We start from the raw sequence: 72089 nt of genomic DNA, 5'->3' as shown, positions 1-72089 counted from the left end.
AAAGCCCAATAGTCTCTCGCCAATTCTGCGAATGTGTTTAAGCTTTGCCCTAGCGATTTGCCTCCTGCAAGATCTGGAGGCAGCGTTGAATCTCTTCTTTAGGTTATGAACCTGCGAATTGCCCGCATCTGTTGCTGTAGCCCAAGTCCGAAAGCTCTCCAGCTTGGAGCGACAAGCCCTTTTGCAAGAGGCATCAAACCAGGGCCGCGACCTCCCACCGACACGAACAACTCTGCTGGGAATGTAACATTCCATTCCCTGCAAAATGGTATCCGTGACGGCTTCTGCGCTGATCGATGGATCCCCTGAAGAGAAACAAAGCCATGGGTAGGATGCGTAAAATTCGCGTAAACCATCCCAATCTGCTGACTTATAGTGCCAAATTCGGCTACTTCCAGGTGGTCGGGAGTGGCCGGTACGCACAACAGGTACCTCGGAGTGCACCAGGCAATGGTCAGATGAACCCAACGGCGCGCCAACGGTTAATCGATAACCCTCGGGGTGGGTGGTCAGCAAAAGATCCAGCAGGGAAGGAGCATGATCTTCTCTATCAGGAATTCTGGTAATACCTGTCACAAGTTGAGAGAAACCATACGCGTGGGCAAAGCTGTATATGGCTCTCCCTGCGCGGTCTGTGGTGCGTGAGCCTAGCCAGTCACCATGGTGGGCATTAAAATCACCCAGAATCACCACCTCCGCGCAGGGGTACCGATTTAATACATATTCTGTAGTCTTCTCGACGTGCCCGAAGAGACGATCGACTTCAGTATCACCGCTATGAGATCTGTATAGGCACGCGTAGATACGTGTGATGCCACCAAAGTCTACGCGCACCCATAAAATCGACAGGTCTCCAACTCCAGCGGTCAAGTTGTCGAGCCGTTGACAACAGACATCACTCCTGACGTACATACACACGCCGGCCTTGGGTAAAAAGGCGTGCTCAAGATTGTATCCCGGATAGCACAGGTACGAAGTATCGTCAGGAGTAGATATTTGTGTCTCGGCAAGAAAGAGTAAGGCCGGCTTCGCCGTCTCAAGGTGGTAGTGGACGGCATTTAGGTTACTGTGAAGACCCCTTATGTTGCAGAAGTCCACATCGAATGTGGAAAGGGGAGCCGCTGTAGAGCCGTTATAAACTATTCCGCTTTGAGTCATATGGGCGAGTGTACAGAAAGAAAAGGATAAGGAAGGATCGCGAGGCAACCCCGGCAATCCCATGGGCAATGAGTACACCAGGCACCAGACAGTTTCGACGACAGAGAGTAGTGTGTCGCTGGCACGGGGGACGGAAGGGCCCCCAATCCGACCCGTTAGCCGATCACCGAGTTCCACACCGGTCTCCCACTCCGGCACGGTGATCAGCTAACGGGCTTTTTTCGGTGGCGGCGGGACGGCCTCCCAAGCTGGGATGGCCTGGGTTCGGGTCCCCTACGGACCACCGGGCGGCCAGCGGTAAACCGTTTCATTGGGTCTCCCTGGACCCCATGACAGCGCAACACGCTCCACCGCACGAAATGCCGCGCCATTGGTGCAGGACCAAAGACTGACGGGGATGCCACACGCAAAAGGAGAGGATAGGGTGGGATAAGAGGGAACTGGCTTACATGCCATCGAACCGGAACACATCCGAAGATATTTGGCGGTTCGGCTTTGACATGATAGTGGTCGCGAGCCAGGCGGGGGAATCCATATCCACCCCCTACCACCTTAAAAAATATATATTAGCAGCAAAAGCGTAGATTTTAATATCATGTCCTACTTAATGTGGTTTGGGAATTTAATCGTGCAGAAGTAGCTCGTATATAATGTTGTAGTAAGTAATTAGAATATATCTTTCTTTATTTTTTCCCCTAAGAGCTAAAAATTAAAAGCACATATTTTACTTTTAATATTTTCTAATCAAAACTCCAAAACATTTATATATGGTACAATAGCTCATTTTATCCCCGGAGAATCGTTTTATTAAAAATCTTATATTTTCATCACCATACTAAAAATAAACTTTCAAACATATAGCTTTAAAACACCCGAGCTCTCAGACATACTCTCATTTTTCGTATCACTGTTCTAAGAGTGAGCTCTTAATTTCAAACATTCATTCATATTATTTCACCCCTTCAAAGTAGGATTGCCAAAATCGTTACATATTTTTTGGTCTTTAACATAAACGCTGTATAAACGATAATTTTACTGTACGGTAGTAACTATCATTACATTTAAGTTTATAGAGCTTGGAAAACAATTAAACACAAAATATATTTATAAATAACTTATTAGGTAAGAGTGTACATGTAATTAGAACTAGTAGATGAATGGGTGAACACATAACATAGTCTAATTACACGCAACGGGGTTGTTTCGGAATTCGAGATGTACAAAGTTTATGCGAAGGTAAACACGTCGGCGTACTTATCTTCCTTCATATTATTTATACATAGTATACGAACATACGTGTACGTACGTGTTTATATTGTACATATCTCTGGCGAGCTGGCGTGAGTCTCTTACTATGATGAGAAAAACTTGTTATATTACGAAGTATATATATGTGTATAAAACACATAAGTGTTTTCGTATTTTCTGTTGTATGCAGTGTTATTAAACTGACGTTCTACCATTTTTTTTATTCAACTAGTTCGGCAAACAAGCGAACGGCTTACCTGATGGTAAGCGATTACCGTAGGCGTAGCTTATACATATAGACATCTGCAACACTACAAACATTGCAAGCGCGTTTCCGCCCTATTCCCCTCATCATCTCAGTATGGTCATCTTCCTCACCAACAGGAAGATAACACTGCTTGAAATCAGTATTACTTAGCTGTGATTTTCTGTAAGGTCGAGTTACTGCCCCAGTCGGGCTGCTCCATATTTTGAGCAGGGAATTTCCTGTTTAGTCCTACCATTTAATTGCTGATTCTGATAACATTATCAAAATATTTATAGCCAATTTTACTATGTCTTATCAACATTTTTTTTTTCAAATTTGTCGATTTTATGTATAGTTTCGGTTATGGTATACCTCCATGTATCTCTAAATGGCCCTTCACTAAAGGGATAAATTAATTAGCCAGATTAATAGCACGTTGTATACAAATGTTGACATATTCAAATTTCATATATTTTAAAAGATGGAAATATTGAAGCAATTGATATACAATTAAATTTAAATAAAAATTTAATTGTACCTGTTTTTAATTTATACCAATTGTGTATTTTTATAACGTGGGAACGGTAACAATCAGTCTTTTGACCCGTATTGTTGTATGTTTTACATGGTTTTAATTCGTTTTGAAATTTAAAAACTAGAGATTCCTAGCTTCGCACGAACGAGAGTGCACTAATTAGGAAAGGGCGTATGGTAAAAAAAATCATATTAGAGTTTCTGTGTTGCGATAACGTAATTACAGAACTATAAAATAATAATAGTAAAATTCCTACATAAAAAAACCAACAATAAGTTTCCCAATTTTAGCGGCAAGAAGTCGTAAAAAAATACTTTCTTATTAACTTTGTGTTGAAAATTAAGAACACGATATAGAGAGAATCAATTCTAGCAGACACGCGACAGTTGTATTTCATTTTCATAACAAAATACAAGAAATAGACGTACAACATTGTAATAACAAAATTTCTATAGATACATACCTTTAAAAATTATTACGTAAATTATAGCATCATTTTATAAGACGAGTAACTAAAATTAATTCAGGTCAAATAATAATAAGGCTGCGTACATACAACGCCGTAAAATAAATTTCGTGGTATTAGATAGGCGAAGTCAATAAAACGCAAAATGCAAAAAAAAAACAATCATTATTTATATCGAGAAGTTAAAATGAAAAAGATAAATATGTGTAAAATTTTATAGTTATCTGTTTTTTAATTTGTAAGTAGATAAAGCTAAATCTTAACGCTTCAGCCTGTAATATTCCACTGCTGAGCATAGGCCTCTTTCCCCATGTAGGAGAAGGATAAGAGTTTAATCCACCACGCTGCTCCAATGCGGGTTGACGGATATATTTCCTATACTATGAGTAACGATGGCTATCGTGTGTACATGATAACAACCGGGACCGACGGCTTAACGTGCTCACCGAGGTACGGTGGGGAAACCCACAAGGACTGCACAAACACCCAGACCACGGCAAACATCTGTATAGCCAATACAAATGCTTGTCAAGCGCGGGGATCGAACCCGCACGAATAAAATTCTCATGTCCATACTCGTATATTATATATATCAATCTACCAAGGTTAAAAAAAAGTAATACTAACATAATCTTTAATAAAATTATTATACAATTTGTGGAACTATTATATAAGTCAGTACTAATATATAATACGTATTCAAATGCGAGTATTACAATAATAATGTTTAGTTACATAGAGCATTTAATGGAGATGAGAAGTGCTTATTGTATTACTTAAATGAATACGTTAGAATATATCATAATTATATCAAACAAAATTATGCGCAGCAAAATATTCGTTCATAGCAAATATTATAAAGGTACAAGAAAATTTTTCCACAAGCGAAGCTAGTGCTTTTTCTAGTTATAGCTAGTAGTAGTAGCTAATACTAGTATATTTACATTATACTAAATTATGTGGTAAAAAGTTAATTTAGAAAAAAAAAAAAATATCAAATAGATGTCAACCAAAATCAAGTCATGCGGTTTCAATTCATTTCGAAGTCGATAGAAGTATCGGCGCGGATATTGAGCGCTCGGCAACAAAGTAGGCATCTATTTGCACATCGTGCAAGGGTCGCCAACAGAAAGTATTTAGTTTAGTTCAGTATAAAAATAAGTACAACGTAAAAGTATTTAGGTAATATTTACATTTACATCATCATTGTTGAAGTAAAGTTGAGTTTGTCAGCGCTAAATATTCAGCCGATAACTATACAAAAGCGGTATGTAGATAACTTTTAAATTCGGATATTCTTGTAAATTCGGGTAACGTTTTTATTTTGCGTAAACAAACATTCCGTCCGATTCCGCTGCGGTCGCATCGCCGCCGCCACCGCCGCCGCCGTCTACACCTAGCCTAAGGTTGTTCATAATTACGCCCTTCATTAGATGAGACGGGAGAAATATTATATCTTATATCCATGTTGTAAGTAATTAAATGTTGTACAAGTCGTAACACTAGATTTTGGGTTTGAGTTCGGCTACTTTTATTATTGTAATATTTATTTCTATTACTTACGAGTATGCCATCATGAACAACTTCTTTAAAGTTGATCAATGGATACCAAAAATTATTTTTATTATTATTATATATGCCTAAATATTTTTGACGTGAAAACGGGGATTAAGGGGTTAATAACATATATGGCGAAACAATGTTTGGGGGTCAGCTAGGTTTTTTTATAAATCAATGTTTGTGACACATTTACCTCTCTTCTCGAGTGACATCAGAGCTAGAGAGCAGTTCGAAATAATTCGGTGATAATAATAATTCATTTTAATTTATAAAAGTACTAGCGACCTGCCCCGGCTTCGCATGGGTGCAATGCTGATACTAAATATACTACAGATTGTCTTTATATACACCGTTGACCGACCTAATGACAAAAAAGCTGTGAACGTTTTCTTTAGAGGTAACTCTTGAAAGAGCGACATATAAATGGCATGTATTATAAATATAAACCTTCCTCTGGAATCACTTTATTTACTAAAGGAAACCGCATCAAAATCCGTTGCGCAGTTTTAAAGATCTAAGCATACAGACAGCGGGCAGCGACTTTGTTTTATACTATGTAGAAATGCAATTTTTCATCAATGTTTCTCTGACGTTATCACGTGAAACTATCGTCCGTAAACCGACTTTACAGACAACCGATTTTTATATATAAACCTTAAATTATTTCTAGTTAAACCATTGGTAAATATAAACTTAGCAAAGCAATTATTTATTTAAGAAATATTTGTAAACACAGGATCAACATATTTACTTTGTAATCATTTTGTTAAGGCATACTAAGATAAGTGGAGGTTTTCAGGTTTGTAAAACATTGAGGCTTTTAGTAAATTTCACCCAGCCGGCTTTCCGTTCTGATTAGATCGCTATCTTCCCACGCAAGTAGGTCACACAATGCCTACCGTTTGAACACGCGATCAGAGCAAACTTTATGCAATCTGACTTCGCTGATTCGACCTTCTATCTCCATAAAAAGAATCATTCTATTATTACTGATTTCCGTCATTCTATTACGTGCTTGAAAACAGATCCGATTTTATCATGTTTTTCTCTTCATTATTTTTTTTTATAACAAGTTTCAATTCTTTTCTTTTATTTCAATAAGTTTTATAACGACCACGTTTTTTTATTTATTTTTTAATAAGCATTTCATGATATGTTTATTACAATAAGAAAATGTTTTTCTCATTTTATGAGCCATTCTAATCTTACAAATAAACGATAATAGCTACATAAAGTGAAATGATATTTTTGCTACTTTTGTAACGTCAGCAAACAAAGTGAGTATTTTGTTTGTATTTTTGTGAAGCCATAAACACTTCATGATGATTACATATGTTCAGTTTTCTGCATTAACATTATACTATATATAGGTATTTTGTATTGCTGTTTTAAAAACTTCAGTTACTCTGTTTCATGAAAACATGTTCGAAATTCAAAAAGGTAAATACCTACATTTAATACAAAGGACTAAATATTAATCGAAAATAATTAATCGAGAAAGATAAATCTAATATATAAAATTCTCGTGTGTCGGTGTTTGTAGTTAAACTCCTCCGAAACGGCTTGACCGATTCGCATGAAATTTCTGTCTGTCTGAAAATCGGTCAACATCTATTTTTCATTCGCCTAAGTTATAAGGGGGGGGGGGGGGGTGAAAAGGTTAATAAAATATAAGGCAAAACAACGTTTGCGGGGTAAGCTAGTAAAATTTATAAAATGTATATAATCCAAGGAAATGGATGGCAATTATTGCTACCAACGTTGTGACTCTCGTCATGCTTTCATAACTTTTTGAAGTAATAAAATCTTTGATCGTTCATTGAGTATTCCATTACATTAAACTAAACAACATCGTTTAAACTTTAGTACTTAATTTCGTTGTAATTCCTATGGGTTCGGCAGTCTGAAAGAATCCCATACAATTTTGTCGCGTCAGTCTTCGTCGCCGTGTTTGTTACAATCATAATAGTCCTATTATGTTAGTAAGCTATCCACAAAGCTTTGATATAGTTTTAATAACAATTGTATATGTAATTATAGTAAAATATGAGTATACCGAAGTATATTATCGGATTCAGCGTTCGCATATGATTAATGTCACCCTGAAACAGTTTATACCGTATGTCTCACTATTATGTTGTGCGGTATACCTACTTTGACATATAAATTGTGGGTTAGCGTCACTATAAAGCATAATTGCGGATTAATTTGAATAATAGCCTCGAAACACGGTATATTACTTACAAAATACTTCTAGTAACGTATGACTATTTAAACAACAATAAAAATTCTAAATTCGTTTTGATTTCGTGCCGCGTGTGCATAACTATTAATGTTATAAATATATTTATGTTTTTTATGGCGAGCTAAAAAATATTTTTTAGGCTGTATTTTTTTTTTGTCAGAACAAAGTAAAGAGGTTAATGTTTAGCGTAATGAGGCGTTAGAGCAATTAACTGTTGTTTAAACTTTATATTGTACTACATCACTGTAATAAAATGGTACTCAATTTATAACGATTTTTGAAAAACTATTTTTGATAAATATTACTTCATCATTATCATCATTACAGCCTATACAGTCCACTGCTGGACATAGGCCTCCACAAGTTTACGCCAAAAATAACGTGAACTCATGTGTGTTGCCCATAGTCACCACGCTGGGCAGGCGGGTTGGTGACCGCAGTACTGGCTTTGTCGCACCGAAGACGCTGCTGCCCGTCTTCGGCCTGTGAATTTCAAAGCCAGCAGTTGGATGGTTATCCCGCCATCGGTCGGCTTCTTAAGTTCCAAGGTGGTAGTGGAACCTTGTTATCCCTTAGTCGCCTCTTACGACACCCACGGGAAGAGAGGGGGTGGCTAAATTCTTTAGTGCCGTAGCCACACAGCACAATATTACTTAGTCTGTGATAATATATATATATATATATCTATAAACATGCTTAACAAAACCAACGTCCTGCAAGCCATTCATTACCAAAATTCGTACCTTATTATCTGAGAAAATTTTCTTAGATGAAATAGGAAGGACTTACATTTCCAAAATGTAAACCATCTTCGTCGTGAATTAAATTTAGACGAACTATTATTTACATATCACAAAATGAAACAATATGTTAATTTATTGTTGCGCTCCGAACGCAGTCATTTGGCGATTTCGGTATGGACGCATCATCGGCTTACTCATCGTCATCAACGCGTGTGGTCTGACAACGTTTACTTAACCTTAAACCGATTTCACAATAAACCTTTATCTGGTTCACAAATATTTGTTCAAGATATAACAGTGATAGAATTTAAATATCGCTGAATCATTTCAAACTTTATCACTTCCAGTTCTACCTACAGTATACTTAACCTGATTTTATCTATATGAAAATTATAAAAACTATCTACAAGTCGTTTTTTATCCGATTATATCGCATGTAGTAAGAGTAATGAGCATAGATTTGTTTATATTTGTACCTACAGGCGTAAGTGTTTACACACTAGACCACAAGTCTTAAAAGAAACGAACTGTGTGATAGCACATTCACTTTCAATAATATGTTCGCTCGTTTAAGCTTAATATTTTTATGGTACTTATGTCAAGTTTTATCATATTATTCATTTTATATGTCAAGTTTCGGTCCCGGTTGTTATCATGTACACCTGATAGCGATCGTTACTCATAGTAGGGAATATATCCGCCAACCCGCATTGGAGCAGCTTGGTGGATTAAGCTCTGACCTTTCTCCTACATGGGGAAAGAGGCCTATGCCCAGTAGTGGGATATTACAGGCTGAAGCGATGTCAAGTTTTTAAATACAATTTAAATACCGTAAAATATGCTACATGCACTGGTTAGCATCGTTACATCTCGATATAACAAATAACATAAGAAAATTAATGTTACATACGGGTATAAAACCGCAAAATGCATCTTTTGTATTTTATTTGTCGTCGTTATGACCAGCTGTTGTCCTCTATGGTACATAAAACACAAACAAAACGAAATGAACAGATTTAAGTCAATGCCAAACACATGGCTAGCCGGCAACACATTTAGAACAAATAATAAAAGTATATTTTTCTCGCTAGAGGATCGACGCAAACAACACACATTTTATTTGATTAAATAACGACTACTCAGTAAAGATAAGAAATTAATTTTATACATTAATTATTGCAAAAACGCTAATTAACATTGTGGCAATTTCCTGCGTTCCTTTTAAGTCCCTAAACAACATTTTATAAAGAAAGTTTCAATGAATGTTTGTGAAGTAATTGAGATAAAAGTTCGAAGGTTCAAGTTTAGGCAGAGAATGGGACTTTTGGGTGACATCACAAGTCATACTTAATTAGATGTTCTCGATTGTGGCCTTAAGAGAGTTCGACATCGAATAACTTAATTTAAAAACTCGTTTTAATTTTACAAGTGAATTTATATATTTTTTTATTACCACTGTATGTATGTATGCTTCACGTTTGCAGATTTTTAAGAAATTTACAATGTTATAAAAATACAGAACTAGAAAATTTAGTACTAAAAGTTATATTAAGAATGAGCGTACAAAGATACACCTATATAGGTATATACTCATATGGTTAACAAACATTAAACTTAGATTATTATATCTAAAATATGTTATAAATACCTATGGCCAGTCTTTAATACATTTATGCGACTCACATCGTATTGAAGTACCTACACAAAATAATATATTTTGATACCTGTATTTTTAAAATCAGAATGTTTCATGCAATATGTTTAGACCGAAAAAGCGAGAGATGAAAACATTTATTATTTGATTGTTGTATTGTAGGTACTGGTTTAAAAAAACAGCCCATACAGTCCGAAATAAATACGAACTCCACGAAAATAAACATGATTACCAGAACATACTTAAAAACATAAGTAAAATATTACAAACTAGTAAATAAAATGCTATGTAAACCAGAGATACTTTAGTATTAGCATAAACATTAATCTTTTTCTGTAAATTATTTAGTATTGTATTCGGTTATAGGACATCTAAGAATTTCGTTATTTTCGCAAATAAATACCCACTAAGGAGGGATTTTTCGCAATACGATCCCTAAGAGGATGAAAAGGGTTAAACGTGTTCAAAGCGGACTAAGCTCATGACGGCTTCGTACATGCAGACGATAAATAGGCGGCGAAACGGATTAACTCAACGATACCATATATTTCTTTTACTTATACTCGTACCTGTACTGGTATATATATACACGACTTTCCAAATTAAACATAAATCTTTTATATAAATGAGCTAAACGTGATGGAAAAAAAATATTTTCATTACGTCATGGCTGCTTATTCGTCTTCCAAAAATAAAATAATGTCATCATTAAATTACAGTTATTTCTTACCAAATTAGGAAATAAATTTAAAATATACATTACATTAGACGCGGCTCACATTTTTGCTGAAATAGAATCATCTTGTAATATCATGTCAACAATAATGTATTATCGTTGCAACTTGTTATATATATAACAAGTTGCCATGGTCGTCGTATGTTTGTAACATTTTAAGTTTTTACTTTAACAGATGTATGTTATGCATGCTGATTTAACTGAGGTAGGACACAGCAGGAATTTCCTGCTCAAAATATGGAGCAGCCCGACTGGGGTAGTAGTACCTCGACCTTACAGAAGATCATAGCTAAATAATACTGTTTTCAAGCAGTATTGTGTTCCTGTTGGTGAGTGAGGTGACCAGAGCTCCTGGGGGTAATCGGGGATTGGGTCAGCAACGTGCTTGCGATGCTTCTGGTGTTGCAGGCGTCTATAAGCTACGGTAATCTCTTACCATCAGGTGACCCGTACGCTTGTTTGCCGACCTAGTAAAAATAAAAATGCTTTTTCAAAAAATGTGACACACACATATATAAATATATATAATATATATACCTGTCTACCACTAATATCGGTATTTATTAACGCTTCAAGCTTATTTATGCTTCAATTACCGTCATTCAATAAAATTATGAATACTAGCCGAAAAGTTTTAATTAACTGCATAAAGTATTACGTACTTAGATATGGTAGGTCCATTTGTATGGAATTCGCTAAGCTCCAAAAATTTTACTAATCATTTTTATATTAAGACTCGCTTCTGCTTGCGACTTCGTCCGCGTGGAACAGGAACAATTCTGTCACATATGATTTTTGCAAAACTTAATGTTTATGCAGGGCACAAAGCGGAAGCTCTCAAAAGGAAAAAAAAACCCGATTTTGAAACATTTTTCATTGGCTCCTCTCCTATTGATCTTAGCGTTATGATATATAGACGCCAAAAAAAAATAGGCTATGTAACACTGAAAGAATTTTTTAAATCGGAACAGATATAGCTGTGATCTGCTACATGGTTGAGGTTCTTCCCTAGTTGGGCTGCTCCCTGCTGTCATTGTCAGGCTAGATTTAAATTTACATATTTTAAATTTACCCGCGTTTGGTCGTTACCTTATTACTTCTAATGCATCTCATTAACCTGCAGTGAATTTATTAATAACGAAGAACATACTTGTAATTTATTCAAAAATGCAAATTGATAGTGGTCAGTCGTTACTATGTATTACAAGCTAATGTTACTGACATGACATATGCATATGATCGTAATGTTCGAAAAACTTTGATATAGGTACAATAACTAGATGGGCCGGTGAACTTCGTATCATCTACGTATGGAGTATACGTATATCGTATTTGTGAAAAATATAGACAAAACATTTTCTGAACGCACTTATAAGTATTTGACAGCCAATTGACAATGTTTTTGAGAAGACATCAAATTTCACCTTTAGGAACATTTTGGAAAATTAAATTGTCGTTTTTGGTATTTAACGTTACTTATTATTTATGTTTCTCACCGTTTAAATCTTCCCTGAACTTCCACAAACATTTCAAGATCAAAATTAGCCAAATCAGGCCAGCCATTCTCGAGTTTTAGCGAGACTAATGAACATCAATTGATTTTTACATTTATATAAATAGCCTATTTTTTTCCATAATTGTTCCGGTATGAGCTGGATGAAGACTGCGGAAAACCGGGATGTCTGGCGCAAACTTGGGGAGGCCTATGTCCAGCAGTGGACTCCAATAGGTTGAACTGAACTAAACTGAACTAGATGTGTTTGCCATAGAGTGCCTGTGATTTGAATATAAGAATATTCAAGAAATAGTAGGTATATCATTGTTATGGTTTTAATATTGAGAAAACCATTATAATAAAAAAACGTGAAGGATTTGTTTCAGACTTTTTTGAAAATCGAATTAATTTTATTTTACGACATACTGTCAAAAAATGTTTATCGTGGAAGGGATTAGGCTATAAAACTTCACAATATGGGTCATAGAAGCGAAGATAACTAATCTGGCAAATATCAAAACTTCATCATCATCATTACAGCCTATACAGTCCACTGCTGGACATAGGCCTCCACAAGTTTACGCCAAAAATAACGTGAACTCATGTGTTTTGCCCATACTCACCACGCTGGGCAGGCGGGTCGGTGACCGCAGGACTGGCTTTGTCGCACCGAAGACGCTGCTGCCCGTCTTCGGCCTGTGTATTTCAAAACCAGCAGTTGGATGGTTATCCCGCCATCGGTCGGCTTCTTAAGTTCCAAGGTGGTTGTGGAACCTTGTTATCCCTTAGTCGCCTCTTACGACACCCACGGGAAGAGAGGGGGTGGCTAAATTCTTTAGTGCCGTAGCCACACAGCACGATCATATATATCACATATCAAAACTTAACGCAAGTAAAATAGAACAGAATCAACAAAGCACGTATTGAATAAGCAGTGAGTTTTATTTTTCTATCTGGACTGTTGATATTTCGTGATACTCGTAGTTTATTCTTTTAGTTTTGAATTGTTATACATAGAAAAGAAAAAAATAGCGGACAGTCGTGTGTCTGATGGGATTCCCGTGTTTCTAACTTCAAAAATTACGAACTTTTGCTCAAAGTTTCAATTCCTTCGAGGATGATTTTTTCAGTATTGTCTGTGTTGCTCTCTACCATATACAGAATAATATACAATTAGTCAGTATTGAGGGGTTTTGCCTTTTTCCTCTTTTTAGAAAAGCAAGTGCTTGATTCCAAATATGTATAATTCTAGATATGGACAACGAATGAATTAGGAGGATAAAAAAAACTCAGACAATTCTATACATATCTGTAGTGACGAAAAGTTTAAGTAGGTACTATATATAATGACACAAAAATAAATGTCATTATTTTCTTCCTACCTTTAGTATAACTAACATTGTCTTGTTCAGAAGCATAGTTCCATTATATCATATTATTAAAACAATATAATACACATTGCCGAGAACTGAGCGTAAAAGAACCTAATTAAAAAACCAACATTATTTTAATGTATAAAAGTAAACACATCTGAAGTAGAGCGTCGTTATAAAGTAAAACATGGTTTTGTTGATTAAACTTCTAAAATAAACAAGGAATATAAGACGTGTATAATTATTTTAACGAAAGCTTTAATAATGAAATGTAGATACCAGATGCGGTTAGTGTGACAAATTGTGTCGTTCTTAAAATACGACTTTATACTCGGTGACAAGTTAACTGCTAGTGGGAAAATATAGTAGTTATGATGTTAGATTTAAAACGAGAAAAAATTATATGTATAAAGATTTTTATATCCATTTTAGATTGATAAAATTTTGAGAAAAAAATATTTTTCTAATTATGACAGTGGCAGAGTAAGTTTTAAATAAAAGTTGTTTTTACACATTTTCTTTAGTCAGTACAATAATAATTCTTATAATAACATACTATTTATTAATCGTTATTATGTCACTTTCGTGTCAAACAGAAATAGTTTTAAAATTTCTACTAATTAATCGAATATAAATATCTGTCGGAACAAATGATAATATCACTTAGAAAAACGACGCTACAGCACGAATGAAACGTTCAATACGAAGACACTAGAAAGTTACATTGCAAGATTAACACGGCATTAGCTAGACACTACGACTTGTCGTAGAAGAAATCTTGTACTTGTACGAGTGGGCGACCACGTGGGCTGACTGTCGCGCAGTTAGAAGGGTCTTAAAATTACAAAACTAGTGAAGAAAATGTAGTCTAAACTCTAAATAGACCATTGCAGAAATCTTAGAGTAAGTGGACAATTTATTACATTGGAAATTATGTTTACACAACCTCAGTACTTACTTTTAGGTTACTTATATCAATTAACGAAATGTATTTCTATGTTATATATCTTTGTATATAAGGTAGCTTTATAAAGTATAAATTCGTTATTATTATTTATTTATTATTCAAGTAAAATTAAGTTAGTTTTAAAACTTAATGAATATTATTCAATCTCATATAAAACTTGCTTTATATAAAAATCCATTGCATTGTATGTATGTAATATATAATATATTAACGGTTATCATATTGCGTCAATTTCTTCAGTGATAAATACGATTGTTCCATGTGCACGCATCTAAGTAATTTGAGTTCATTGAACTCTACTATAAAAGTTAGTACTGTAACGGTTATAATAACGTGGTTTATAATTTTTATAATAAAATGACATTTTTAATATTTCCATTAATCGTATTATAATAATCATTTTTAAATAATAGGTACAACTTGACGAAAAATTACATAAATGTTAAATTATTTATTTCATTTTAGTTAACGTTGTTTGATTCGACTATTATTTTTCCATTAGTAGTTATTATTTACTAATGTAATTTGTTTATTCTGATTGGAACTATGATTCCGATAAAAATATTTCATTATATATCAACAGTGAGAGTGTTACATATATATTTAATAATGTTCTGTGTACGTGTATGAATTAATGATGCTGGACAATAAGTCGATGACGCAAATAGTTCGCATTGGCCTTAATTTCAAACGGATCGCTGGACCGCATTTCTGTCCTGAATTAATCACTTTATTACCCACAATGGTAACGGGTGGAGCGATGGATAGGCCAGATCAGACCATTATAACAAAGTAGAGCGGCTGTTGACCCATAATTGTTGCCGTGAACGTGTTTGTAAAAATAAATTGATGGCTTATTTATAAGATCTGGTTGGTTCGAGTGCTTTAAAATATTTGTAAGCGATTAATTTTGTATTTAGATGAATTTGATTCAGATAAATTTAGGAAATTTACATATTTCTACAAATTTTTGTGTAAGTTCCATTAACGAAGATGTGTACGTTATTTTCAAGCACGCAAATTGGTTTTAGAGATGTTTTTGACACCTAGATAATGATTCTTGAAATTGTAATTTTAGCTTTCTAAGATTCGTTTTCATTTTACCTCTTTTTTAGTTTAATGCGATTAGTCTTTACAAAAATTTTTCTTAATCGACTTTATTTACCAAAGGAAAAGATAGTATAAATAATATGTAGAATAAGATATAATACAGTATATATAATATAATAATACAGATAATATGAAAATTTTAATTATACACGTATTTTATATACCTACTAATATTATAAAGGGAGCAAATTTGATTATTTGTTAGTATGTAATAGACTAAAGCGTCTGTACCGATTTAAAAAAAAAATTTCTAGGAGAATGTTACGTTATCACTAAACCACATAGGCTGTAATATAATAATGAGAGAAAATGTAAAAGGAAAAAACGCATAACCCAAGCGGGAGAAGCCGCAAGCGGAAAGCTAGTTGCGTATAAAGAACTATGAATTATTTATTCGTCGTCGCTAGCCGATAGTAAGTTGCAAGTCCACCACCAACGGTTAATTTCCTTCTATCGGTGACGTCACATCGGATGCTAGGACGTGTTTGATGAATGCAATTTGGTTTTCATTAAAGTTATATTATATTCGAGGAAGTGTTGATTAGATTGATAGATTTGAGTAGAAAAATATTCTTTTTATTATTTATTGTTGGTTTTTCTGTGTAGTATATGAAATCAATACTCTAAAATGTCGTAACATTTTTATGTATAACAACAAATACATAAATTATTTCAAACTAATACAGTCATTCCGTGTACTGAGAATTAAATAAACCTATTTTACCATGTCATTCGTATTTTTGTGGGCTTTGATTACTCTCATAATGGCACTTCTACTTAACTAGTCAATTATATTTTAAAAATGTGACGCTGAAAATTAAGGTTGAACATTGGGATGGAACATTTGGGATGAACGGTAATCGAACTTAAGTCTGCTGGCGTAACAACCAGTTACTGCGATCACTCAGACAGATGACAAAAATACGTTAGTATATTTTTTTACAGAATTAGCATATAATAGTTCATTAAAATGTCAACATAATTAATATATAAAAAATATTTTTAAAGAACTATAGATACAATCAATAAATTCAATATCTATGTAGTATGTTCAGAATGTGTAATTAACGCGCCGTCACTGGCGCCATAGTTTTATTTGATTAATGGAACACGTTAGTAAGATAGTGAACGCAAACACTGGTTAATTATATTTTTCTATTTGTATCAAACTAGCGATTCGTACCGGCTTCAAATTAATAATGTATCAACAGGCGATGAACAGAAATATATGATTAAGCTACTAATGTAAATTCTTTTAGTAGTGTACGAAATTTATTTTTAAGAAATAATATAGGTTAAAGAAATAAACATGAAATATCTCAAAAACAAGTATAGTTAGGATTTAACATGATAGATGATTGTTATTATTATTGAACTAAAACTTCTTTACGCGCGCTTGACTTGGGGGTAAGCTGAGAATGCGTGAGAGAGCTTTACGAAAAGTGTGATACGGCGAGGCGCACGGAAGTTGAGAGGATAGTATGTAGTAGAGGGGAAATATAAGTTAGTGAAGATAGAAAGAGAGAGAGTTACGTTTCGTATATAACTGTAGGAGGAACTAAAGAAGTTTTACTTCAGTCGCTTGGTCTAAAGCACATTCGTTTTTTTACCGTCGAATTTCACTTTATTCGTGACATATGACATATTTCTGCATTCTTCTTACGCGGGCTACCTTTGAATCTAAAATTGTAGTTTATTAGTTGAGTTGAAAGATATCTTATGACATTTTTACCTCGCGCAGTTAGTCTATTCGTAACGTACTGCTCGTAAGTATAAGTATAGTAAAAAGGGGCAGAAATTAAGAATGAACTTTATCCATAACCGCTGAAACAGCTCTAAGTACCTTAATCAGGTTCTAATATTTAGACTACGATTTGTTTCACTTACGAACTGTTCAATTACGTTCACGTCGTGTTCGAATTCCACACATTTATTAAATGGTATTTGATTTTGTCACACTGTCAATTATGTATACAATCTATTAGATAACATATTATGAAGTTAAAAAATTGTTTTGAAAATTTAAGTATTTTAGTAATATAAGTGGTTATCAAAATCAAATAATAATATGACGTAACAATTAAGAACACTTGTTTTTTTTTATAAAGTATGTTAAAATAATTGATATATAAGGTTACAATGATAACCTTATCTATACTAATATTATAAAGCTGAAGAGTTTGTTTGAACGCGCTAATCTCAGCAACTACTGGTTCGATTTAAAAATTCTTTCAGTGTTAGATAGCCCATTTATCGAGGAAGGCTATAGGCTATATGTCATAACGCTAAGAGCAATAGGAGCGGAGCACCAATAAAGAATGTTCCAAATCGGTTTTTTTTTTCTTTTGAAAGCTTCCGCTGCGTGTCCTGCGTAAACATTAAGTTTTACAAAAATCATTTATAACAGAATTGTTCCTATTCTACGCGGACAAACTCGCAGGCAGAAGCTAGTTTAAAATATACTTCAACATTCTTACAAATACATAAGCTCTAAAAATATTTTTTCTATTCCTATTAGTTTACACTACAATCCTATTATTGATATAAATTTCAATCATTGAGTAAATACTTTTTACATCCACGCACGTTCAAATGTATAAGCTTGTAGTCGATGACACTTGGTCAAATACAGTTTTTTTCAAAAATAATTAATTGAATTTCACGAAAAAAAAGTCTTTATTGACCCGAAGTATTTCTTTATATACTTGTTTTACATATAATTTTTTCACATTTTCTAAAATGAATAAAAAAATATAATGCACCTATGATAATAGTACTATACTTTAACTGAGGTTGTTAGGGCACAACAGGAAATTTACTGCTCAAAACATGAAGCAGTCCGACTGGGGTACCTCGACTTTACAGAAGACTACAGTTAAATAATACTGTTTTCAAGCATTGTTGTGTTCTTGTTGGTGAGTAAGAGCTCCTGGGAGGAATTAGGGATAGGATCGACAACGCGCTTGAGATGCTTTTGGTGTTACAAGCGTCTATAAGCTATGTTAATCGCTTACTATCAGGTGAGCCGTACGCTTGTTTACTGACCTATAGGAACACGGTATCGAATACAAAATATCGATACTGTACTCATGAGTAATATCGAAAAAAAAGTATAGTACTCATTTTTTTTTAATACAATGATAGGCTTGCGTTTGACCACTATTTCACCTGATGATAAGTGAAAATGCGGTCTAAGATGGAGTACGCTTACCTAGAAGTAACCTATTCACTCGCGACTTAAAGATCCCCAGGTTATAATTTTCTGAAAACACAGACGCTGGTAGAGAGTTCCATTTTTTGGCTGTACGGATCAAGAATGTACTAGCAAATCGCTTAGTGCGTATAAGGGGAATGTCAACCATATAAGGGTGGCGTAACGCAGAGCGAGAGTGTGCTGTGTGGCTACGGCACTAAAGAATTTAGCCACCCCCTCTCTTCCCGTGGGTGTCGTAAGAGGCGACTAAGGGATAGCAAGGTTCCACAACCACCTTGGAACTTAAGAAGCCGACCGATGGCGGGATAACCATCCAACTGCTGGCTTTGAAATACACAGGCCGAAGACGGGCAGCAGCGTCTTCGGTGCGGCAAAGCCAGTACTGCGGTCACCAACCCGCCTGCCCAGCGTGGTGACTATGGGCAAAACACATGAGTTCACGTTATTTTTGGCGTAAACTTGTGGAGGCCTATGTCCAGCAGTGGACTGTATAGGCTGTAATGATGAACGCAGAGCGTCTGGTTGTACGATGATGGAAGGGGGAAGGGGGAATCAGGTTATGGAGTTTCTGCGCACACTCTCCGAAGTGTATCCGATAAAAAACCGACAGGCCGGCCACCCTCCGTCGATGATGCAAGCTTTGCAGCTTTGCAGCGACCAGTGCATTATCACCGATGAGCCTCCTGGCTCGTCTCTCAATCGACTCGAGAAGCTCCAGCTTTGGCTGAGCCATCCCAAAGATGAGAGCAGTACTCCATGCATGATCGAACTTGCGCTTGATATAAATTTAGAAGCTGTTCCGGAGTGAAGTACTGTCTCACCTTCGAGAGGACGCCCAGTTTTCTGGCAGCTGTTTGAGCCTTTGTCTCTATGTGTGAGCCGAAATTGAGGGTGGATGACAAAGTAACGCCAAGAAGCTCTAGGCGGCCCGTTATGGGCACGGGCACACCTCGGAAAGAGGGAGTCAGATGGAAAGGACTCCGCTTTGCCGAAAAAAGACACGCTTGGGTCTTAGAGGCGTTGAACTTGACCAGGTTTGCGTCACCCCAATCGGAGACAGCTTTAAGGGACAAGTTCAGACGCTGAATCATAGCTTCTCTCAGCGATTGGATCTCAGACCCACTCGCTCGTGCATTGGACACGTAACGCTCGACAACGGTGCTGTCATCTGCATACCCAAAGGTTCCGGGTTTGAGCAAGTCGTTGATGTGCAGCAAGAATAGCGTTGCCGAGAGTACAGACCCCTGAGGGACCCCGGCATTCATGGCCAAACGATCGGAATCGCAACCGTCTATGACTACGCGGATCGATCGATCCCTCAGGAAGTCAGATATCCAAACACAGAGAGAAGCGGGTAGGCCGTATGAAGGAAGTTTGCTAATAAGGCCGTCATGCCAGACCCTGTCAAATGCCTTCGAGATATCGAGCGAGACCGCAATGGCTTCCCCGTGTTTCTCGATAGCCTCACTCTAAATTTGTGTGGCATACGCCAGAAGATCACCCGTGGACCGATTACGGCGAAAACCAAACTGTCGGTCGCTAAGGAGATCGTTCTTCTCAAGGTGTGCCAGGAGCCGGTTATTCAGTATACGTTCCATACTCTTACAGAGTATGGACGTTATGGAAATAGGTCTGTAATTGACAGGGTCAGCTCGACTGCCCTTTTTGGGCACAGGCTGCACGTTAGCTTGCTTCCAGGCTTTCGGCACTTGTCCTGTCGCTAGAGAGAGACGAAACGGACGTGTCAGGATTGGAGACAACTCAGGCGCACAAGTTTTGAGTACTAAATATAGTACTAAGTATAGTACTCATAAAAGTATCGAAACAAAAGTATCGATACTTCTAGGTATCGAGTACAAACACAAAAGTACTCGATACCTAGAAGTATGGATCGTCGACTTCCAAAAAAAGGTCGTCGCTTCAAATTATTGTATAAACACTGAAGAACTGTCTTCAAATTTCAGTTGACGACCCAAAAAAAGGTCTTCGAAATATCATACAAATTTCAGTCAACCAAAAGAAAAAAAGGTAATAGTACTAATTTAAATCTTTCGATACGATACCTACCAAAAAGTACTCATTGAGTAAAAGTATCGAATGCAAAGTATCGAGTACAAAAGTATCGGTATCGAATGGCAATGTAGCCACTCGATACGACAAAGTATTGATACTTTTCTCATATCCCTACTGACCTAGTTATAAAAAAATATTGTATAAGTAAATACATATATGTTGTGGACCTTTATACTGATAATGACTATTTTCTTTCCCTTTAATCTGTAATATGTAATGAGGAAAGAATAACCTTTTATTTTCATAGTATGAGCCTTGCCCAGCGTAATTATTTTCTATATTGTCCTTTCCTTTGTCAAGTCAGTTACCCGGAAAAGACCTATGAGCGATAAGATCGCTGATTGGTTAGTAATCGTTTCTGATATTTTTTTGTACATAAATATACAATAGAAAATATCTCTCTATCTAGTCTAATTTGATATAATAATATTGCTGACAACAGTAAATTATATTAGGGCCAATAATAAAAATAAAAATAAAAACATACATATATTACATCGTTAATGGTTTACGATTATACATACATCAACTGCTTTTTTATTTCTATTATGTATAGGTACTATTAAAAGAAAAACATAGGTATAACAGAATTGCCAGTTGCTTCAATATACTAAAACTACGTGGTTTAAACTAACTCTACAAAAAAGGTTAAGCCTTATCAGGTAAACCTTTTCGATCGGATATGGCCCGAGGTTGAGGTTAAACGCAAGCCTATCTCTAAATTGAAAAAAAAGGTTCACTAGTATCCGAGCGTTACCTGACAACGACTGACACGGATAGATTATACAGAGATGTTGCTTGCATACCTATATCACTAACAGTATATGCAAACAAACAACTATTAAGATAACGCTACAGCCTTTTGAATATTGTTGTGATCTCAAACAATAATTTATTTTAGACTAAAAATAAATCAACCTGTATGTATCCTACTTCTGGGAAAATGTCTTTTCTTCAATATAGGTAGGGATGGAGCTTGATTTACTATGGTGTTCCACTACGAGTTGTTATGATATAACGATCGCTATCAGGTGTCAACAATTGATTATTGAGAATCATATTTTTATTATGGTAATTAAAATACTACCAAAAAGAAAGAAAAATTTTGAGATTCTAAACTTTTAAACCAATACATAATGAAAAACTTTTAACCAATTTTAGTATTTCTATTTAAAAGCTGTGTTCCAGTAACAAAAGTATAAAGGATAATTATGATACTATGACGCATAGTATCATGAAAGCAGCAGTCATGCGAGTGAAATGTTTAAGAATGTTAACTTACAATATGAGCAAATACCTACGTAATTGTCTAAGCTCGTGTCACTAATTCCTTTATAAATAGTTTTTACCTATTTATAATTGATCTTTACTCCTTAATTTGTGCACACCTTAACCGCTGCTACTGTATCGTGTCCTGTACCCAAAGGTTATCTGGAAGAGATCGCTATTTGGCGATAAGATCGCCTTTGTACATCTTCTATTGTGTCTTTCTTTATATGTGTCTGTATTTCGGTGTACATTAAGAATAAATAAATAAATAAATAAATAAATAATTCCATATTATTGTTAGTATAGTGTGTGCATTGGAAGCTATTTAGTGGCGCCGGTTGTCACGTCTTGACCTTGTGTAGCGGTGCAGCTAGCAACGAACAAGTCATAGTGAGTCATCCTAGCCCGCTCGCTAATGATACTCGATACAGCATGCTGTACATCAACAATTTCACGGGTACGTAATTTATACGAATAAAAAATAAATAGAGTGGAACTTAGAACCTCCTCTTTTTTGAAGTCGGTTAAAAATGATTTGCTAAATATGTGATAAGTTATAACTGTGTAAACAGCTGAACTAATTCAATTTTTTTAAGTTTTCTTATTTTGTAGAAGATTCTTACAAAATTAGGGAATTCTATCCTGGCCTTCTTTTTGATCCCGAGATTTCGGGATTGACGAAGAGCATTTTATTATCCAGGGATGATCCCAGGATTTTAAATTTCACAAAAAAATTATAAACACAAAAAAGAGAGTTACGTTTCGTACATTACTCTACAGTACCGACAACCGGCAACCGGCACAGCACAAGAAAAGTAACTCTTTCTCTCTTTCTATTTTCACTAACTTATATCTTCCGTTCGTCTTGCCTGATCACACTTTTCGTAACGCTCTCGTCACTCTTTCAGCAGCTTTCTCCCCAAGTCAAACGTACGTAAAGAAGTTTTACTTCAAAATGGTTTTATTTCAAGTCCCGAAAATGCCGGGACTTTACAAATGTATTCCCGGGATTTGAATGGGCCGAGACCCCGAAAACCGGGACTTCCAAATATATTAACATATAAACTCAAGAAAATTGCGCAGAAAACGTAACAATTGTTTAAACTTCACGCGCCTGACAGAACGTTTTTCAGATAAACAAGAATTTTAATAATAAAGCACTTATCACCTATTATATAGCGACTTTGACATTGGAAATCAATATAAAAACATTTCGTACAGTAATACATTGTAAGCGATAACAGTTTGCATCTAATTATTTCACAGTGTGGTTAAATAGCATAAACCATAACTACAGGTTATTAATAGAATATTTTTTAAATAGTCGACACTAGTGGGGACAATTATGTGGTATGCGTATAACTGGAACAAGCCCTAGCAACCACTCTGTTACTTATCGTATCAAATGTTTAAAATTAGATTTCACATATATTTTACGTAATTTTGAAGCTGAACGGTTCAAATAGGAGAACTGGTATTATTAACATATCCTCATCAGTCATTTAATCGAATGATTTATGAAATCAAAGGCCAATTTGTTGCCTATAACACGTGGTTCAATAAGTCCCGAGACTAAGTACTAAAAAAAGGTCTTTTTTATAAAATTAATTTTTATTCATCAACATAGTCTCCTCCAAGAGCGATACAGTCCCTCCAACGCTTTTCTAACTTTTCTATCCCATGTGTGTAGAACGATTTGTCTTTGGCTTCAAAATAAGCCTCCGTTGCTGCGATAACTTCACTATTTGAGTCAAATTTCTTACCCTGAAGCATTTTTTTGAGGTCTGCAAACAGCCAGTAATCGCTGGGGGCCAAGTCTGGCGAATAAGGGGGATGAGGAAGCAATTCGAAACCCAATTCGTTAATTTTGGCCATCGTTCTCACGGACTTGTGACAAGGCGCATTGTCCTGGTGAAACACCACTTTCTTTTTGTTCATGTGAGGCCGTTTATCCGCAATTTCGTACTTCAATCACTCCAATAAGCACATGTAATAGTCACTATTTATATTTTGCCCCTTTTCAAGGTAGTCGATGAAAAGTATTCCATGCGCATCCCAAAATATAGACGCCATAACCTTACCGGCCGATTTCTGAGTCTTTGGACGCTTCGGGCGGCTTTCACCAGCCGCTCTCCACTCCGCTGCCTGCCGATTGGATTCCGGAGTGAAATGGTGTATCCAGGTTTCATCCATTGTTACATACCGACGTAAAAAATCATTTTTATTATGATTCATCAGCGCCAAACATCGCTCTGAATCATTGATACGTTGTTCCTTTTGATTAGTTGTAAGCAAACGCGGCACCCACTTAGAAAAAAGCTTTTTCATGGCCAAATTTTTATGTAAAATAGTGAAAACACTACCAGCTGAAATCTTCACTATCTCGGCTATCTCTCGCACTTTTACCTTCCGATCTTCCAATACGATTTTGAGGACTTGATTAATATTTTGTTGAGTCACTGTTTCATTTGGACGACCTGAGCGTTCCCCATCATTGGTGTCCATGCGACCGCGTTTGAAGTCGGCATACCACCGACAAATGGTTGCTTTAGAGGGAGCTGATCCTGCATAACATTTTATAAGCCATTGCTGTGCTTCAACGGTATTTTTTCCCATTAAAAAACAATGTTTTATCAACACGCGAAACTCGTTTTTTTTCATTGTATCGAAATTACAACCGTAGCGTCACTTAAATGTTTCAAAATCAATAATTTTATTGTTCCATTTTTAAAAATTTGACACATATTCTTGTATTGATAGCCAGTACTTTTTAAAAATTAAAAGAGTTTTTAATATATGCGCCATTTCCAGGTTAGTCTCGGGACTTATTGAACGATCTAGTATATATCATTATTAATATGCTTTTCCAAAATCTTAGCTGAACTAGCAATAGTGTGGAGTAAGAGAGAAAATAATTGTAAGATAAACTTGTTTGACTAAAAACATTTTATTTTACTTTAGGGGGCCTGTTTGTGGAGGTGGCATTCATGCTATAAAACATCACGATACGACGTCTAGAAGTAGAACAGCACAGCTAATATAGATCGTCTTATTTCAATAAATTTCTAGTATTCTAGATACTCGGATCATATATTAACATAAATTTTAGAATAACACGGTAGGCATGTTATCCACCTGATTTCTAAATTCAAACTACGATAATACAAATGATAAAATAGAATAACTAAAGATGAGCGCTTTATAACGAGTAAGTTCCGTTCAGATCCAATCTATATTTTTTCAATGGAACTGATTGCTCAAAGATGTCTTTTAAAAGAAAAAAATCCAACTAAAAATGTACGTTTTACCTAATAATACATTTTATTTGAGTAATTTATTTATTTAATATATAAAATATATAATACAATGCTCTAAAAACCTACATTTAACAATTTATGAAATATTAAATATCAAGTACATAATTAGGTAAATCTAAAGATTTTTAATGACAAGACCAAACAATACCCATGTTCAATATTTTACTTACAAAACATAATCTAAAACAATTATATTACTAATATTATTTGTTTAATTTAAACTTTAAATTTTAAAGTGTGTATTAAAAAGAAATTAATAGCCAAGGCTTATTTCGGTGCAGCATTATAATACATAGATGACAGATTTGTGGACTTCGTGACGCTGTATTTGATGCAAGATAGGTAGGTATTACTAATTTTGTACTAAAACACAGTTTATATATTATTATAAAAGTGTAAAGGCAATTTCTTGCCAATTCTTCTCTGTATCTCCTAATCATTTTTTTAAATTTTAATTTGTATAATGACGATTCGAAAATGCTTTTCTAGCCGATTCGAATACAGCTATTTTGATTTGATTTGAGTGCTTTATTGGTTATAATATGTTTTCGGAATATTCTCGCGAAATCTTTTCTTTCTTATCAGTCACGTCTGACTGCCGTGTCATCATCATAACAGCCTATACAGTCCACTGCTGGACACAGGCCTCCACAAGTTCACGTCAAAAATAACGTGAACTCATGTGTTTTGCCCATAGTCACCACGCTGGGCAGGCGGGTTGGTGACCGCAGTACTGGCTTTGTCGCACCGAAGACGCTGCTGCCCGTCTTCGGCCTGTGTGTTTCAAAGCCAGCAGTTGGATGGTTATCCCGCCATCGGTCGGCTTCTTAAGTTCCAATGTGGTTGTGGAACCTTGTTATCCCTTAGTCGCCTCTTACGACACCCACGGGAAGAGAGGGGGTGGCTAAATTCTTTAGTGCCGTAGCCACACAGCTGTGCTGTGCTGTGTGGATACAAAAATAGGATACAAAAATTTGTTAATTTTCGAGATAAGTTGTTTTGTTTACATAATCCGATTTTGCTTTAGTTATTATGAAATTATTTGAAAAATGAAAAAAATAATTGACGAATATATCCGCAAATAAACAAATTTAAAAAATACAGACGACCACAGAACCGCTTTATTTTTTTTATCGTTAAAACGGTCAAACCCCTTTTTTATAATTAACTACAATTGTTCCAACTTCAACAACTCTTGACACAAGATACACCAATTATATTATAACATAACAAGCATAATATAACTAAGTTATTTCATAGAAGTAATATTACATTATTTAATTATTAAATATCTAACACATGTAACGTGTAGTAATAACAATTAACTTATAAGCAACATAATACTTAAGCACTTTTGTTTAACATAAGTCTTAAATGCAAATGAAAGTAAATGGGTTCATTAAATAATTTCGATCTCGAGTACGACAAGAGTCGGACCAATATGATCAGTTACAGTTAGTAGATGAGTTGAATTAAAATATTGTGTTATTCTAACAATTTATATTTAAGAACTGTGGGACGCCTCATCCATGCGTAACCTAGTTTCATGTAATGATATGTTTACATACTCCGACGAACAAATAATTATTCGTCGAAATAGGAATTAGTCGTGAAGGTTACGATCATGAACGTTGTTATATACTTGTCAAAGGGCTCTTTCACCTGTTCCCGTTAAACGTCTCTGACGTATGACGGCATTCAACGGATCAAAGCCCATGATATATTATTTTTACCATTAAATTTCACTTTATTCGTGACATATTTTTGCAACCTGCTTCGCGGGCTACCTTTGAATCTAAAATTGTAGTTTATTAGTTGAGGTGAAAGATATCTTATGACATTTTTACCTCGCGCAGTTAGTCTATTCGTAACGTACTGCTCGTAAGTATAAGTATAGTAAAGAAGGGCAAAAATTAGGAATAAAGTTTATTCATAACCGGTGAAACAGCTCTAAGTATCTTAGCCAGGTTATTATATTCAAAATACGATTCGTTTTACTTACGAACTGTTCAATTACGTTCACGTCGTGTTCGAATTTCACATATTTACCAAGTAAATAACATTTGATTTTGTCTTAGTGCCAATTATGTGTACAATTTATTTATACAAATAAATAAATTTAGTGTCTGTTAGTAATATTAAAATAACCGCTTTTTACTAAATGCATATGGATGTATACACGGTACATATACTAAAATAACATTTTTTACAATTTTTTTCTGTCTGTCTGTTTGTTCCGGCTAAACTTTTAATCGCCTCAACCGTTTTTGACGGGACTTTCACTGGCAGATGGCTGATGTAATAAGGAGTAACTTAAGCTACTTTTATTTTAGAATTTTATTTATTTTAGAACTCAGCGAACTGAAAAATAACTTTTTTTTTAATTCAACGCGTACATCTAGTATCAAATAAGTTATATGCTTCGTCAGGTGTAGAAAATGAAATCTCGCGAGAGTTTAGAATTAGACTATGAAACTAATTAATTAATTGAAGTGAAATGTTACTGAACTTTTTCAGTGTTTATCTAAATTTAAGACATAAATTCTGTATATGTATAGAGTAGTGATAACAAGTGCATTTTCATCATCCAATCTCGATAACTTTTTTAAGCCTCATTAAAATCATTGCGACCCAGTTATAACTAGAACATATTTATAAAAAGATAGTTTTTTGGCAAAAATCTTTTACATATTACAGTATAGGTATCAGTATATTTTAATTTCGCGCGAATTATAATCTATCTCGTTATCTCTAATAATAATTAGACGAGATTCAATCTAGCAATATATGATCGAGATTACGTTCGGATTGTACTCTTAGTTAGTTGAGGTTACTTTTTTATTGTGACTCGGGGAGATTATGAGTAATTATTGAACTTCTGGTAGTCTCGGTCGACACCACACGGCACAACTTGGCCGTGTGATGTCGGATGAGTAGAATAGCACCACCCCCTTTCTTCCCGGGGGGGTCGTAAAAGGCGACCGAGGGATAAACCTGGCTCAAAATCATCAGGGTCCTGGAGAAGGAAAACTTCATCTGAAACCCGGAATGGGCTCTCCGTCAAGCATTCGTAGCATAGCTCTAAAATGCGAAAGACTCCTGCAGTCGAACTGGCTTCACATGTATCGACTCGTCGTTCCTGTGGGCCTAGCCAGTGAGGTCGAGAGGGTGGCGCAGAACTTAGGCAACTCTGCGTTTTCCTGAAGAGTGTCCTAGGCGACACAGTGTCTGTCTGACTCTAAATCGTCAGCAATAGACGGACTAAGGCCAATGGTAGACTCGGATGCCTACCACGATGACTGTAAGATCCTTTTTCTAAATTGACTTTCAAAATGTAACAAGTACACAATTACGACATTCTTCAGTGACTTCTAATATTTAATTTAATTCTTGATCTTGTGATGTAATAAGCTGGACATGGGCATATATTTTATAGCAAGTTAAATTAGTTAGAGAAAAGTACTTTTGTGTATGTTATTATTATTTTTAATTTTTAATAATAAATAAACACAAAAACTAGTGAACCAATAAAATCAACTCTATTTTTATGACGCTATAGCATTTAAAAGTCACACAGTTAATAAATAAATATTCTTAACAGGAGATTAAATAGCAAGGATCATTTAGATAAAGTAAATGTTACTAAAAAAATAAATTATAGAAATAGTTTACTGAGGATTAACAAATGATAATAAACGAAGCTCTTTAATTTCTTAATTTTTTAGTAAAAAAAATAAAATAATATCTACATTTGGAGGATATATCAAATAATTAATCAAATTTAATAGTATTCATATTTATTTTAGGAATTTGATGTATTTTATCTTAAAATGCATTGCATTTATCATAAACTACTTACATAAAAACCTGTTTCACCAGTTGTGAATAAAATTTATTTTATAAATAAGTTACGAATAGACTTTAACAGCAGGAGGAAGAATAGGCCACTAGGACCTGTCTCTCCTCACTAAATAAACCACAACTTCTACATTAACAACTCTGAAAAAAAAATACCCCATAAACAGATTAGAATTTAACGTGAAAAAAAAAATCATAAACTTTGATCAGTTGGATACTGTCATTCGTCAAATAGCATTATTCACAACCGGTTAAACAGACCCTAAGCATTCTATACCCTATAAGAACTCAATTAATTGGATGTATAAAACACTGTAAAACTAATATTTTATAGGTCAACTTATTATCATTAAAACTGTAAACTTATCTATAATTATATACAGCATAATGAGCATTTGGTTTAATTTAAGAAACAGTTTGATAAAAATATCTTTGAAGTTGCCGTTAATTGGATATAAAGTTATATTGTGGAAAATCTAATATCCTTTTTAGATTGAAGTGGTAACAAACACATAAGTATATTATTTTTTAATATCTTAAATGGATAATATCTAAAGGAGAAGGAAAGGATGAGGTGAATGTATAAGGGTGTAAAGGCAGTTCTCAGCTCAACTGAAAATAAAGTTTTAACTCTTCTGCTATTTAAAGACATAATAATATAATAATAAGTATATAAAATACAATAATAATAATAAGTATTAAAAATTATGTACATTAATATAATATAAAAATAGTTATTTAAAAATTCTTAAGAGATTTTTATGAGTTAATGTAAATTGGGGTATTTAATATTAAATTATTGGTACTTGTAAATTACTGGTATAGGGTATTAAATTATTGGTACTTGTTTTTATTATAAAAGTTCATTTATTTAATGTATATTGTAATAAAGAATTTAGTTTGTCTCTAAAAGAAATGACATCACGTGAGATAAAACTTGTTGACCGTAAGTTAAGAATGAAATACATACTTTGATAAGCAAAGATTTACTACTATCAATTAATTGAGTCCCCTAGAGAGCTTGGACATGTTGTTTATTACATACAACATCCGTTCATGGAAATAGATCTAAGTAATCCATTCATGTTTTTCTAGATACTTGGAAGTACCTGAAGTAAACATTATATAGACTTATTCGAGCTTTACATACCTTTCGTTAGTTTCTTGTGTAGAAAAAAGGAAGAAATCTAGTTCATAAACAAATCACAACACAAAAAGTATCACACTGCACATACCGCCAGCCACTATCATATCATGACCCACTACCCGGGTGTTCGAAGTTCCAGTCGCGAGAAAACGATGCACCTAGCAATCGGATCACATTGACAACTTTGAGGTTTTGTGTTCATTCAGGTCATTCGCTCATATAACCACAGATTAAAATATATCATGGGTGACGCCCAGGTTGTTTTATTTATTATTAGTAGCAACACTAAATAAAATTTAAAGAAAGTTACATGTAGCGACATCTATTAAAAAAATATAAAATACCTTCAAGACATTGGTTTTAGTTCCTTTTTATTTAGAAAGATGGCATGATAAAATATATATATATATTGGTAAGGTGACGACACCTGGCATCAAGTAGGAATTAAGAAAGTAGAGTAAGAACTTGAAAATATAGTATCACTATAACTTCACAGATGTCACTAGTAAAAATAAAAAGAATACTAATAAAAATTAAAAAATATGTTTTTAGATACTTATCTAGATCAATGATGAAGATTTTTTTTTATTTAAACTTGTTTAAATAAAAAAAAAAAATCTTTGTTATTAGCAAGAATCAAAATTTTTTAATCGACACGTCGAAAAAACAACGTGCTACGAATAAATTAATATTAAGTCATATTTATTTTCAAATTTATTTTTAAGTTTTATGGTATGGCTTTAGCACACAGTTTTCATGACATCGAAGAAGTCATATAAACATATAAAAAGAAATAAATTATAAAAAAAATGCCTTAAATACGCTTTTTTTTATTTCTCCTTCTTAGGAATAGAAGGCTTAAAACAGTGAAAATTCTATACTAAGTCTGTAATTCTGTTTCAAAAATCTGCATATTAAACGACTTTTGTACGTTCAGGAATGGGCGTACCTGACCAAAACCCCTGCGGGAGTCTTCAGCCGCTTTAATTGGAGGGTCCCGGATCTGCAGGCAACAGGATCCCTCCAGCGACAGGCTGGCCACGGCGAAAAGGCCAGACTTCTCCTTCATGGGGACTGTCCGGCTCACCTCTGAACAATCCCGACGACGCCATGTCTAGCAGGACCGGGTTCCCATCCGTTACTGGAGGCGCATTAGGAATGGGTGTACCTACCACAGTAGTGCATAATCCTACCTGAGTCGAAGCTAATAACAGTCATTCTTTTCAAGATATGTATTATTGAAATAGTATAGATAGGGAAGGTAAATGAAAAGTTTTAGTAAACAAAAAACATTTTTAATTTTCTACTACTTATCGAGTTTTTAATTTATATGTTTTTACCCCACTTTTACAAAAAAATAATAATAATAAACTTAAAAATTTTGTAAAAATATTATATACCAGCTGCGCCCGCGACTTCTTCCGCGTGGAATTTAACAATAGTTATTGTTCAGTTCGCAGAGTTATAAAAAAAAAATTGAAAATCCAAGTAGCCTAAGTTACTCCTTATTACATCAGCTATCTGCCAAGTCCCGTTAAAATCGGTCCAGCCGTTTCAGAGATTAGCCGGAACAAACCGACAGACTGACAGACAAAAATTATAAAAAATCTTATTTTGGTATACGTACCGTGTATAATCGTGCGGTTATTTTAATATTACAAACAAACCAATTTTATTTATTTGTATAGATTTTAAAAATATTATAACCTGTTCTCATTTTCGCCTTTAAAAAAGTTGACTAACAGACTTGTCAATCAGTGAGATACCTACGTGTTATTCTATACACGTAGATAGAAAGGAAATTTGCAAGAACTAATTTTACAATTGAAAAGCTATTTTATTGAAGATACGATTTATTAAGTATTATTAAAATATGTAACAATTGTAATAATAACATATATGTGTAACTGTTATACTTAAAAGAATTTGAGTCAATCCGTGGGTATTATATACCTATATAGAAATAATTCGTTATTTACGAGAGGTACAAGAACTTATTGGAATGATACGGAAAGAAGTAATTTTGACGTCTTTTTTGCCAATCTGATTCCCTTGTTCAAGATTGTCGCCGCTCACTTCAACTGTAAATGTGTTATGCAATTCCTTAGTGTCGATTTCTATTTTCGGCCCTAAATTGAGGTTGTACCTAAAAGAATTAATAAATAAGTATATTTGGAACTCTTGGAAAATAGTAATTTACATCGAATTGAATGAAAACTCCAGGAATTATGAAAATATTTACTTACAAAGTAATCGTAGACGGATTGTCGTTGACGTTTTTTATTCTTATAGAATTAGTATCGTTTTCTCCAAGCAACGTCGTTACTTTTTCAATTAGTTTGCGCTTGTTGTTGGCGCTAAATAAAAGATTAACTGAAGGCTCAATGATCACCTGTAACTCGATCGTTGGGCACTTAATAGCTGTCTCTACTATTACATTAATGTTGTCATAAGCGACGTTCTTGTCCGAATCCTCGGCGATCTAAAACAGGTTGTATGAGTATATATTTATGTGTAAAACAGGATTATCAACTGAGAGTGTATCAGTGACCGTGACGCTTGCAGTAGGTATCTAGTACCTAAATATGGAGAACTCAAAATCAAAAAAGGTTACAAATATGAAATTTCAAATTCAAATATGTATACACGTATAAGATTAACAATACTGTACAGGTTTGGGATATGCTATTGAAACTTGAATTTTAAAAGCGCATCTCGGTGAGAGCAATGTTGGCACTCAGTATAAGTGATGAAAATGTTTAGGTACTGAATGTGTGTTCTTAGTTGTGTTGGTGAGTAACTTTTGGACGTATTTTTTATTTTATAAGAGGGCTGATTCTAATTCTATAAAATATTATATTATCAATTAAATATAATCTTATATATAAAAAAAAAACCGACTTCAAACCGGAAACTAAAAAGTGAAAAATAAATTTACTTAGTACAAAGTAATTCGTATTTTGATTTAGTTAATCAGAAATGATTAAATAAATATTTTATAATTTTGAAGTCGGTGCCAAGTAAAACATTAACTACTCTAGTATCTACTCGTACGTTGTATTCAGTTTTCTTTCATAATTTGTTTCATAAGTTGGCACCAACTTCAAAATTATAAAATATTTATTTAATCATTTCTGATTAACTAAATCAAAATACGAATTACTTTGTACTAAGTAAATTTATTTTTCACTTTTTAGTTTCCGGTTTGAAGTCGGTTTTTTTTTTTATTAAAAATTATTTTATTTTACAATTTTTAGTGATGGGCAGACCTAACAAGGATGCTTTTTCTCTTGTGTCGGGGGTCCGGAAACATACACAATACACAAGCACAAACACCCAGACAGTGACAAACATCTATATGGCCAATACAAATGTCTGTCGTGCGCGGAGATTGAACCTACTAACGCCAACGCAACAGCCGGTGCTGTGACCGCTGCGCTAACGCGTCGACATACTATGAGTAAAGTTCGCTATCAGGTGTACGTAATAACAACCGGGACTGAGAGCCTAGCGTGTTCTCTGAGGCTAGGTTGGGAGAACCACAAGGATTAACAACTAGACCGAAAATAAATATTTGTGTAAACATAAATATCCACTCCGAGCTGGAATAGAACCCGCGACCGTCGGTGTTTAGGCGCCGCCGACACGGCACATGTACCATTATATCAAAGCGGTCGTCAAACAGCAAAAGGTAACTGCTGTAAATTGTTGAGAAATTCCCTCGAGTGTTTATGGGCTCCATCATCAAACCTGGTCCTGCGACACAGATGATCACATAGCAGGTAATTGCTATAAATCGTTGAAAAGTTCCCTCGACTATCTTTCATCTCCATCATCAGACTGTAATGGCACTTGTAACTCATATAGGTGCAAAGTTCTCATTAATAGAAACGAATTAAGTTCAAACAGCAAGTAATTGGTATAAGTCGTTGAAGAGTTCCCTCGACTATCTTTCGTCTCCATCATCAGACTGAAATGGCACATAACTCATACATATGTAAAGTTCTCATCAATAGAAACGAATTAAGTTCAAACAGCAGGTAATTGCTATAAATCGTTAAAGAGTTCCCTCGACTATCTTTTGTCTCCATCATCAGACTGTAATGGCACTTATAACTCATACAGGTGCAAAGTTCTCATCAATAGAAACGAATTAAGTTCAAACAGCAGGTAATTGCTATAAATTGTTTAAGAGTTCCCTCGACTATCTTTCTTCTCCATCATCAGATCGACTCCAGACCTTTATTAAATAGTAGTGCTTTATAGTACTTAATGAAAACATGATTAAATTTACTAGTCACCCTTACGATTTTGGAAAGTTTCCCTCGATTTCTCTGGGATCCCATCATCAGATCCTGGTTTCCTTATCATGGTACCAAACTATGGATATCTCCTTTCCAACAAAAAAAGAATTATCAAAATCGGTTCATAAACAAAGAAGTTATCTCCGAACATATATATAAAAAAAAATATATATATATATACGGTCGAATTGAGTAACCTCCTCCTTTTTTTGAAGTCGGTTAAAAATGAATCGTAAAATCGCTGGCCCCGGGCAATAAAGCGGTATACGCCGGTTACACCCTTTTTAATGTTATTTAATTTTTGGCTTCTCTGAGTATCAATCTATCACTCTTATTTTTTTCAGTTTTTTTTATTAATATTTCGTTAGAATAAATGACAATAACCGTTTTATTGCATGGATCTCTTACGACTAAGCTATGTATTATTGCATTACTCTAAGAAAAATAACACAAAAAACCGGTGAACATCTTTACAGTAATTGTTAATGATCTTGCAATTAAAATAGTAATTCTATGAATTGTATAGGTATTGTAAGCTTTTAAAAATAATTTTTAAAATTATTTTTAAAAGCTTAAATTGGTAAAAAAAATAGCTTTCATTTGACATATTGAACGTCTGTTTTGGATCACTGTACACTGCACTATAAACAAATTAGCTTCTTTTATTTCTCCTGTAAAATTTGATTTTTGATATTACCGCTTTATTGCCCGGGGACAGCGAAATGTGTTCGTAAGCGTTATAACTCAACAACGCCTGGACCAATTTTACCAATTCTTTTTTATAAATATTCGTTCAAGTTATATATATATATATATATATAACTTGAACGAATATATATATATATATACGGTCGAATTGAGTACCCTCCTCCGTTTTTTGAACTCGGTTAAAAATGGTATTAACTAGCAATTTCACCTTACTTATTATATTGTTGCGGGGGTGTTAACAATGGAAAATTCCCGTTTTTAAACTATCGACCCCAAATTTGGTACGAATCTCCTATACCTATGTGATGTAGAAATGATCGGTGAGCGGATTTTAATCATGCCCAATAAGAATGAGGGACACGGGGGTGAGCATTAACAATGAAAATTTTAAATGTATGTAACACCGAAACTACTTAACCAATTTTTATCAAATTTTGTTAGCATCTGTAATTTTGTCGACTTGGAAGATATGTTAGTTTTTATCTCAATTGGACTCGGTAGGTGGCGCTGCTATCGGTATGTAAGCTATCAAATTTGGTAGCTGTTTTCGGGGCAGGACAACGTCTGCCGGGTCCGCTAGTACATTAATAATTTTGTATCAGTCAAAAGTTCTTTGTTTTATTTCATACCAGCACATAATTTACGTCATTTACGTCGTTCAGCGAGGGCACACCAGATAACTCTTGTTTCTGTGCATCAAACTGTAACCAGTGGTTTGACGGAATTGGAGAGTTATCACTAAATCTAAGAGATAAATGCAAACTCCGAGTGCTGCCATCCTCCGGGTCGAAGAATGTGTCCTAGTAAAAGAAAAAAAATTCTAATTTAATATATAAAATTCTCGTGTCGCGGTGTTTGTAGTTAAATTCCTCCGAAACGGCTTGATCGATTCTCATGAAATTTTGTGTGCATATTGGGTTGGTCTGAGAGTCGAACAACATCTATTTTTCATCCCCCTAAATGTTAAGGGTTGTCCACCCCTAATTTTTTTCTAACTTTTAGGTAAATTATTATTATTTTTATTTTTTTATGATACAACATTAAAAATACATACATACAACCCTAAATTTTCAACCCTCTACGATCAACCCCTATTTTTAAATAGCGTTTAGCGGCAAGACAACGTTTGCTGAGTCAGCTAGTAGGTATATAAAATTCTCGTGTCACAATGTTAGTTACAATACTCCTCTGAAACGGCTAGACCGATTTTTATGATATTTTGTGTGCATATCGGGAAGGTCTGAAAATCGACCAACATCTATTTTTCATACCCAGTTATAAGGAGGGGGGGGGGGATTTTTAATGAGCAACTAGGCTAGCCGAGATCTGGCTCTGTGTGATAACCCTGTTGAGGAGTATTGAAACGGCAGTTATTTTCAGATTAATATTTTGTATAAAATATTTGGTTATGTTATTTAGTAAATAATATATGCTGAATATTATGTCGCTCGCTTTCTTATGTAATTGATGATGGAGTGGACTCACCTCAGGCACTCTGTATACAAGTAGATGTCCGACCCTGGCAGTTAAGTGGTCGATAGTATTGCGCAAAATGGGCGGGTAATTGGCTGATACGTTTGGTGTTATCGGCTCTATAGTAGCGCATTGCCCAGTCTCGCGCAACGTGATTTCCAATACTTGGAGATCAGGGGACATCGCATTAATTAAATCTGACGATGGACTACCATGTTCTGTCTCTGATTCCATAACCTGAACAGAAACATACAAAACAGTTTTTTTTTACGAGAACGAAACCAATGTGAATGTCATATTCATTTTAAAAATAAAGTACGGGCACCTGAGTAGATAGACTTTCAATGGATTTGATTGCCTACATTAAACATCTCTTAGATATCATCCCTCACTCAACTTATAATAGTAATCCATACATTGTACCACCAAACCAGATTTTTAGCAGACAACCCTATGCCATCGTATTCGCAATAAAACAGCGCTCATTTTGATGTAGTATTAATATACTTATATTAATATGCCTGTTTATATCATCCAAGCCAGTAGTTATTATGCCAGGAAAATAATAGAATCCAATGTTTACATTTTATACAGGTGCTATACTATAGGTAGGTATTAAATTTATTCTTTAAACTTGTAGGCGCATTTTTAAATAAAAATAAAATTTTCAATTGTAAATTAAATATAGCCTGGCCAGGATTTTTCAGTCAGCCCTTCGCGATTATTTTTCTAATATACCAAAATAAGTATAAAATATTTTTCATCTGTTAAGCAGATTGATGAGGTTCGTTTCTAGTTCATATCTTCTACTATTGCTGAAATTTCTTTTTTGATTTTTCTGTTTACTTACCTTCATAAGCTTCTTGATATCATCTACCGGACAGGGATATTGGGGCAGTGTATCATTCATCCACGTAAATTCATACACATCACCGAGTTGTGTAACGTTTAGTACTAACAAATGATCAAAATTAGCGTCCTTGTGAATATTCGCGATTCCTTCTAACGCTCGTATTTGCCAGTCAATGGTATTTTGAAAACGTTTAAGGGGTTTAACTTTCATGGTAAATTGATGATTGTTATTACGCGTTCTTCTATGTAATTGCACTCTGATATCAAGCGTACCTTGAGCGGTACAACCGTCGCTATCCTTCGCTTCTATGATATAGTTCCATCGATCCACGTGTTCTATTAGCGGCCTTGAAAATTAGATTTTATTTCTGCTATCGATAAAATAATGCAAATATTTTTACAAATAATGTATATAATAATAATAATGCTTGTAACGGTGACTTTTCTACTAGATATATGCAAAAAAATTATAGCTGAAAATACAAATTACTGTTGTTTGTAGTATGCTAAAGTTAAAAATTAAATTTTATAAAATGTTACGTTTATTTGTGAAACCTAAAATAACGTCGACCAGTTAATGTTATATTGATTTTGTTTCTGGTATGTAAAAAAAGACTAATTTCATGTTTTTTTTTAACTGTTGAATACCATCATCTGTTAAATAGCGTCTAAAGTGAATCGTTCATTTATGTATATAGATAGCTAGCTGTGCTCGCATCATCGTCCGCGTGGAATAGTGAATTTACATGTTCAACGTGATTCTTTAAATTAACATAACTTTTTTATATTCGAACCGATTGACATGAAACAAACACTAGATGTTAAGCTAAGCTTTTCACAATAAATTAGTAAAAAGCACATCGAAACATTTTTGAATATCATATCAAAAATTGACCGCTCCAGCGGGGATCGAACCCGCGTCTCCGACTGACGTGTCGAACGATGTACCCGCTAGATCGAAATTTTTGATATGATGATTTTATTTTCGGTTTAAGCGAACCGTGGCGCCGTCTATAGTGACTTCTTTACAGAAACCCGTAACTATTCAAAGTTTCATATTACAGTGAAAATCTTTGACAGGAGACGACACCATGCTATTTTTAATAAGTACGATTTTATTTTTGTGTTACCCATACATTAGGAATTCTAAACATTTTTGAATATCATATCAAAAATTGACCGCTCCAGCGGGAACTACATCTAAGTCGAATAAGTCGTTTTCAGAAGCTTTATTTTTCTGACGAGCGTGCACAAACGCAAGGCACTGCCTACCCTGGCATGTTACTAAACATGATATATAAAACATGAACATTACAATTATTTTTGAATACATATTTTTGAAAAAGACATAAATCATAATGTAATTTAAATCCGCTTCAAAAAACCCGCCGTCATATATGCGATATCAGCGCTTCGTACGCATCTACGACGGGCCTTTTATGAAACTTCTGCCTATAATCGCATAATAAATGTTAGCAATGACGACAGTAAGACATATACAGTATATAATCCTACAATTTTATAATGTCGCGCGTGTCACATGGAATACGAACAAAGTATTGTGTTTTTAACATTGGTCGGTTTAACAACGAAATTAGGTACTGCTTAAGAATAACTTGTCAAATTAAATAGTCTTGAATTCGATACCGTTTGTATTAATAATTATACTTTTTAACACGGTCACGTAATCGCAACATTCCACAGAGTAATATCATGATAATTCACTTTTAATTTTTCATTCGTGCGTTTTTGTTATTAGTGAAAATATTAATATATTAGTGATGAATAAGTTTACTTGTGATATATGTAACGGAGACGTGTGTTTGATGAAAGTAAATAGTGCATCTAAATTCAACACGTTCGATTTTACAGATATATTAAAAATTGTTCAGGCGTATCAATTTAACACATAAATAACAATGACGTTATAATTTTTCATTTATTAATAAATAAAGAAGTACTTTTATTAAGAATACAATTTCGTAACTAATTAATAGTGTTATCAATGATTTCCTATGTTTGACACAAACGAAATTATCAGAGTGCCGGCCTTATGAGGTCACTGTGTCTATCCAGTAACTGATTTGTTTGATATTTCATTTGTATCACTCACTCATGAATTACCCAAGTCTAATAGGTATCAGTTAGTTTCTGTACGTGTATTTAGTAATTAATTATTAATATAAATGCACTTTACGTGTCCAATAATTTACTTGCCTGTTCTTGAAATTATCTAAAAGCCTCTATTCCCAACAAAATGAAAATAAATTAGGAAAAAATTGAGAGAAAGTAAGTGCAGTGTGGCTGTTTAAATTTTTTTTTGACTGCCTACCTTGTCTAAAAACTTTATGCACGCCACTGTATATATATATAGAACCCTAATTTCCTCAACGCATTCTGTAACAAAGTGTAATCTAACGACACATTTTTGAATGTTGTTGTGATTATGTTAATAATCATGCTATATAAGCTAGCTTCACACTATAAAAATCACGCAATATAAGTAACTAAGCCGATAAACATAATTAATTGAATATAAGTAGACAAGACAATTTTAAAGCAGCGCCATCTATGAGATTTTTCTGTAGATATGAAATGTAAAGAAGAAACGGGTAAATGAATGTTATTTTAAAAGGTATATTCGTAGGTATTTTTGGTGCTATATAGCGTTCACGTAGACGACGTCGCGGGCAGCAGCTAGTATATGTATATCTACACAATACACACACGATCGTCTGCTCCTAAAATAAGCAACTTAATGCTTGTGTTATAGGTAACAGCCGACTGGATAGCTACATATATATATTTTTTTGATAAACATACTTATAAATAATACATATATAATGAATAAATATTTATATTACACCCAGACTCGGGGTGGGAATCGAACCCATAACCCCCGGGGCAGAAAGTAGGGTCACTACAAACTGCGCCAACGGGCTAGTCTAATTAAGTAATTAGTAGAAAAATAATTAAACAATTTATTGCCAAAAGAAAGAGGAATGTCAATAAAAATGACATATGAGATTACTTACAATCCATATAATATTCGTTCATTGGAATTAAACTGTAGCCAAGATTCTTGACTGAGCGGGACGTGTTCGGATTTAAAGACAGTATAAGTTAAATTACTTCCATCTTCTAAATCGGTAAAAGCGTCTGGAGGTATAATATACCTGGAAAAAACAATATATTAAATATTATACTTTATTTCTTCGTGTCAAGTGGATGAACATTACACTTACTAATGAATATGCATAATATTAATCTATTAACTGTTAAAAATGAAGACTGAGATTTTATTCTAAGCAATAACTACAAGCTGTTCTAAAAGATGTTAGAAATCTCATATAAATAGGAGTAGGTGCGTTTTACTTCCAGGCCCAAAAAATTAACGAAAGAAAAGAATTATATTTTTAGTTTCATTTAATTGGTTTATCTCGGCTTTACGGTTCACACCCCACGCCTATTCTGCCTCACGCCTGACATCTGACGCCTCAGAACCGAACGCCTAACTCGTGAGGCCTACCCAACGATTACAATGATTTTAGTAACAGCTATGTAACCAAGCACAATTGCAAATATTTTTGTCTAATTGCGAATATTATTTGAAATTGAATTTATTTTGGAATTAAACGTACGTACGTAAGTTTATACATACCTAAATGGCTTGCCAGCAATAACACCAAGCTTTTTGAATTTATGATGAAGGGTCGGCGGCTCGTTTGTAGGACGCTGTAATAAGAAGAATTATCTATTCACACGAAAAAATTAAAAATCAATTCATAAGCATCCATGTATTTTAGGAATGATTAAAATTGATTAAAGTATTTTAATGCTTAATAATAATAAAATATGTCTTGTTGTCTGACAAGTCCTAAGTTTTTGACGACGCGTTGGCGATGCGGTGATAGCATTTGGCTGTTGCGCTTGCGCTTGCAGGGTCGATCCTCGGTCATGACAAACATTTGTGAATGCCATGCAGATATTTGTCGTGGTCTGGGCGATTGTGTGTGGTTGAGAACGCTTGACACAAGAGAAAACCCGACCTACACTATACTAACGGAGTCCGTTGTATTATCGTCATCACTTCAGCCTATCGCAGTCCACTGCTGGACATAGGCCCCCCTAAGCTCGTGCCGAAAATGGCGTGAACTCGTATGTCTTGCTCATAGTGACTACGCTGGGTGAGCGGGTTGGTGATCGCAGGGCTGGCTTTATCGCTCCGAAGACGCTGCCGCCCATCTTCGGCCTGTGTATTTCAAAGCCAGCAGCTGGATGTTTATCCCGCCATCGGTCTTTTTAAGTTTTAAGGTGGTAGTGGAACTGTGTTCCTTTTCGCCTCTTACGACACCCTCGGGAAGAGAGTGGTGGCTATATTATTTACTGCCGTAAGCACACAGCGTATAATTTGTAAATATTTCCTATTGAAGTTGTACCTAAAAGAATTAATAAATAAGTATATTGGAACTCTTGGAAAATAGTGATTTACATCAAATTGAATGAAAACTCCAGAAATTATAAAAATATTTACTTACAAAGTAATCATAGACGGATTGTCATTGACGTTTTTTATTCTTATAGAATTAGTATCCCTTTCCCCAAGCAACGTCGTTACTTTTTCAATTATTTTGCGCTTGTTGTTGACGCTAAATAAAAGATTAACTGAAGGCTCAATGATCACCTGTAACTCGACATGAATGTTGTCATAAGCGACGTTCTTGTCCGAATCCTCGGCGATCTAAAACAGGTTGTATGAGTATATATTTATGTGTAAAACAGGATTATCAACTGAGAGTGTATCAGTGACCGTGACGCTTGCAAGTGTTAGTGCGGAGTGCTTAGTGCGGAGTTTAAACACTCTTGGCTTTGCCCTAGTTGTTCGCTTAATCAACCCAGGTTGGTGAAAAATTATAACACCCCTATCACCCCGACACAGAAAATGTAAATGCTCGCAGATGTGGCTTCTGCGGTGATTCTCCTCCACCGTCTGCTAATTATGGGATAAACCCTACGTTACTGGATACTGTCAAGGATATAATAGCCTTCGAGATGGCAATACTTAAATCTGAACTGCGAGAAGCCATTACTGAGGCTATTTCAATGGAACTTAAGCCAGTTAGAGATGAGCTCGCTGTAATCAGGGAATCCATGAATTTCATCAATAGCCAATATGAGACAATTGTGAAGCGTTTAGACGATCTTGAGAAAAATATGAAATCGAGCATCAATACAAAATCTGAACTTGGTTCCATTAAGGATCACATTGACAGTGCTGAAGTGGATAATGACAAGCGGGAGCCGTGGGTTCGGCGGTCTAATGTAGAGATTTTTGGCATTCCAGAGAGGAAAGGAGAGAACTTAATGCAAATTCTTAGGGACGTTGCTAGTAAAGCAGAATTTTCACTTGATCTATCTCAAGATATTGATTTTGTTACTCGTGTAGTCCCTAAGAATAACGCTTGTAAAAAAATTAAACCTATTGTTGTTCGTTTTTTAGCACGCTGGAAAAAGGATGAATTTTTGTCGTCTACTAAAAAATTAAGGCTTAAATGTACTGACATAAATATTTCTGGTGACACTTTTATTCACTTTAATGATCACTTAACCCGCACTAATAAGGCCCTTTTGCAGCGTGCTAAGTCTATTTGTAAGGAAAAAGTATATAAATATGTATGGGTCAAAAATTGTACTATGAATGTTCGCCGCTCTGATACGTCACCTGTGATACATATATCTCTAGAGTATCTGATTTAAACAAGATCAAGTAAGAGCCTTTTTTATAATTTTAATATATGTTTTGTTTTTGATTCTGGTTGTGTTGGGTTGTCTTTTGTTTTGTTTAATTGAATTGACTTTTATATTATCTATTTTGTGTATTGTGACTCGTCCAGGTGTTCTCGCTACTCTCAATTTAACGGTTTTCTCTATTGCTACCCGTGTTTTTCTTTTGTAAATACTATGAATGTAAATGGTATTATATTGTTATTAATAGTCGTGGGATTTTGTCTTGCTTTGTGTTATAATTTTCATCATCGATATCATTTGAGAATAATTTTATATATGTGAAAACTAAAAACCTATCAGTGTATTATCAGAACGTCCGTGGTTTGCGGACTAAAACAAATACTTTTTCGTAATATAATGCATGTCGACTATGACATTGTTTGTCTAACTGAAACATGGCTTTTATCAGGTATTTATGATCAGGAAATTTTTGACTCTCGTTACACAGTTTATAGATGTGACAGAGATTATGAAACGCGAGGGGTTCATCTTGGTGGAGGTGTGCTCATAGCTCTGCGTCGAGAGCTGCAGGTGTATTCGTTTAGTACGGTTTTAATGCCTGGTGCTGCAGCTGAGGCTATCAAATTGTGTGTTAATTTAAAATCTTCAAACAAATCAGAAAGACTCAATATTTTTTGTGGTCATTTTCCTCACTGTCCTCGACACTTTGATAGCTTATTGCATTTCTTTGAGAGTGTATCCGATGTCATTGTTAACAATCCTGATGATGGTTATTTTATCTTAGGAGACTTTAATATTTCTTCAGCTCAATGGACTTCCACCGATCATGCACCCTATATGACAAACTCCACAATAAATGGCGATCATTTAGTACAGGCATTGCAAGGCTTCATTAGTTTTACGGATCTTAGGCAGTATAATCACATATTCAACACAAAGAACCGAATTCTCGATCTCGTTTTTTCAAAAAGGGAGTGTTTAGTTGCTCATTGTAAGGAGCCTTTGATCGACGAGGATCCTCACCACCCGGCTCTGGATGTGATTCTTAAATCATCTTCACCACAGGTGCTTCATTCTGCTCGGCGTGTTGTAAGATTGTTTCACAATGCTAACTATGACGCTATTAACAATGATATTGCTTCTGTTGAATGGCAGATTCTGCTTCAGGGTAAGGATGTTGATGCCGCGGTGGCTACATTTTACGATTTGATAAATAACATTATTTCTAAACACGTCCCAATCAAAATTTTTCGACATGATACTCGCTATCCATCGTGGTTTTCTCGTTCTCTTGTAAAAATAATAAAGGAGAAGTTAAAGTATCACAAGAAATGGAAGATTTACGGTCGTAGATGTGACTATGACACTTTTAGCCTTCTGCGTGATCTTCAAAAGCGAGTCATGCGAGAATGTTATGATAAATTTATTATCGATGCTGAAAAAAGAATAAAAATCAATAGCAAGTATTTTTGGACGTTCATTAAATCGAAAAAGTACTCCTCCGATCTTCCCGAAACAATGTTTTTCGACGATGAGACTTCTGGCGAGGGTAATAATATTTGTTCATTATTTAATAGCTACTTTCATTCCGTTTTTGAGCCTCCAGTGTGGCAGTCCTTCATCCCAGATTACTCCTGTAAGTGGTACAAATACCATTGGCAAAATAGTTTTCAGGATTGACGTATTAGAAAAATATTTGAAATCACTCGATATTTCTAAGAGCTGTGGACCTGATGGTATCCCACCTTCATTTTTGAAAAAGTGTTATAAGTCTCTGGCTTTCCCGTTGACATTCTTATTTAATTTATCTTTGACCGACGGCGTTATGCCTGCTGTATGGAAACAGTGTTACGTTGTTCCTGTCTTTAAGTCAGGCGACAGACATAATATAAACAATTATAGACCGATTACTAAAATAAGTACTATGGATAAACTATTTGAGAAATTAAATTATGACATTATATTCCCTGTCTTACGGCCTATTATTATTGATCAACAGCATGGTTTTGTAAACAAAAGTTCCACTGAAACCAACCTCTGTGAATTTGTACATCAGGTATCAGTTGCCTTGGATCAGGGTTATCAGGTTGATGCTGTGTATACTCCACACTTTATACTTCTTTAGAAGAGTCTTGAAATTGGTATACATGGTGACCTTCTGCGATGGTTTGAATCTTATTTGAGGGAGCGCAGTCAGGCCGTTACAGTAAAGGGTTTTTGTTCAACATTTATGCCAGTAACATCTGGTGTTCCCCAAAGCTCTCATCTCGGCTCGCTTCTTTTTAATTTATTTATAAATGACGTAGGTTCTATCCTCAAATATTCTGACTTACTGATATATGCTGACGATATGAAAATATATAAGAAAATTAAAACATCTCTTGATTGTCAATTATTACAAATCGATCTGAACGAATTAAGTATTTATTGTACAAACAATCACCTGACTCTGAATCCCAAAAAGTGTAGCATTATCTCATTTTCTAGAAGGACTGAGTCTTTGAAATATGATTATTTTTTAAACAATGTTATGCTTAACAGGGTATCTGAAGTGAGAGACCTGGGCGTTCTTCTTGACTGCAAACTATCCTTTAATTCTCACATCGAGCATATAACTACAAAGGCGTACCGAATGCTTGGCTTTGTATTCCGATGTGGTAGAGATTTTTGGTATAGATCTACTCTATTATTATTGTACAACTCATATGTTAGATCAATATTAGAGTATGCATCGACAGTCTGGAACCCTCAATACAAAACTTATATTGAAGCTATAGAAAAAATTCAAAGAAAATTTGAAAGGCACTTTAATTTTAAAGCTTTAAGTCGCAATGATGTTACCGCACCATTACCCCTCCCATCGTTGCTTGATCGGCGCTTAGAGAGAGACCAAGTCTTTTTGTATAAGATACTGAAATCTCATATTGATTCGGCGTTTTTGTTACAAAATATTAATTTGAGATGCCCTCGGACGAGTTCGCGTTCAAAAAGGTCCTGTCCCTGTAACCAGGACCAAATATGCTGGAAACATCTTTGTTCGCAGGTCCTGTTATAATATATATGTGTGCATATTTAACTCTATTGACATTTTTAATTGTACCCTAACCTCATTTAAGCAGCATGTTAGGGACGTAATAAGTAAAAAAATAATAATGTATTTCTTTGATTAAAAAAATTATAATGTATTTCTTGATATAATAATGTATCTCTTTGATTTATTACAGTAATTTTTGTATTAATCTTAATTTTAATTCTAATCTTTGACTTATTTTTAAATTCTAAATCCTTTCATTTGACATAATTGACACGCTCGACTCTTTTTGTGACTTTTTTTATAAATCACATAAATTTTTATATCTAAGTGATTTTTTTTTTTGTCTTTTTTGATAGTTAATTTAATTTATATTATGTAAATTGATTTAAAATTACGACTTTTGACAAATGACATGTCTGTATATTATTGTTAGTGGAAACTTTAGTGATTAATGTGTTTTTGTAAGAAAATTAATTGTATGTGATTTTTATATTTTATGTTTTCCAAATAAATAAATAAATAAAATACATTAATAGTTTTGTATCAGTCAAAGGTTCTTAATGTTTTATTTCATACCAGCACATAATTTACGTCATTTACGTCGTTCGGCGAGGGCACACCAGATAACTCTTGTTTCTGTGCATCAAACTGTAACCAGTGGTTTGACGGAATTGGAGAGTTATCACTAAATCTAAGAGATAAATGCAAACTCCGAGTGCTGCCATCCTCCGGGTCAAAGAATGTGTCCTAGTAAAGGAAAAAAAAATTCTAATATATAAAATTCTCGTGTCACAATGTTAGTTACAATACTCCTCTGAAACGGCTAGACCGATTTTTATGAAATTTTGTGTGCATATCGGGAAGGTCTTCCAACGACCAACATCTATTTTTCATACCCCTAAGTTATAAGGGGGGGTGGGATTAAGGAGGGTTAATAACATATATGGCAAAACAAAGTTTGCGGGTTCAACCTTACAGAAGATCACAGCTAAATAATACTGTTTTCAAGCAGTATTGAGTTCCTGTTGGTGAGTAAGGTGACCAGAGCTCCTGGGGGGGGGGGGGAATTGGGGATTGGGTTGGCAACGCGCTTGCGATGCTTCCGGTGTTGCAGGCGTCTATAAGCTACGGTAATCTGTTACCATCAGGTGAGCCGTACGCTTGTTTGCTGACCCAGTGATAATATATATACATATACGAGTATATATAGATACATATATATATATAGAAAATAGGTGAGTTTCTTTATGATGACCTAGCAACTAGGCTAGCTGAGATCTGGCTATGTGTGATAACCCTGTTGAGAAGTGTTGAAACGACAGTTATTTTCAGATTCATATTTTGTATGAAATATTTGGTTATGTTATTTAGTAAATAATATATGCTGAATAATGTATCGCTCGCTTCCTTATGTAATTGATGTTGGAGTGGACTCACCTCAGGCACTCTGTATACAAGTAGATGTCCGACCCTGGCAGTTAAGTGGTCGATAGTATTGCGCAAAATGGGCGGGTAATTGACTGATACGTTTGGTGTTATCGGCTCTATAGTAGCGCATTGCCCAGTCCCGCGCCACGTGATTTCCAATACTTGGAGATCAGGGGTCATCGCATTAATTAAATCTGACGATGGACTACCATGTTCTGTCTCTGATTCCATAACCTGAACAGAAACATACAAAACTGTTTTTTTTTTTACGAGAACGAAACCAATGTGAATGTCATATTCATTTTAAAAATAAAGTACGGGCACCTGAGTAGATAGACTTTCAATGGATTTGATTGCCTACATTAAACATCTCTTAGATATCATCCCTCAGTCAACTTATAATAGTAATCCATACATTGTACCACCAAACCAGATTTTTAGCAGACAACCCTATGCCATCGTATTCGCAATAAAACAGCGCTCATTTTGATGTAGTATTAATATACTTATATTAATATGCCTGTTTATATCATCCAAGCCAGTAGTTATGTCAGCCCTTCGCGATTATTTTTCTAATATACCAAAATAAGTAAAAAATATTTTTCATCTGTTAAACAGATTGATGAGGTTCGTTTCTAGTTCATATCTCCTACTATTGCTGAAATTTCATTTTTGATTTTTCTAATGTTTACTTACCTTCATAAGCTTCTTGATATCATTTACCGGACAGGGATATTGGGGTAGTGTATCATTCATCCACGTAAATTCATACACATCACCGATTTGTGTAACGTTTAGTACTAACAAATGATCAAAATTAGCGTCCTTGTGAATATTCGCGATTCCTTCCAACGCTCGTATTTGCCAGTCAATGGTATTTTGAAAACGTTTAAGGGGTTTAACTTTCATGGTAAATTGATGATTGTTATTACGCGTTCTTCTATGTAATTGCACTCTGATATCAAGCGTACCTTGAGCGGTACCACCGTCGCTATCCTTCGCTTCTATGATATAGTTCCATCGATCCACGTGCTCTATTAGCGGCCTTGAAAATTTAGATTTTATTTCTGCTATCGATAAAATAATGCAAATATTTTTACAAATAATGTATATAATAATAATAATGCTTGTAACGGTGACTTCTCTACTAGATATATGCAAAAAAAATTATAGCTGAATATACAAATTACTGTTATTTGTAATATGCTAAAGTTAAAAATTAAATTTCATAAAATGTTACGTTTATTTGTGAAACCTAAAATAACGTCGACCAGTTAATGTTATATTGATTTTGTTTCTGGTATGTAAAAAAAAGACTAATCTCATATTTTTTTATCTGTTGAATACCGTCATCTGTCAATTAGCGTCTAAAGTGAATCGTTTATCTATAATCTATCTATCTATCCATAATATATATAAACGCGAAAGGTCACTCATCACGAAATCTCCAAAACTATAACACCTAAAAACTTGAAATTTGGCAGGTAGGCTCCTTATAAGACGTAGGCATCCGCTAAGAACGGATTTTATAAGAAACGACCCCTAAGTGGGTAAAACGGGGGTTGGAAGTTTGTATGAAAGTCCTATATAGTAAGAGACTTGAAATTTCAAATGTAAGCTCTATAGATGGTGAAAAGGTGTCCAAATAATGTATCTTTAGAAATCAACCCCTTTTTGGGGTTAAAACGGGGGATAGTAGGTTGGCTCACTGATCACGAAATCTCCGAAACTATAACAGTTACAAACTTGAAATTTGGCAGAAAGGCTCCTTATAGAGCGTAGACATCCGGTAAGAACGAATTTTACGAAATTCGACCCTTAAGGGGGTAAAACGGGGGTTGGAAGTTTGTGTGAAAGTCCCATGTTTTTGAAGTAAGAGATTTGAAACTTAAAATGTATGGTCTATGGATGGTGAGAAGATGTCCAAATAATGTATCTTTAGAAACCAACTCCCTTTTGGGGTTAAAACGGGGGATGGTAGGTTGACTCACTCATCACGAAATCTCCGAAACTATAACACCTACATACTTGAAATTTGGCAAGTAGGTTTTGTATAGGACGTAAAAGATAAAACGGGGGTCGGAAGCTTGTATGATAGGCCTATGTTTTTAAAGTATGAGACGAAATTTAAAATGTATGCTCTATAGATGGTGAAAAGGAGTCCAAATAATGCATCGTAATCTATATATATATATATATATATATATATATATATATATATATATATATATATATATATAAAAGAGAAAGGTCACTGATTCACTCATCACGAGAACTCAAAAACCGTTGGATGGTCCATCCATCCAGAATGGACAAAGATGAAATTTACCAGGGAGGTAGATTATAGTTAGTAGACGTCCGCTAAGAACGGATTTTGTGATATTCCACCGCTAAGAGGGTTTAATTGGGGTTGATAGTTTGTATGAAACATATACAGCAGCTATAAGTTCGCCTGATAGGTTATTTATACTGCAGCCTGAAAATAAAACTAAAAATGTGATGAATAGAGAGGTTTTATAAAAATAACTATTAAATTATACTAAATTGTGCCTTTTAAAAAGTTACTCAGTGTGATAAGCATTTCAAGTGACTGAAATAAAAATAATAATTTGTGTTAAACATCTTGAATGCATATCTTCATAGCCACGCGGACATAGTCGCGGGCAACAGTTAGCGTATTAAAAAACAAAGTCCCCAAAAGTGTATGTGATGGATTCCCTTAAAATCTACTGAACGGATTTTCATGCGGTTTCACCAATGGCGAGATGATAATAGCTTCAAGAGGAAGGTTTACGGAACGGCTAAGCCGATTTTGATGAAAGTTTGCCGGGAAAACTTTGTGACACACTGATTTCAACAGCACACTGATTTCACAGCTAGTATATGTATATAGCTAGCTGTGCTCGCATCATCGTCCGCGTGGAATAGTGAATTTACATGTTCAACGTGATTCTTTAAATTAGCATAACTTTTTTATTTACGAACCGATTGACATGAAACAAACACTAGATGTTAAGCTAAGCTTGTCACAATAAATTAGTAAAAACCACTTCTAAGTCGAATAAGCCGTTTTCAGAAGCTTTATTTTTCTGACGAGCGTGCACAAACGCACAGGCGAACTGACAATAATTGTGTTAGCTGGCAAACGAAAAAAAACCGACTTCAATTACATCGACAAGTAATACAACGTAGATCGACGAAAAAATAGTCAAGTAACTACGCGTTATCAAAGATTACTCAAAAGTAGTTATCAGATCTTGATAAAATTTTAATGGGATATATATATATAATAAAAGATAACCATTTTTAAAAGAATACTTGGGGTGTATTCTTCAATCGATACCGAAGCCAAAAATATAGTTCTTAGAATTTTTGTCTGTTTGTTGGTTTGTCTGTATGTATGTCCGGGATAAACTCGAAAAGTACCGCATCGATTTACTTCAAATTTGGCACGAATATTATTAAGAAGTCGGGTCAACATATAGGCTACATATTATTATGCTATCACCTACCGGGAACGAGCAGTGAACCTTTATTTCCTCAACGCATTCTGGAACAACGTGTAATCTAACGACGCATATTTGAATGTTGTTGTTATTATGTTAATAACCATCCTATATAAGCTAGCTTCACACTATAAAAATCACGCAATATAAGTCACTAAGCCGATAAACATAATTAAATGAATATCTACTTAGACAAGACAATTTTAAAGCAGCGCCATCTATGAGAATTTTCTGTAGATATGAAATGTAAAGAAGAAACGGGTAAATGAATGTTATTTTAAAAGGTATAATCGTAGGTATTTTTGGTGCTATATAGCGTTCACGTAGACGACGTCGCGGGCAGCAGCTAGTATATGTATATCTACACAATACACACACGATCGTCTGCTCCTAAAATAAGCAACTTAATGCTTGTGTTATAGGTAACAGCCGACTTGATAGCTACATATATATATTTTTTTGATAAACATACTTATAAATAATACATATATAATGAATAAATATTTATATTACACCCAGACTCGCGGTGGGAATCGAACCCACAACCCCCGGGGCAGAAAGCAGGGTCACTACAAACTGCGCCAACGGGCTAGTCTAATTAAGTAATTAGTAGAAAAATAATTAAACAATTTATTACCAAAAGAAAGAGGAATGTCAATAAAAATGACATATGAGATTACTTACAATCCATATAATATTCGTTCATTGGAATTAAACTGTAGCCAAGATTCTTGACTGAGCGGGACGTGTTCGGATTTAAAGACAGTATAAGTTAAATTACTTCCATCTTCTAAATCGGTAAAAGCGTCTGGAGGTATAATATACCTGGAAAAAACATTATATTAAATATTAAACGTGTCTTCTTTGTTCTTTGTGTCCAGTGGACGAACATTACTCTTACTGATGAATATTCATAATATAAATCCATTAACTGTTAAAAATGAAGACGAGATTTTATTCTAAGCAATAACTACAAGCTGTTCTAAAAGATGTTAGAAATCTCATATAAATAGGAGTAGGTGCGTTTTACTTCCAGGCCCAAAAAATTAACGAAGGAAAAGAATTATATTTTTAGTTTCATTTAATTGGTTTATCTCGGCTTTACGGTTCACACCCGTCGCCTATTCTGCCTCACGCCTGACGTCTGACGCCTCAGAACCGAACGACTAACTCGTGAGGCCTACCCAACGATTACAATGATTTTAGTAACAGCTATGTAACCAAGCACAATTGCAAATATTTTTGTCTAATTGCGAATATTATTTGAAATTGAATTTATTTTGAAATTAAACGTACGTACGTAAGTTTATACATACCTAAATGGCTTGCCAGCAATAACACCAAGTTTTTTGAATTTATGATGAAGGGTCGGCGGCTCATTTGTAGGACGCTGTAATAAGAAGAATTATCTATTCACACGAAAAAATTAAAAATCCATTCATAAGCATCCGTGTATTTTAGGAATGATTAAAATTGATTAAAGTATTTTAATGCTTAATAATAATAAAATATGTCTTGTTGTCTGACAAGTCCTAAGTTTTTAACGACACGTTGGCGATGCGGTGATAGCATTTGGCTGTTGCGCTTGCGCTTGCAGGGTCGATCCTCGGTCATGACAAACATTTGTGAATGCCATACAGATATTTGTCGTGGTCTGGGCGATTGTGTGTGGTTCCGAACCCTTGACACAAGAGAAAACCCGACCTACACTATACTAACGGAGTCCGTTGTATTATCATCATCACTTCAGCCTATCGCAGTCCACTGCTGGACATAGGCCCCCCTAAGCTCGTGCTGAAAATAGCGTGAACTCGTATGTCTTGCTCATAGTGACTACGCTGGATGACACGTTGGATGGTTATCCCGCCATCGGTCTTTTTAAGTTTTAAGGTGGTAGTGGAACTGTGTTCCTTTTCGCCTCTCACGACACCCTCGGGAAGAGAGTGGTGGCTATATTATTTACTGTCGTAAGCACACAGCGTATAATTTGTAAATATTTCCTATTGAAGTTGTACCTAAAAGAATTAATAAATAAGTATATTGGAACTCTTGGAAAATAGTAATTTACATCAAATTGAATGAAAACTCCAGAAATCATAAAAATATTTACTTACAAAATAATCATAGACGGATTGTCATTGACGTTGTTTATTCTTATAGAATTAGTATCCCTTTCCCCAAGCAACGTCGTTACTTTTTCAATTATTTTGCGCTTGTTGTTGACGCTAAATAAAAGATTAACTGAAGGCTCAATGATCACCTGTAACTCGACATGAATGTTGTCATAAGCGACGTTCTTGTCCGAATCCTCGGCGATCTAAAACAGGTTGTATGAGTATATATTTATGTGTAAAACAGGATTATCAACTGAGAGTGTATCAGTGACCGTGACGCTTGCAGTAGGTATCTAGTACCTAAATATGGAGAACTCAAAATCAAAAAAGGTTACAAATATGAAATTTCAAATTCAAATATGTATACACGTATAAGATTAACAATACTGTACAGGTTTGGGATATGCTATTGAAACTTGAATTTTAAAAGCGCATCATATTAATGTTGGCAATCAGTATAAGCGATGAAAATATTTAGGTATTGAATGTGTGTTCTTAGTTGTGTTGGTTAATAACTTTTGGACGTATAGAGGGCTGATTGTAATTCTGTAAAATATTATAGTATCAATTAAATATAGTGGGTAGTCGTAGACTGTTATGAGATAGACGTGTTATTTGTTGTTCTTTCATTTTTATCCTAGATTGGTGAAAAAAGTTATCTATATAAGCGTAAAATATATATCAAATCGTTTAGTGAACTGAATACTTTAGCGTGAAGTTACCGAAATAGTAATATTTAAAACTACTTGTGTTGAATTCACTTATTAAGTGATTATAGTGTAAGGTAGCGTGACGCTTAAAGTTTTGACAGACAAAGGTTGATACAAAGAACTCGACTTTGAATTGTGTGACATCCATAAGAGACTAATTAAATAAATAAATATTTGACTATAAACTACGACTAGCAAGTATATCCTTATATACTAATACCGTCAACATGAAATTCGCTTATTGTATAAATCTACGACTGAGGGTACGACTGGATCTTTACAATGTACTCAATGTAAATTGAATTATCATGTGGCGTGCTTATTTCCTTCTGATAGAAAAAAGGCTTTTAGTGCGGAGTTTAAACACTCTTGGCTTTGCCCTGGTTGTTCGCTTAATCAACCCAGGTTGGTGAAAAATGATAACACCCCTATCAGGTCCGGCACAGAAAATGTAAATGCTCGCAGATGTGGCTCCTGCGGTGATTCTCCTTCACCGTCTGCTAATTATGGGATAAACCCTACGTTACTGGATACTGTCAAGGATATAATAGCCTTCGAGATGGCAATGCTTAAATTTGAACTGCGAGAAGCCATTACTGAGGCTATGTCAATGGAACTTAAGCCAGTTAGAGATGAGCTCGCTGTAATCAGGGAATCCATGAATTTCATCAATAGCCAATATGAGAAAATTGTGAAGCGTTTAGACGATCTTGAGAAAAATATGAAATCGAGCATCAATACAAAATCTGAACTTGGTTCCATTAAGGATCACATTGACAGTGCTGAAGTGGATAATGACAAGCGGGAGCAGTGGGTTCGGCGGTCTAATGTAGAGATTTTTGGCATTCCAGAGAGGAAAGGAGAGAACTTAATGCAAATTCTTAGGGACGTTGCTAGTAAAGCAGAATTTTCACTTGATCCATCTCAAGATATTGATTTTGTTACTCGTGTAGTCCCTAAGAATAACGCTTGTAAAAAAATTAAACCTATTGTTGTTCGTTTTTTAGCATGCTGGAAGAAGGATGAATTTTTGTCGTCTACTAAAAAATTAAGGCTTAAATGTACTGACATAAATATTTCTGGTGACTCTTTTATTCACTTTAATGATCACTTAACCCGCACTAATAAGGCCCTTTTGCAGCGTGCTAAGTCTATTTGTAAGGAAAAAGTATATAAATATGTATGGGTCAAAAATTGTACTATGAATGTTCGACGCTCTGATACGTCACCTGTGATACATATATCTCTAGAGTATCTGATTTAAACAAGATCAAGTAAGAGCCTTTTTTATAATGTTAATATATGTTTTGTTTTTGATTCTGGTTGTGTTGGGTTGTCTTTTGTTTTGTTTAATTGGATTGACTTTTTATATTATCTATTTTGTGTATTGTGACTCGTCCAGGTGTTCTCGCTACTCTCAATTTAACGGTTTTCTCTATTGCTACCCGTGTTTTTCTTTTGTAAATACTATGAATGTAAATGGTATTATATTGTTATTAATAGTCGTGGGATTTTGTCTTGCTTTGTGTTATAATTTTCATCATCGATATCATTTGAGAATAATTTTATATATGTGAAAACTAAAAACCTATCAGTGTATTATCAGAACGTCCATGGTTTGCGGACTAAAACAAATACTTTTTTCGTAATGTAATGCATGTCGACTATGACATTGTTTGTCTAACTGAAACATGGCTTTTATCAGGTATTTATGATCAGGAAATTTTTGACTCTCGTTACACAGTTTATAGATGTGACAGAGATTATGAAACGCGAGGGGTTCATCTTGGTGGAGGTGTGCTCATAGCTCTGCGTCGAGAGCTGCAGGTGTACTCGTTTAGTACGGTTTCAATGCCTGGTGCTGCAGCTGAGGCTATCGAATTGTGTGTTAATTTAAAATCTTCAAACAAATCAGAAATACTCCATATTTTTTGTGGTTATTTTCCTCACTGTCCTCGACACTTTGATAGCTTATTGCATTTCTTTGAGAGTGTATCCGATGTCATTGTTAACAATCCTGATGATGGTTATTTTATCTTAGGAGACTTTAATATTTCTTCAGCTCAATGGACTTCCACCGATCATGCACCCTATATGACAAACTCCACAATAAATGGCGATCATTTAGTACAGGCATTGCAAGGCTTCATTAGTTTTACGGATCTTAGGCAGTATAATCACATATTCAACACAAAGAACCGAATTCTCGATCTCGTTTTTTCAAAAAGGGAGTGTTTAGTTGCTCATTGTAAGGAGCCTTTGATCGACGAGGATCCTCACCACCCGGCTCTGGATGTGATTCTTAAATCATCTTCACCACAGGTGCTTCATTCTGCTCGGCGTGTTGTAAGATTGTTTCACAATGCTGACTATGACGCTATTAACAATGATATTGCTTCTGTTGAATGGCAGATTCTGCTTCAGGGTAAGGATGTTGATGCCGCGGTGGCTACATTTTACGATTTGATAAATAACATTATTCCTAAACACGTCCCAATCAAAAATTTTCGACATGATACTCGCTATGCATCGTGGTTTTCTCGTTCTCTTGTAAAAATAATAAAGGAGAAGTTAAAGTATCACAAGAAATGGAAGATTTACGGTCGTAGATGTGACTATGACACTTTTAGCCTTCTGCGTGATCTTCAAAAGCGAGTCATGCGAGAGTGTTATGATAAATTTATTATCGATGCTGAAAAAAGAATAAAAATCAATACCAAGTATTTTTGGACGTTCATTAAATCGAAAAAGTACTCCTCCGATCTTCCCGAAACAATGTTTTTCGACGATGAGACTTCTGGCGGGGGTAATAATATTTGTTCATTATTTAATAGCTACTTTCATTCCGTTTTTGAGCCTCCAGTGTGGCAGTCCTTCATCCCAGATTACTCCTGTAAGTGGTACAAATACCATTGGCAAAATAGTTTTCAGGATTGACGTATTAGAAAAATATTTGAAACCACTCGATATTTCTAAGGGCTGTGGACCTGATGGTATCCCACCTTCATTTTTGAAAAAGTGTTATAAGTCTCTGGCTTTCCCGCTGACATTCTTATTTAATTTATCTTTGACCGACGGCGTTATGCCTGCTTTATGGAAACAGTGTTACGTAGTTCCTGTCTTTAAGTCAGGCGACAGACATAATACAAAAAATTATAGACCGATTACTAAAATAAGTACTATACCTAAACTATTTGAGAAATTAAATTATGACATTATATTCCCTGTTTTACGGCCTATTATTATTGATCAGCAGCATGGTTTTGTAAACAAAAGATCTACTGAAACCAACCTCTGTGAATTTGTACATCAGGTATCAGTTGCCTTGGATCAGGGTTATCAGGTTGATGCTACGGATTATTCTAAGGCATTTGACAAGATTCCACACTCTATACTTCTTTAGAAGATTCTTGAAATTGGTATACATGGTGACCTTCTGCGATGGTTTGAATCTTATTTGAGGGAGCGCAGTCAGGCCGTTACAGTAAAGGGTTTTTGTTCAACATTTATGCCAGTAACATCTGGTGTTCCCCAAGGCTCTCATCTCGGCTCGCTTCTTTTTAATTTATTTATAAATGACGCAGGTTCTATCCTCAAATATTCTGACTTACTGATATATGCTGACGATATGAAAATATATAATAAAATTAAAACATCTTTTGATTGTCAATTATTACAAATCGATCTGAACGAATTAAGTATTTATTGTACAAACAATCACCTGACTCTGAATCCCAAAAAGTGTAGCATTATCTCATTTTCTAGAAGGACTGAGTCTATGAAATATGATTATTTTTTAAACAATGTTGTGCTTAATAGGGTATCTGAAGTGAGAGACCTGGGCGTTCTTCTTGGCGGCGTACCGAATGCTTGGCTTTGTATTCCGATGTGGTAGAGATTTTTGGTGTAGATCTACTCTATTATTATTGTACAACTCATATGTTAGATCAATATTAGAGTATGCATTGACAGTCTGGAACCCTCAATACAAAACTTATATTGAAGCTATAGAAAAAATTCAAAGAAAATTTGAAAGGCACTTTAATTTTAAAGCTTTAAGTCGCAATGATGTTACCGCACCATTACCCCTCCCATCGTTGCTTGATCGGCGCTTAGGGAGAGACCATGTCTTTTTGTATAAGATACTGAAATCTCATATTGATTCGGCGTTTTTGTTACAAAATATTAATTTGAGATTCCCTCGGACGAGTTGGCGTTCAAAAAGGTTATTTTCTGTCCCTGTAACCAGGACCAAATATGCTGGAAACATCTTTGTTCGCAGGTCCTGTAAAAACTATGACGACATATTTAACTCTATTGACATTTTTAATTGTACCCTAACCTCATTTAAGCAGCATGTTAGGGACGTAATAAGTAAAAAAATAATAATGTATTTCTTTGATTAAAAAAATTATAATGTATTTCTTGATATAATAATGTATCTCTTTGATTTATTACAGTAATTTTTGTATTAATCTTAATTTTAATTCTAATCTTTGACTTATTTTTAAATTCTAAATCCTTTCATTTGACATAATTGACACGCTCGACTCTTTTTGTGACTTTTTTTTATAAATCACATACATTTTTATATCTAAGTGATTTTTTTTTTGTCTTTTTTGATAGTTTAAATTTAATTTATATTATGTTAATTGATTTAAAATTACGACTTTTGACAAATGACATGTGAGTATATTATTGTTAGTGGAAACTTTAGTGATTAATGTGTTTTTGTAAGAAAATTAATTGTATGTGATTTTTATATTTTATGTTTTCCAAATAAATAAATAAATAAAATACATCAATAATTTTGTATCAGTCAAAGGTTCTTTATGTTTTATTTCATACCAGCACATAATTTACGTCATTTACGTCGTTCGGCGAGGGCACACCAGATAACTCTTGTTTCTGTGCATCAAACTGTAACCAGTGGTTTGACGGAATTGGAGAGTTATCACTAAATCTAAGAGATAAATGCAAACTCCGAGTGCTGCCATCCTCCGGGTCAAAGAATGTGTCCTAGTAAAGGAAAAAAAAAATTCTAATATATAAAATTCTCGTGTCACAATGTTAGTCACAATACTCCTCTGAAACGGCTCGACCAATTTTTATGAAATTTTGTGTGCATATCGGGTAGGTCTGAAAATCGGCCAACATCTATTTTTCATACCCCTAAGTTATAAGGGGGGGTGGGATTAAGGAGGGTTAATAACATATATGGCAAAACAAAGTTTGTGGGATCAACCTTACAGAAGATCACAGCTAAATAATACTGTTTTCAAGCAGTATTGTGTTCCTGTTGGTGAGTAAGGTGACCAGAGCTCCTGGGGGGGGGGGATTGGGGATTGGGTTGGCAACGCGCTTGCGATGCTTCCGGTGTTGCAGGCGTCTATAAGCTACGGTAATCTGTTACCATCAGGTGAGCCGTACGCTTGTTTGCTGACATAGTGATAATATATATACACACATATATATATATATATATATATATATATATATATATATAGAAAATAGGTGAGTTTCTTTATGATGACTAGCAACTAGGCTAGCTGAGATCTGGCTATGTGTGATAACCCTGTTGAGAAGTGTTGAAACGACAGTTATTTTCAGATTCATATTTTGTATGAAATATTTGGTTATGTTATTTAGTAAATAATATATGCTGAATAATGTGTCGCTCGCTTCCTTATGTAATTGATGATGGAGTGGACTCACCTCAGGCACTCTGTATACAAGTAGATGTCCGACCCTGGCAGTTAAGTGGTCGATAGTATTGCGCAAAATGGGCGGGTAATTGACTGATACGTTTGGTGTTATCGGCTCTATAGTAGCGCATTGCCCAGTCCCGCGCCACGTGATTTCCAATACTTGGAGATCAGGGGACATCGCATTAATTAAATCTGACGATGGACTACCATGTTCTCTCTCTGATTCCATAACCTGAACAGAAACATACAAAACTGTTTTTTTTTTTTTTTTACGAGAACGAAACCAATGTGAATGTCATATTCATTTTAAAAATAAAGTACTTGTACGGGCACCTGAGTAGATAGACTTTCAATGGATTTGATTGCCTACATTAAACATCTCTTAGATATCATCCCTCACTCAACTTATAATAGTAATCCATACATTGTACCACCAAACCAGATTTTTAGCAGACAACCCTATGCCATCGTATTCCCAATAAAACAGCGCTCATTTTGATGTAGTATTAATATACTTATATTAATATGCCTGTTTATATCATCCAAGCCAGTAGTTATGTCAGCCCTTCGCGATTATTTTTCTAATATACCAAAATAAGTAAAAAATATTTTTCATCTGTTACGCAGATTGATGAGGTTCGTTTCTAGTTCATATCTCCTACTATTGCTGAAATTTCTTTTTTGATTTTTCTGTTTACTTACCTTCATAAGCTTCTTGATATCATCTACCGGACAGGGATATTGGGGCAGTGTATCATTCATCCACGTAAATTCATACACATCACCGAGTTGTGTAACGTTTAGTACTAACAAATGATCAAAATTAGCGTCCTTCTGAATATTCGCGATTCCTTCCAACGCTCGTATTTGCCAGTCAATGGTATTTTGAAAACGTTTAAGGGGTTTAACTTTCATGGTAAATTGATGATTGTTATTACGCGTTCTTCTATGTAATTGCACTCTGATATCAAGCGTACCTTGAGCGGTACAACCGTCGCTATCCTTCGCTTCTATGATATAGTTCCATCGATCCACGTGCTCTATTAGCGGCCTTGAAAATTTAGATTTTATTTCTGCTATCGATAAAATAATGCAAATATTTTTACAAATAATGTATATAATAATAATAATGCTTGTAACGGTGACTTTTCTACTAGATATATGCAAAAAAAATTATAGCTGAATATACAAATTACTGTTATTTGTAATATGCTAAAGTTACAAATTAAATTTCATAAAATGTTACGTTTATTTGTGAAACCTAAAATAACGTCGACCAGTTAATGTTATATTGATTTTGTTTCTGGTATGTAAAAAAAAGACTAATCTCATATTTTTTTATCTGTTGAATACCGTCATCTGTCAATTAGCGTCTAAAGTGAATCGTTTATATATGTATATAGCTAGCTGTGCTCGCATCATCGTCCGCGTGGAATAGTGAATTTACATGTTCAACGTGATTCTTTAAATTAGCATAACTTTTTTATTTACGAACCGATTGACATGAAACAAACACTAGATGTTCAGCTAAGCTTGTCACAATAAATTAGTAAAAACCACTTCTAAGTCGAATAAGCCGTTTTCAGTAGCTTTATTTTTCTGACGAGCGTGCACAAACGCACAGGCGAACTGACAATAATTGTGTTAGCTGGCAAACGAAAAAAAACCGACTTCAATTACATCGACAAGTAATATAACGTAGATCGACGAAAAAATAGTCAAGCAACTACGCGTTATCAAAGATTACTCAAAAGTAGTTATCAGATCTTGATAAAATTTTAATGGGATGTATATATATATATATATATAATAAAAGATAACCATTTTCAAAAGAATACTTGGGGTGTGCATCGAAATTTAACACGTTCGATTTTACAGATATATTAAAAATTGTTTAGGCGTATCAATTTAACACATAAATAACAATGACGTTATAATTTTTCATTTATTAATAAATAAAGAAGTACTTTTATTAAGAATACAATTTCGTAACTAAATAATAATGTTATCAATGATTTCCTATGTTTGACACAAACGAAATTATCAGAGTGCCGGCCTTATGAGGTCACTGTGTCTATCCAGTAACTGATTTGTTTGATATTTCATTTGTATCACTCACTCATGAATTACCCAAGTCTAATAGGTATCAGTTAGTTTCTGTACGTGTATTTAGTAGTTAATTATTAATATAAATTCACTTTACGTGTCCAATAATTTACTTGCCTGTTCTTGAAATTATCTAAAAGCCTCTTTTCCCAACAAAATTAAAATAAATTAGGAAAAAATTGAGAGAAAGTAAGTGCAGTGTGGCTGTTAAAAATTTTTTTTGACTGCCTACCTTGTCTAAAAACTTTATGCACGCCACTGTATATATATATATATAGAACCTTTATTTCCTCAACGCATTCTGTAACAAAGTGTAATCTAACGACACATTTTTGAATGTTGTTGTGATTATGTTAATAATCATGCTATATAAGCTAGCTTCACACTATAAAAATCACGCAATATAAGTCACTAAGCCGATAAACATAATTAAATGAATATAAGTAGACAAGACAATTTTAAAGCAGCGCCATATATGAGATTTTTCTGTAGATATGAAATGTAAAGAAGAAACGGGTAAATGAATGTTATTTTAAAAGGTATAATCGTAGGTATTTTTGGTGCTATATAGCGTTCACGTAGACGACGTCGCGGGCAGCAGCTAGTATATGTATATCTACACAATACACACACGATCGTCTGCTCCTAAAATAAGCAACTTAATGCTTGTGTTATAGGTAACAGCCGACTGGATAGCTACATATATATTTTTTTTTGATAAACATACTTATAAATAATACATATATAATGAATAAATATTTATATTACACCCAGACTCGAGGTGGTAATCGAACCCACAACCCCCGGGGCAGAAAGCAGGGTCACTACAAACTGCGCCAACGGGCTAGTCTAATTAAGTAATTAGTAGAAAAATAATTAAACAATTTATTACCAAAAGAAAGAGGAATGTCAATAAAAATGACATATGAGATTACTTACAATCCATATAATATTCGTTCATTGGAATTAAACTGTAGCCAAGATTCTTGACTGAGCGGGACGTGTTCGGATTTAAAGACAGTATAAGTTAAATTACTTCCATCTTCTAAATCGGTAAAAGCGTCTGGAGGTATAATATACCTGGAAAAAACATTATATTAAATACTAAACGTGTCTTCTTTGTTCTTTGTGTCCAGTGGACGAACATTACTCTTACTGATGAATATTCATAATATTAATCCATTAACTGTTAAAAATGAAGACGAGATTTTATTCTAAGCAATAACTACAAGCTGTTCTAAAAGATGTTAGAAATCTCATATAAATAGGAGTAGGTGCGTTTTACTTCCAGGCCCAAAAAATTAACGAAGGAAAAGAATTATATTTTTAGTTTCATTTAATTGGTTTATCTCGGCTTTACGGTTCACACCCGACGCCTATTCTGCCTCACGCCTGACGTGTGACGCCTCAGATCCGAACGCCTAACTCGTGAGGCCTAACCGACGATTACAATGATTTTAGTAACAGCTATGTAACCAAGTACAATTGCAAATATTTTTGTCTAATTGCGAATATTATTTGAAATTGAATTTATTTTGAAATTAAACGTACGTACGTAAGTTTATACATACCTAAATGGCTTGCCAGCAATAACACCAAGCTTTTTGAATTTATGATGGAGGGTCGGCGGCTCGTTTGTAGGACGCTGTAATAAGAAGAATTATCTATTCACACGAAAAAATTAAAAATCAATTCATAAGCATCCGTGTATTTTAGGAATGATTAAAATTGCTTAAAGTATTTTAATGCTTAATAATAATAAAATATGTCTTGTTGTCTGACAAGTCCTAAGTTTTTAACGACGCGTTGGCGATGCGGTGATAGCATTTGGCTGTTGCGCTTGCGCTTGCAGGGTCGATCCTCGGTCGTGACAAACATTTGTGAATGCCATACAGATATTTGTCGTGGTCTGGGCGATTGTGTGTGGTTCCGAACCCTTGACACAAGAGAAAACCCGACCTACACTATACTAACGGAGTCCGTATTGTATCATCATCATCACTTCAGCCTATCGCAGTCCACTGCTGGACATAGGCCCCCCTAAGCTCGTGCCGAAAATGGCGTGAACTCGTATGTTTTGCTCATAGTGACTACGCTGGGTGAGCGGGTTGGTGATCGCAGGGCTGGCTTTATCGCTTCGAAGACGCTGCCGCCCGTCTTCGGCCTGTGTATTTCAAAGCCAGCAGCTGGATGGTTATCCCGCCATCGGTCTTTTTAAGTTTCAAGGTGGTAGTGGAACTGTGTTCCTTTTCGCCTCTTACGATACCCACGGGAAGAGAGTGTTGGTTATATTATTTACTGCCGTAAGCACAGAGCGTATAATTTATAAATAATGCATAATTAAACTACGTGTTAATAAATTATGTCCAGAAGTGTGTATGTACAGAAATCTCGTAAAGTCACAGTCACAGGTGAACCAATTTAATTTTTTTTGTAATTATATCTTAAAAGTAATGATAATATAGACCTTTGAAGTAATGCTGTTGTCGAGCAGCTCATCTTGAATACTTAGGGCTACTGAACAAAGAAGCAGTAAGGCAAGCACGACGAAATTTGAGTGTGTCATCTGGAATTCAATCAGACAAGACAAGGTTGAGAAACTTACAATTGCTTTTTCTGTCCTAAAAACGCTTTCACATTAAAATCGCTTACTTTATTTGTTAACAAATGAAAGATTAAAATGAATTTAAATAATTGTGTGTTGTTCGCAAACGAAAAAAAAAAACCGACTTCAATTACATCGACGAGTAATACAACGTAGATCGACGAAAAAATAATCAAGTAACTACGCGTTATCAAAAATTACTCAAAAAGTAGTTATCAGACCTCGATAAAATTTAAATGTGACCACAAGATAAACATCAACTTTTGATTAAATTAAAAATTATCAAAATCGATACACCCAGTAAAATGTTATGCGGATTTTCGAGAGATTCCCTCGATTTCTCTGGGATCCCATCATCAAATCCTGGTTTCCTTATCATAGTACTAAACTAGAGATATCTTCTTTCCAACAAAAAAAGAATTATCAAAATCGGTACAACCAGTAAAAAGTTATTGCGGATTTTCAAGAGTTTCCCTCGATTTCTCTGGGATCCCATCATCAGATCCTAGTTTCCTTATCATGGTACTAAACTAGGGATATCTCCTTTCCAACAAAAAAAGAATTATCAAAATCACTACATCCAGTAGAAAGTTATGCGGTATAATACAACGTAGGTCGACGAAAAAAGCGTCAAGTAAAAACGCATTATTAGATATAACTCGAAAAGTAGTTGTTAGATCTCAAATAAATTTACATGGAACCAATTGACACACACTATCTTTTGATTAAAAAAAAATTGTCGAAATCGGTCCACACGGTCAAAAGTTCTGATGTAACATACAAAAAAAAATGCAGTCGAATTGAGAACCTCCTCCTTTTTTGGAAGTCGGTTAATTAGGTGTGTAGAGTGTGTGTATAGTTGTGATGTTGTTTATATCAATAGAGTATTCATTAATTTTAACTTTTTAATATGTAGGAATTCATTTCATAATCTTGTAAGTAATAAATTATAAATAATATGGTTATATATTTTTCCTAGATATAGATAAATCGATGATTTATGATTTATTATTATTTCATTTGAGGTAAATGTAACTTAATATTTTACTATATTGCTTCATAAAATAACCATATGACAGGTCGAAGTTGCCTAGGGGATAAAACGCAAAAAATCTTTAGCAAAAAATTATAAGATGATTCTTCTCAACATACAAAAACAGTCTTTTACAGAAGTAAGACATTAACAGATGACACTGTGATTGATTTAGGAAATAATTACGTACCATAAAGTTAATAAATAATTCCAGAGCAGATGTTCGTTTCACTAAAATACAACATAACACACAGTTATATCAAAACCATGTATGATATATACTGACTTTTGACATCACTGTCTGATCACTGAGCTATAGCGACTATAAGAGTATATAGAGTGTTCTCTTTTATTTGGAAAGAGTACAATTTGAATATTGGAGTCAGAGAAGAGTTTTGTTTTAGTATCAGTTGTTTTTTTGGTGTTAGAACAATTTGATTTTCTTATCACATCATCACCAGGGAAACAAACAAGCGGAGGCGGCGGTACAACACCCCAGGCCTCGCTCTCAATACAATGCATTCCCAGTCCCTCTCACTACCTTATTCGCCACAGAAACACAACACTGCAACATAAAGAGAGAGCAAATTATCTGGGTGAGGTCTTCTGTAAGAATAAGTTATAAAAAGGCATTTACTGCGATGCCCTGCCCTAACAGAATGAGTTGAAATAGTTAAAGTTAATAAAGTATATATTAGTAAAAAGTATAGTTTTTTTAGTGGCATGTGGATAAAAATATTAAGACAAAGATGTGGCAGCATATTATTTTATTATTATATTTAAAAAAAATGTGTGTTTTAGCTTGTTTGTTAGTGATTTGCATATTATGTTTTAAAATTATATAGGTACGCGCGGTAATATTTTTTTAAAGATACATTCATTCAGATTTTATTCTTTCGATTGTGCTAAAGTGTGATGTATATTTGTAATTGTTATCAGTTTGTTTGGTAGATATAGTTAATTTTCAAATAGTTACCACTTCAGCTTCTAACAATCTAAAATAATAGTTTTGTTACCGACGTTCACTCTGAGGTTTGCGATTGTTATACCGCGTAGCCTTTATATTATCTTTTCAATTTAAGAATAAATTTACCGTGGATATTATTTTGGAACGCTTTTTAAGAACATTTTTATATACTTTTTTAAAATTTGAGAAATTTTAGTTGCGATCAATTGGCTCATTTGAAAGAACCGTCACAAAATATTTTTTATTAAAATATATAACTTGTTTGCCAACAAGCGTTCGGTTTACCTGATGGTAAGCGATTACCGTACTAACCCAGGACTCTGGTCACCTTACTCACGCAGTATTATTTAGCTGTGATCTTTTGTAAGGTCGAGGTACGAGGTACCCCAGTAGGGCTGTTCCATATTTTGAGCAGGAAATTTCCTGCTGTGGCCTACCTCAGTCAATCAAATTAAAATTATTAATGTTATTAACATATATTATATTAATACGCTAAGGTTAAGATGTTTATCGCCCTTTTTAGAGAAAAACCTCACAATTACTCCACATAAATTATATATATATATATATATATATATATATATATATATATATATATATATGTTATATATTGTACATTTTTCTGTCCTGTAAAATAAAGTATTCTTGCTTATTTTATTCATGTTTTATTAATTTTTTAAATTTTTGTTGACAAAAAATATACCTTCCAAAATTTTTACTACAAAAAGTATAATGTTTCTAAAGATTACTTTTTATATATCTTGTTATTTAGAATTTTTCTTATTTTCCTACTGCAAGAAACACGCTGTATATTTCACCATATCTGTGACGTAGTTGCTTAATCGATATCTCTTGTTCCCCAGAGATTCGTTATTTATTTTAAGAAACGAAATATAGGTAATTTAAAGCTTTTAAATTTATGCCTATATATTTGCAAGGTGATAAAGTACTGTTTTTAAAATAATTATCGTTAAGTCAAAAAGTTTTCTTTTTTTAGATCAAATATATGAAAATAATGATGATGAAATGAAACTCTAAAGCAGTGGTGTAGCTGGTGTAAGTATATATGTATTTAACAATCTGACTGAAATAAACAGTACTGAAGTATATTTATTGACAGTTAATTATTTTAACATAGCCGTCGAGTTAGTTTAAATATTAAAAATAAATATTTAAAATAAATAAATATAAAATTCGCCCAAAGTAAGTTTAATAATGAATACGCTTCAGCCTGTAATATCCCACTACAGGGCATAGGCCTTTTCCCCATGTAGGAGAAGGGTCAGAGCTTAATCCACCACGCTGCTCCAATGCGGGTTGGCGGATATATTCCCTACTATGAGTAACGATCGCTATCAGGTGTACATGATAACAACCGGGACCGACGGCTTAACGTGCTCTCCGAGGCACGGTGGCCACAAGGACTGCACAAACACCCAGACCATGGCAAACACCTGTATGGCCAATACAAATGTTTGTCATGTGCGGGGATCGAACCCGCAACCGCCAGCGCAACAGGTACAATCCACGGTTGTAACCGTTGCGCCAACGCGCGGTTACAACCGTGGTCTTAATAATGAATACAAGTTAAAATAAATTAACAATTTAGTGGTACCTGCTAGTTTTAAATGATACCAGTTTTATTTTTATGTTTTTATGCTACTATTTTTACTGTGTTATATATTTGTATTAATTTTTAACCTGCTGTATTGTTACGGCATTAAAGAATATAGCCACTCCCTCTCTTCCCGTGGGTGTCGTAAGAGGCGACTAAGGGATTACACAGTCCCACTATCACCTTGGAACTTAAAAAGACGACCGGTGGCGGGATAACCGTCCAACTGGTGGCTTTGAAATACACAGGCCGAAGACGGGCAGCAGCATCTTCTGTGCGACAAAGCCAGCCCTGCGGGCACCAGCCCTTCCTTTCCCAGCGTGGTGACTATGGGCAAAACACCTGAGTTCACGTCGTTTTTGGAGTGAACTTGTGGAGGCCTATGTCCAGCAGTGGACTGCGATAGGCTGAAGTGTGTGTGTGAGTTTGTAACCTAATTGTGGTGGAACTGCGTTACCAATTTCAAGCACAAAATAAATTTAAATTATTGTTCCAGGTATTTATTCCATTTCATAAAATAATAGATTTCAGTACATTATTAGTATTTTAATCTCAGGTCACGACATATATATTTTATTGTTATTATAGTCGTGAAAAAACAGTGTGACATTATCTGCTTAAAAGTATAACTAATTAAGTTATTTTGGTAACAGCTTGATAACACATATAACGATACACATATATTTGTAAAACATATTATAGGATACTAGCAGTGTCCGCTACTTCGTCCGCGTGGAATTAAACAAAAATTTATTGTTCTATTCGTAGAGTTATAAAATAAATAAAATTCAAAAATAAAATTAGCCTAAGTTACTCCTTATTACATCAGCTATCTGCCAGTGAAAGTCCCTTGAAAATCGGTCCAGCCGTTTCAGAGATTAGCCGGACAGAACAGAAGAACGAAGAGAACAGACAGAGAGAAAAACAGACAAAAATTTAAAAAAATGTTATTTTGGTATATGTACCGTGTATACATTTAGTAAAAAGCGGTTATTTCAATATTACAAACTGACACTTCAATTTTATTTATTTGTATAGATAATTTCAATAAATATTCAATCTAAACTTTTACTAGCTGCATCCTAGCGGACTTGTACGTGTTTAGTTACTTTTATATCCATTGAAATTTCGAAATAAATTATAGCCACGACACGTTAGATAATATGTTAGGGAAGCACACACAGACAATCTTTCAGGTTTTATAAAATGACGAAAGTTTGATCGTGGTTGGCTCTTGCTCTAATATGGCAAGTTCTAAAATGTATAATTATAATTGAACACTCTATGTTACTATAATATAAAATATATATATAAATAAATCCGTACCGATACCGATTTGATGATTATTTTTTAATAGAAACCTTTGTTGTCCCTTTTAAATTTGATTAAAATCTGACGAGTCCCTTATGAACGAATCCAAATAAATAAATTACTTATAACATTCACACACACAGTCGTCTGTTTCTAAGGTAAGGATTCTAAGATTAGCAATTTAATACTTCTGTTAAAGGTAACAGCCGGCTGATATAGCATTTTTTTTATAAATTTACAAGAAATAATACATATATAAATATCTAAATACAAATATTACAATCAGACTCAGGCGGGAATCGAACCCACAACCCGCAAAGCAGAAAGCGAGGTCACTACAAACTGCGCCAACGGCCTGATCCCAAATTTACATAATTTAGAAACGTACATCATGCTTACGTAGAAATTTCAATGCAATAGATAATGCAGAATTAAGTAATTTTTCATAAAAGTATTGCGCTTAATAAAATTTATACAACAGGTACCTACTCTGTTTGTGATTGTCTAAAAACTGCTTAGTTAGTTTGCTTCTGTTAGTACAAGTAGAGCCCTAGAGATCAAAAAGGGGGTTTGTTACTTAAGGATCTAAATGTTAAGGGTAGTCCACCCCTATTTTTTTTTTAATTTTTGGATAAATTATTTATTTTTTATTTTATTATGATTTGGCGTTGAAAAATACATACAACCCTAAATGTTCACCCTTTTACCACCAATCCCTATTTTTAAATAGCGTTTAGCGGCAAGACAACGATTGCCGAGTCAGCTAGTATCGATATATAAAATAAACATAATTGTGTTTGCAGGCAAACGAAAAAAAAACCGACTTCAATTACGTCGACAAATGGTCGACAAGTAATAAAACGTAGATCGACGAAAAAATAGTCAAGTAACTACGCGTTATCAAAGATTACTCAAAAAGTAATTATCAGATCTCGATAAAATTTAAATGTGACCACAAGATAAACATCAATTTTTGATTAAATTAAAAATTATCAAAATCGATACACCCAGTAAAATGTTATGCGGATTTTCGAGAGTTTCCCTCGATTTCTCTGGGATCCCATCATCAAATCCTGTTTTCCTTATCATGATACAAAACTAGGGATATCTCCTTTCCAACAAAGAAGAAGAATAATCAAAATCGGTACATCTAGTAAAAAGTTATGTGCTATAATACAACGTAGGTCGACGAAAAAAGCGTCAAGTAAAAACGCATTATTAGATATAACTCGAAAAGTAGTTGTTAGATCTGAAATAAATTTAAATGGTACCAATTGACACAAACCACCTTTCAATTAAAAAAAAAAATTGTCAAAATCGGTCCACCCGGTCAAAAGTTCTGATGTAACATACATACAAAAAAAAAATACAGTCGAATTGAGAACCTCCTCCTTTTTTGGAAGTCGGTTAAAAACTAAAAATTAGAAATACGATAGGTCCGCATCCGTCCTACTAATAGATATTATAAATACGAAAGTTTATGAGGGCTGGTGAATGTTTTTATACTCTTTCAGGTAAGAATTTGATTGTAAATAGATACTTAGATATCTGGAGATTCAGAATTACAGATAATCCTGTTTGTATTAATATAACTAAGTACAGCGACGCTAAGTGTCGAATAGATAATGTAAACTCTTTTGAAGTTTTCTCTAGATGTCTCTGACAAAAAACTCTTAATTTAAAAACTCAACAATAGATGTCACTAGCAGTCACAACTTAAAACGTTTTTGACTGAACATGACTTCAAAAATGGTCCTACTCAAATTTGTGTGAGATCTGACGAGTAGTTTTTAATATGAATAGTTTGTTAATAATGCGTATTTAATTGATTATATATTCTAGTACAAAAATGTGTATATTTTAAATCACATTTAAGGGCTCTATCGCAAGAACGATTATGCCGGAGACTTACATAATACATAACTTACGTTCTCTAATCCACTAATTTATATAACATCCAGGCCAAGTCTAATAATTTGTATTGTACCATACTTGTCGACGTACATAAATTGTTGTTGGTTTTTTTTTTGTTTCAGAACAAACACAAGTTTTTATTACATAATTATATTTTTCCACCTAAGTATACATAGACCTTTTTTCGATATGGATATAATAGGAGTAGCCTGGGGATGTAAAAAAATCAATCCTCTTTTAACAACAATATACCAAAATATATTTATTGATTTATTTACACTTACACATACTTACAAAATTGTAACAATACATGACGTAGGAAAATTCAAGTTGCATCAGTAGTAAAAGGTAATCTTATCGCTAATACAGCAATCTTTTTCATATTTCTACCATATAAATTTAATGTAACTTGACTGTCTGTATTCCTTTAAGTATCTTGTTTTTTTTATGGAGTTACTATGTTAAACTTTTGTGTTTTGTGCATATTGTCGTATATATTTTTTCCCTTATATTATAGTATTGTATACATTTCAAAATA

At 34.4% G+C, this 72089-nt stretch overlaps 3 protein-coding genes and 2 long non-coding RNA genes across 5 annotated transcripts; 2 read left to right on the top strand and 3 right to left on the bottom strand.

The window, feature by feature from the left end:
• Positions 1-18610: 18610 nt before the first annotated feature.
• On the top strand, positions 18611-20607 carry LOC123661763. The gene is made up of 2 exons (XR_006744398.1): positions 18611-18647; positions 20552-20607. It is a non-coding gene; the product is annotated as an uncharacterized LOC123661763 (long non-coding RNA).
• An 11643-nt stretch (positions 20608-32250) lies between these two features.
• On the bottom strand, positions 32251-32943 carry LOC123661876. Its single transcript, XR_006744400.1, has 2 exons — positions 32662-32943; positions 32251-32561 (listed from the first exon to the last, which is right to left on the bottom strand). It is a non-coding gene; the product is annotated as an uncharacterized LOC123661876 (long non-coding RNA).
• A 3107-nt stretch (positions 32944-36050) lies between these two features.
• On the bottom strand, positions 36051-42839 carry LOC123661382 (dystroglycan 1-like). Its single transcript, XM_045596347.1, has 7 exons — positions 42780-42839; positions 42371-42493; positions 41414-41487; positions 40788-40928; positions 37751-38099; positions 36913-37137; positions 36051-36227 (listed from the first exon to the last, which is right to left on the bottom strand). The coding sequence occupies exons 1-7, from the start codon at positions 42837-42839 to the stop codon at positions 36051-36053; spliced, it is 1149 nt and encodes a 382-aa protein (XP_045452303.1).
• A 16-nt stretch (positions 42840-42855) lies between these two features.
• Positions 42856-45180, top strand: LOC123661381. The gene is made up of 2 exons (XM_045596346.1): positions 42856-43216; positions 43949-45180. Exons 1-2 carry the CDS (start codon positions 42856-42858, stop codon positions 45178-45180), a joined length of 1593 nt encoding a protein of 530 aa, XP_045452302.1.
• A 1924-nt stretch (positions 45181-47104) lies between these two features.
• On the bottom strand, positions 47105-54886 carry LOC123661380 (dystroglycan 1-like). Its single transcript, XM_045596345.1, has 7 exons — positions 54827-54886; positions 53663-53785; positions 52785-52858; positions 52153-52293; positions 48659-49007; positions 47972-48196; positions 47105-47281 (listed from the first exon to the last, which is right to left on the bottom strand). Exons 1-7 carry the CDS (start codon positions 54884-54886, stop codon positions 47105-47107), a joined length of 1149 nt encoding a protein of 382 aa, XP_045452301.1.
• Positions 54887-72089: the final 17203 nt, after the last annotated feature.

This window comes from Melitaea cinxia, chromosome 17 (genome assembly GCF_905220565.1).
Source record: "Melitaea cinxia chromosome 17, ilMelCinx1.1, whole genome shotgun sequence".
Taxonomy (NCBI): domain Eukaryota; kingdom Metazoa; phylum Arthropoda; class Insecta; order Lepidoptera; family Nymphalidae; genus Melitaea; species Melitaea cinxia.
This window is presented reverse-complemented; position numbering and strand designations above follow the sequence as displayed.

Excerpts from the sequence above, each read along its gene's own strand:
- LOC123661382 (XM_045596347.1), bottom strand. The coding sequence starts at position 42,839 with ATGGCTTCTCGCAGTTCAGATTTAAGTATTGCCATCTCGAAGGCTATT. Across the intron at positions 42,494-42,779 it reads AGGCTATTATATCCTTGACA|ATCGCCGAGGATTCGGACAA; the intron begins GTATCCAGTAAC and ends AACCTGTTTTAG. Across the intron at positions 38,100-40,787 it reads GAACGAATATTATATGGATT|GCCGCTAATAGAACACGTGG; the intron begins GTAAGTAATCTC and ends CTAATTTTCAAG.
- LOC123661381 (XM_045596346.1), top strand. The coding sequence starts at position 42,856 with ATGGAACTTAAGCCAGTTAGAGATGAGCTCGCTGTAATCAGGGAATCC. Across the intron at positions 43,217-43,948 it reads AGTCCCTAAGAATAACGCTT|GTATTTATGATCAGGAAATT; the intron begins GTAAAAAAATTA and ends GGCTTTTATCAG.
- LOC123661380 (XM_045596345.1), bottom strand. The coding sequence starts at position 54,886 with ATGGCTTCTCGCAGTTCAAATTTAAGCATTGCCATCTCGAAGGCTATT. Across the intron at positions 52,859-53,662 it reads AGCGCAAAATAATTGAAAAA|CGTCCTACAAATGAGCCGCC; the intron begins GTAACGACGTTG and ends TTCTTATTACAG. Across the intron at positions 47,282-47,971 it reads TTGTATACAGAGTGCCTGAG|GACACATTCTTTGACCCGGA; the intron begins GTGAGTCCACTC and ends TTCCTTTACTAG.